The 72,089-nt window shown below is 37.5% G+C and overlaps 1 pseudogene; it reads left to right on the forward strand.

Annotated features, from left to right (window-relative positions):
* The first annotated feature begins 42,220 nt into the window (after positions 1-42,220).
* Positions 42,221-42,328, forward strand: LOC116488367 (annotated as a pseudogene).
* Positions 42,329-72,089: the final 29,761 nt, after the last annotated feature.

Raw genomic sequence — 72,089 nt, forward strand, 5'->3', positions numbered from 1 at the left:
TGGAATATAGCTATTAGCTGCGCTTCTTGTTCAAAGCCATATATGCATTTTCTAAACACCATACATAATCTAAGAAGTCCCTATCCAATGTTTTAGTTTGTTTGTTTGTTTTCTGAATGCATTTTAACACATTTTTCTGTTAACAAAGCAGGAGAATTTTTGTTGGATAATGAAAATGAAAGACAAACTGCATTTTTTATTTTTTTATTTTTTTACAATAAGGTAGCAAAACATTGGAATAGGTGCCCAGAAAAGTTATGGAAACCCTGTCTGTACACATCTTCAAAACTCCATGGCTCTTAGTAACGTGATGTGGAGAAAGATGAATTACTCAATAACTTTCTTTGTTTTAATCTTTCTGCAAAGTGTTCCAGCCACACTTTAAAAGTCACAGAAGGCAAAGGAAGGGACAAGGAGAATGAATAACCATCCAGTGTAGAAAAGGATGAGGCTTGAGACCATATAAGAAACCTGAAGGTGAATAATAACATATGTCTGAGGGTCCTAAAGGAATGGACAGATGAGGTTGCTAAACCATTATATTTAAGATGACGTGGAAGTCCAGTGAAGTTCCAACTGGCTGGAAAAGAGGAAACATAACCCCCATTTTTAAAAAGGGATAAAAATTACGACCTGGGTAACTATAGGCCAGTCAGTATGAACTCTATACCAGGCAAGAGCATGGAGTAGATACTCCTGGAAACTAAGCTAAGGTACATGGAAAATAAGGGGGTGATTACTAACAGCCAACTTGTCTTTACTAAGGGCAGATCATGCCTGACAAAGTTGGCAGCTTTCTGTTACAGGGTTACAGCACTGGTGGATAAGGGAAGAGAAACTGATGTCATCTATCTGGGAGTGTGCAAAGCATTTTGCACTGTCCTGTACAACATCCTTGTCTAAACTGGAGAGACAAGCATTTGACAGATGGACCACTTGGTGTACCCAGGTATTGGCTGGATGGTCACATCCAGAGTTGTGGGACAATGGCTTGATGTCCAGGTGGCAAGTGGTGTTCCTCAGTGGTTGGTATTGGGACTGGTAGTATTTAACATCTTTGTCGGTGACACAGACAGTGGGAACATGTTTGCTGATGACGCCAAGCTGTATGGTACAATTGACAGGCTGGAGGAAAGGAATGCTGTCTCAAAATACCTAGATAGGCGTGAGAGGTGGGCATGTGCAAACCTCATGAAGTTAAATAAGGCCAAACGTTCTGCACCTTGGTTAGGGCAATCCCAAGCACAGACACAGGCTGGGCAGTGAATGAATTGAGAGCAGTCCTGAGGAGGACTTGGAAGTGTTGGTTGGTGAGGAACTCAACATTAACCAGCAATGTTCACTTGCAGCCCAGAAAGCCTATCATATCCTGGGCTGCATCAAAAGAAGTGTGGCCAGCAGGCTGAGGGAGCTGATTCTTGCCCTTTACTCTGCTCTTGTGAGACCCTGCCTGGAGTACTGTGTTCAGCTCTGGGGCCCCCAACATAAGAAGGCCATAGACCTGTTAGAGTGAATCTGGAAGATGATCACAGGGATGATCGGAGGCCTGAAATACCTCTCCTATGAAGACAGGCTAAGAGAGTTGGGATTGTTCATCCTGCAGAACAGAAGGCTCTCAAGAGCGCTTATAGCAGCCTCTAGTACATAAGGGGCCTTCAAGAAAGCTGGAAGGGGACTTTCTGCAAGGACATGTAGTGATAGGACAAGGAGTATTTGTTTCAAACTGAAAGAGGGTAGGTTTAGATTAGACATTAGGAAATTCTTCACTGTGAAGTTGGTGAGGCACAGGAATAGATTGCCCAGAGAAATTATGAATGCCCCATCCTTGGACATGTCCATGGCCAGGTCGGAAGGGGCCTTTAGCAACATGGTCTAGTGGAAGGTGTCCTTACCCATGGCGGGAGGGTTAGAACTAGATCATCTTCGATTCTACTCTTCCAACTCAAACCATTCTGTTATTCTATGACATAACATTGCAGATAGATGTAACTTCAGGTTTTAGGAAGAATCTCATTTTTATTCTGGATATGTTTTAATTTTTAAGAAAAGGTAGTTCTGTAAAGAATTTTTCTAGTGTTATGTCATTTTTGATGCTACTAAGGTCTGTGCTCAGTGCTCCAGGGACTTCTACATGTGTCATGCATGACTGCAGTCTTCTTTATCCAGATGCTTAATGAACAGCAGGGTTAATTATGTCTTGACATAAGTAGAATTTGAGGCAATGTCGTATCTTGTGTTAACTTTCTGACATGTTAAACACATACTAATCAAGAGCTATTTAGTACCAGCACCCACCTACAAATACCACTCCTAAGGTGCATTTTATACTATAGTTTTTTAACACAAAAAACTTTCTATAATAAGTTTTTACAGCATGTAAACTTACAAAATTGTAACAGAGCATATGTCCCCTGTGAGGATCCAAGAAAATAATTGACTTTGCTCTGTTGGTAAAAGCACGCAAATGCTTATCATCATCTCAGAATTATATTACCAGCTGTAAGACGTAAACAGGGACTCAGCCAGTAGCAATGGGTAGTTGGAAATGCCTAGTGAATGTAGCATTAGAGAAACGGAATCCTTCTGGGTTCAATAGCTATAAAATCTGAAGAAAACAGCACCCACACTCATTAGGGCTGTTCTCTTCAGCTGGGGACTTTCCATGACATAAAACAGAAGAAAAAAAAAATCTTTAAAAGACAGATTAAACATTTCCAAGCCTTAATTATTCAGTGTTTCTGAGAAGTCTGAATCAACTTGAAACAGATTATATATGATTTTTTCTTTAAAAAGGGGCTTTTTTTTTTTTTTTTTTTTTTTTTTTTTTTTTTTTTTAGACCAGAAATATCTTTAGGAATCAGTTTTCCTAATTTAAGAGAGTGATTTCACTTAACCATTCTGAACTTTTGCAAATTTACTTTCTACTTGCCTTCTGTGTACTTCAAAGACTTTTCCATGCTTGGGTTGATACAGTCTGGCATGTACAGTCTGTCCCCTGTATACAACTAAGATTAACAGATCCATGGTGTCATTTCCTTTTCCACACATCTTCTAATATGCCTTAACTAGACATCAGGGAGCTCTTTCACATCTGTCCTGGAACTCTGTCACCAACATGTCAACAGCGGTTCTCTGGCCAGCTGCTATCAGGTTAAACACACCATGACTGAGATATGCCTACCTTACCTCAGATAATTTAATATCTTTCCTCCACATAACTGATGATAATTGAAATAATAATTTGGTTGAATTTGGCTAATATTACTTAAACTATTATAGCAGGTTTGCTGACAGACAACGTGATAGCACAAATATATTTTGCTTATGAAACTAGGTCAAAAACAAATTAAAATTCTATTTCTTTTGTCAGGGATTTTTATCTTATTCTACTGCTATTGGTATCAGCACTCTGTCATTTGAATCATCATAATTCAATAACTTTGAATTATGGAACATAAGTACAGGGCATGTCTCATAAAATTGTGTATCATTATACATTTTTCTGCAGGTAACTTCTGGGAAAAAGAATGAACCACTAATTTCTCTGTCTGAAAAACCTTTGAAAGATGTAAATGTGGAATTTAATCTGTAAAAGCGCAGGAGAGTACTGACTGAAGTCTCCCATATCTTGGAGAAATTCCCCAGCCATTAGGCAGGTAGTGTTTTTTGTTACTGTCACCTGCTGTTACTGACTTTGGTACTTCCTGATGGGTTTAATTGTTAGGTCTCCTCACGTTATGTATGACTGAGTCCTGAATGTGACCAGATCATTTATCAACTACTCTATCACTGGCTCATCAATGAATTGTTATATACATTTGTAGTGGGTTTACGTGGCAAAGTTTTGGTAGCAGGGGGCCATAGGGGTGGTTTCTGTGAGAAGGATCTGGAAGCTGCCTCATGTTTGGTAAGGGCCCCACTGCTGACCAGAGCCGAGCCAATAAGTGATGTTGTTTTGTGCCTCTGTGAGAGCATATTTAAGACAGGGAAAAAAAAAACACACTGCGCCACACAGCTGGGAGAGTAAGAGGAGTGAGGAACAGCCTTGCAGATGCCAAGATCAGTGAAGAAGGAGGGGGAGAGGTGCTCCAGAGGCTGGAGCAGAAGTCCCCTGTGGTCTGTGGTGAGGACCATGGTGAAGCAGGCTGTCCCCCTGCAGCCCATGGAGTACCACGGTAGAGCAGGGTTCCATGCTGCAGCCTGTGGAGGAGACCATGCAGGAACAGGTGACCTGGCAGGAGCTGCTGCCTGTGGAGGACCCAGGTTGGAGCAGTTTTCTCCTGAGGGATGGACCCCATGGTACGGACCCATATCTGGAGCAGTTCTGGAAGAGCTGCTGCCTGTGGGAAGCCCACACCAGATCAGTTCATCAAAGTCTGCATCCCATGGGAGGGACCCCACAGCACAGGGGACAAGAGTGACCGAGAAGGAGCGGCAGAGAAGAAGCGCTGTAGACTGACCATAACCCCCATTCCCCCATTCCCCTGCGCTGCTCGGGGTGGGGGGGGAGGAGGTGGAAGAGGGTGGATGTGCGGGGAAGGTGCTTTTGGTTTCTATCCTTTGTTTCTCACTTCTCTAGCTTGTTAGTAATAAGCAATAAATCTTGTTATCTCCCTATGCTGAGTCTGTTTTGCCTATTACAATAATTACTCTGTGATTTTCTTGTCCTCATCTCAACATTTGAGCCCTTTTCATTTTATTTTCTCCCCGTTCCTCTTTGAGTAGGGGGAGTGAGAGAGCAACTGTGGTGGAGCTCGGCTGCCCACTGGAGCAGAAACACCACAACATTGTTCCAGAGGACTCAGGACATCAAGTGCCGAGACTGATTTCCAACTCTGGAGGTCAGATACCTCCAAAGACTATGCACTACAGTACTTATTGTTTGGATGTCTAAACTGTTTTCTGGAGGTACCCTTTGATTCATAGAAGAATAAAAGTTTGAAAACATTGAAAAGCTCTAAGAATTAAGATAATCATTTTTTAAAAAAATATATTTGGATTGCACCTTCACATATACCCAGATGACAGACATGATGATTATGGACAGTCTTACTTTTTCAAAATAACAGTTTTAAAACTAAATTAAAGAACAGAAAGACAAAAGCTATTCTCTGCCTACTGATTGACTAAGTCTAGTTTGCTGGAACTGTTTGCTACCTGAATGAACTATTCATATCATCATACTGTTAATTATCACTGATAATTTCAATATTATAAAGACAAAATGCAGTCTCTCATGGAATATTGAATCCTGCTGGGAAACTCACATTGCGAAGTTAGGAAAACTAGATGAAATGCAACGTTCTAGTTCCAGAAAAGGAACAGAGAGTTTGGCATAATTCATAATTACAGAATTCAGCATCTGACCAACCCTGCCATTCCTCCTCCAGAATTATGGGAAAGGGAGTTTCTAATGTAAATTGTTAAGCTGTTTTGACATAACAATATAAGTTTGCATTTCCCATTCCTTCACTTCATCCTTCATTGTCCGTTCCCTCATTTTCTACTGAAGTATCTCTCTGATCTGGGTATTATGCTCTGTTCATGGAAAATGGATCAGAGGTGCAAGGGAAGGAAGGATAAAACAGAAAACAAAGACTATATTAAAAGTCCAGCTGACAGAAGACCCAGCTTGACACAGCAGAGTTACAGAACACAAACAAGGAATGTTTCTAATGAAAAAAAGAACTCCAGCAGTCTGAGAGAGAAGGAAATGTACACAGGGCTCGGCTCTGGTCAGCAGTGGGGCCCTTACCGAACATGGGGCAGCTTATAGTTTCTTCTCACAGAAGCCACAAATATGGCCCCCTGCTACCAAAACCTTGCCATGTAAAACCACTACATCACGTTAATGAAAGAAAAGAGCATAGATCAATCTTTGTGTTTATAAAATCTCTCATATTTTTGATGAAGTTGTAAGTATGTTTGTTACTGCTTTGTGATTTTTGGACACTATTCCTATAGAAAATCAATTGGCATTCCCTTCACACAGCCAGACAAGCTTTGAGAGGGTGTACATACTGTGGTAACATATTGTAGCTGGGGAAATAAAAATATTTAGTATAGGTAACCTTGTGTAATCTGGGGTTGTCTTCAGTCCCCAGAAGTGAGAATGTATACCAGGGAGATCATCCTTAAAAAGTTTCAATTCAGGACAGACAGCATATTGTGAAATAAAATAGAGATGATTACTTAGCGCTTCAGATCTGAAAATGTCTTATTGCTAACTCAGAAATATCATCTCTCTGCATCTCTGGTGTAGTTGTTGGTTCTACAGAGAGAAGATGAAGGCATTACTAGACACGGAAGTGATTAATAAGGCACTTCAATTAAAATTCTTACCTCACGTTTTATAATTGTAAGCAATTGTCCTTTATCTGTGTGTACCTGAGATATATTAAACATACTGAGTCAACTGATAGTGTGGACCACCAAACATAGAAATTCACTCAATGATTGATCACTTTGGCTTCAATTTAGTGAACTCAGATGTCTCAAAGTAAGGAACAGAAACTGTTTAGCTGGATTTGTTTTCTTTGTCATATGCTGTTTTAAATTTATTTGAAGGAATAGTCAAGCAGTATCGAAGCAAAATAGAGATAAAGAGAATCTGTTAAAACTAACATCACTTTTTTTTTTTTTGCTGAACTGTGGCCTCAGACATGAGGCATAATGAGAAAAAATATTATCTTGCAGAGTTTATAAAAAAAAAAAAAAAAAAAAAAAAAAACAAACTTAGAAGAGTATCAATGAAGAGAAACAAATATATCCTTAATTGAAAGTTTTCAGAATTAATTTCCTAAAATGTGAGCTGGTGCTAGGTAGTAGGTAGTAGGAGCTAGATAGTAGGTGCTTCAGAAAGGTTTTGAAAATTCACACTTAGTCATTGTTAAATCCTGAAGAAAGCTTATCTCTGTACACACTTTTTGTCTTTACCTATATGGCTTCCTATAAACCTCAGCCTTGCTGTGTAGCATGAACAGAAATGCTGAATTTATAAGGCCTAATAATCTCACATTTTAAAGATAGCTCTTCTTTCCTTTATAAGGCTGGAAATTTTTATTTTCTTACCAGACATAACCTCACTGTGTGCAAAACTGGAGATATCAAACCTTCAGTATATTCTTTAGGTGACCATGCTGACATACACTTAGAAATGACATTCAGGATAGATAGGGCTTGAGAGTTATCAACCAGTACCTTGCAGTAGAAATCATTTCATTTCACTCTTACTAGTTCTGTACTACTACCAGTTGGTGAACCTATCTTAGTTTCAGGTAATTAAAGAATAGATCAGGTATTATCAGAGTTGCTTTCTAAAATCAAAAAGGCAACCAAAAGGAGTAGCTGTAAGAGTTTAAAATGATTCCAACAAGTTAGATACAGACTACTACTTAAAAATAAATAAATAAATAAATAAATCTTTATTATCCTTCAGGAAATATAAACCAGTTTCAAGGGGAGGACACCAGATCATCCTCACTGTCAAACTCAGTCCTTACCCAATACAAATTTCCAAGTTTTGTTCTTTCAAGATTTTTTTTAGCTAAATACTGACCTTACTCTTCTTGTTTAGCCTAACAGATACAGTCTTCTCACAGTTGGAGTTGGCATCACTTCAGGCAATTTTCTGCTCCTGCTGTGCAAATTCTTACTCCAATTCACTGTCACTTGTCACTCTCCAGAATAAAAATAATTCAAATAGTAAAAGACCCTTACAAACTGTCACAGGAGTTAAATTAAATTTATGTAAAAAAACAGAGGAAATCCAAGAACTCACTTATGTTCCAAAAGAAGAAAAATAAATATTTTCTATCTCCTAATCAATATTCAGGACTGCTATGATCTTAATATCTCCCTTATATCTATTTTCTTCTAACAGATTCACTAGTCATTTCCATCACTTAATACTTATCTAATTTTAGATGGTCCATAAATATGTTATCCCAAATGATTTTTTAAAATGTGGAATTCAGCATAAATAATAATAATAATAAATTTCACTGAAATGTACTTATGTTCAGCTAGAAGGTACAGAAAATCTTATCCTTTAAATGTTCATACTGAATTTGGCAGCATCAAATACATTTCCTTGAGGAAACTTCTTCTTTTGTAAAGATAAGAAACAGACTGAAATATGAAGGAAAACTTAAAAATTAACAAATGTCACTTCTGGTAATATTTAATTCTACAGCAAGTTTCCCATTGGTTTTGCAGGAATGTGAATTGGTCATTTGAGTATAACAGGATTTTAAATAGTCTTTCCATTAAAATTTTAAGACTTTTATTTTTTTTTTTTTTTCCCAGTCTCAATTTTTCAGTTATTTTGAGGAAACACTAAATCTTATTTAATATAGTGATTCTGAACTATTTTATTTTATTTTTTTTTACTCTAAATATCTCTCACTTTACTATAGTCTCTGTTTCTTGCTGCCATTTCTCTGAGTCTAGTTATCTATGTTGGATTGTAGGTGGTCAGTAGACAACCTAAATAAATGTTTTCAAAAACAGTTTAAAAAGTGGTTGTTTTTTGATGTGGAGTCCCTTTACAACACTTTGCTTTTTCTCTATATTCTTTCATCATTTTAAGGAATATCTCAAAAAACTACAGTGAAAGAGCTGTGAGATGCAGCAAAATAAAGAAAAGCTCAGTATAAGGGGTGCAGTTGCAACATGGTTTATACTTTTTTTTTTTTTTTTGGAAGTACAAAGAATTAATTATGAAAGACTTTGGTAGAACCCCAGTGTATTTGAAAAGGTAAAGAAAAGGTAAGGATATATACAATGTAATATCTTGAACTTGTAGTGCCTGCCCACTTTTCTGTTTTTCTCTCTTTTCTGTTATCTTCTGTCCCTGAATAAAATCAAGGTCATATTAAAAATGGGGCATGAAGAGGCTTTCAAGTTGTTCCAACTGAATTAAAATTAAGATGTTTGTTTACGTAAGTCAGTATTGCTCCATATATTTTGAAAAGGGAACAACCCATAGAAAAGATGAAATAATACCATTGGAAATCCTACTCTATTCTTTCACCCCTGGTTCTCTGTAATTTAGATTTATGCAATTTTTTGACTGGTCTTCTAAAGTCATGAGACTTCAGTCAGTACATTTTTTATGTATATATTTTGCCAGCCTCTCCATTGCGTACTTTTTAACTCACTGTACAATATCTGTATAATAACACAAATAGATCATAATCTTTAAAAATATTTTAAATTATTAAGAAAACTGTCAGAAATGGAAGAGAAGACAGAACCAAATTCATGCTTACAACAGTGAGCAAAATTTTCTGTTCTGCCTCACCCACTGGCTGCTGAATTATTCAGACTATTGTTATTGACCAAAAGCTTAGTATTTCTCTCTGTTATAATACACAATGAAACAAAAATATTAGAAAAAAAAAGGAAAAAATTTTACATACGTGTATGTAATAACAGCAAGTACAGAACACTAAATGCAATAGGGTTTAAGATCATGATTAACAATGTATGTAACTAGTATTTCAGTTCAATCTGTGATTCCTTATGCACAGCAGAAGCTCATCAAAGCATGTAACAAAGCACATTTCAGGGACTGCTCATTTCAGAGATGATGACAGATGCTCTTAAGGAATGTTTTATTATGGCCAAAATAAAATGTGCGGAAAGTTATTTCAGTAAGAAGAAATTAAAATGGAAATACTAAATAAAGTGAAAACAATAACAACAATTAAACAAGACAGCTCATACTAGAAGACTCACATGGAGTAAGCTGGGAGCAATGTCAGAAAAGTTTTCCTTCCAAAAGTGAGTATATTCAGATCCTGGTCACATTATTTTGTGTAATTTCAGAGGTTCTAGAGAACCCTGAAAACCCTAGAGAACTCTTCTACACTTGTCCTGTGTACAACTGATATCTTTTTGTTTTCCTGTAATTTTCCCAATACCCTTCAGTTTAATCTGACATGTAATGGTAAAGTTAAAAAAGTTAAAAAAACTGATGTCTGAAAATCATTCTCCTGTTTCTTAAGGAAAGTGTTTCTCAACAAGGAAAATAGATATAGCTTTCAACTCTTCCATGATTTATTTAAATAATTTTCCAGAACCAATGGAGCATTGCAAGAAATAAAGAAAACAAAAGGAGAAAAAAATACAGTTAAAACACAATATTTGAAGTGAAGGTATGAATAAAAGTAGTTGTGTATGAGTTTTTTTTTTTTTTTTTGTTTGTTTGTTTGTTTGTTTTGTAATTAATAATGGAACAGTAACATTTATAGAACTTGGTTAACATAAGGACTTTGGTGTATGCAGGACTGTTGCACTTTGTTTCCTTTCTCATTTTCTCACTCCTCTCTCTCAGCTTCTCTTGCACAACCTGTTTTCTCCTTTCTTAAATATATTCTCCCAGAGGTGCAAATGACATCGCATGTTGGCCAGCTTTGGCCAGCAGTGGCTTTTGGAAGAAATTCTTTCTTCCTTCTTATTGACATTACACAATATTAGATGATCTCCAGACTAAAGGATGATTCTGCTTAACAGCTATATTTCAACTGCAAACATACTAATCATGATTTACTAACATGCTGCTACTATTATGTCAAGCATTGTGATAGAAAACAAACAAACAAACAACAACAACAAACACAGTAGAAAAATAACAACACCACAATTAATTCTCATGGAATCATAGAAAAGTTGCTGTTTGCATCTTTCAGCTTTACACATAAATTTTAACCAAATTATATACTCAGTAGACCATGCATAAGAGTTTTGACATATCTGGATATTGGGAACAAAAATGAATTATTGAAGTATTTAACCAAAAGGGAAATCAAAAATTTTGTTCAGATAGAATTTAATATATTTTAATTTCTGCTCATTGCCTCTAGTTCTGTCAATGGACACCACTGCGAAGTCAGGCTCCCCATTCTTTCTTTCCCTCCTTCAGGTATTTATATACAATATGATCTCCTGGAGGCTTCTTAGTCCCAGTCCTCATAGACTCTCCTCATATGTCAGATAATTCAGTCCCTTAATTGTCTTTGTGACCTTTCTGTAGACTCTCTCAAGCAAGTCCATGTCTTTATTCTAGCATTTGAAATAAAGAAAAAAAAAAGAGAGAGAGAGAGAGAAAAAAAGAAAACAAACAAACAAAAAAAAACAGTCCTGTGCTTCATTAAAATATCTTTAATTTACATATAGAAATTCAAAGCATTTAAGTATTAAGCTACTTATTCATGTCTGAATTGCCTTTGCCCTGCATGTCTTTATCCTTGTTCATACAGTTACCACTGATCTCCACTTTCAGCTCACATGTGAATGGCCTATATGTCTGCTCTCTTCAGAGCAGGAATTATCTGGACTGAGCAGCTCATCCTCTCACAGAGTCTACTTTTCTTTACCTGCAAAGTCATGCTTTATCAGCCTTTTCCTTAGCAAAATTTCTTTTACTCAGTCTCCAATCTCTTTATTTTTTCCTGTTAAAATTATAGGTTGCATCAACAGTTGTCTTGACATGAGCAGGTTACATAGACAAGGCTAAGAAGGAACTAAACTGATGTTTTTGTTCCAAAGTCAACTTAAAAGAACAAATAAGATGCAATGCTAACTTCTTTAAAGTCTGATTTTTTCTTCCTTTGAAGTGCACTAGAATGGGAGTGGAAGGTTTTTCTCCAAAATGACAAAAACCATCAAGCATCCTTCAAAAGCATCCTCTTCCCCCTCTCCCCCCCGACCTCGCCCCCCCTTTTTTTTTCTCTCCCTCTCTCTTTTTTTTTTTTTCCCCATAAATTATTCCCAACTTGGCAAATGTCACACTTGGGCTACCATTTTGAACATTTGTGTCTGATCAGAGACTGCAAAGAAGAATTTTCTGAAGCCATGCTTGGTTGTACTATGACAAGAACAAATACATGTTACTGTTTAAGTTATCAAGATTATAAACCTGAAAGTGAATTTTTATGTGACTAAATTTATTGGGGAGCAAAGTCTTTCCACTGAAAAATGGGTTTCTGTCAGTGTATTTGAAAGCTACTAACCATAACACAGCATATTTGTAGTTTTCTTCTTATGGTAATAAAAGTGCTAAGGAAGACATTTCTTTACTAATGTTGTTCCACAAAGGCAGGTGAAAGGTGAAAGGCAGGTGAAAGGCAGGTGGCAAGCCAAAATAATATGCAAAATATTTACTGTCTCTCAGAAAAACAAACAAACAAAAACCAACCAACCAACCAACCAAACAACAAAACAAAACCAAAACCAAAACCAAAACCAAAACAAGCAAACGAAATAGCACAAAAATTCATTCCCTTATCTTTCCCCCTCCCACCTCAAAAATGTAACCTGAAAACAATGACAATGTAAAAAGCTATTTTAACATAGAATTGATAGGGATTTCCATAAGGTCTAGGAGATGTCAGAACCAAAGTGTAGGTCATGATCTTCTAAGACACAAAGCATAAGTCTCCTGAGCCATCTACAGGTCTTACAATGAAGTGTAAGGTTTCTAATGTAATATGTAGGGCAGATGCTCATTAATAAGCAAAAAGAAAATACTCTCCCATCATATCCTTCTCCCTTTCCTCATGAGATGAATGTAGTACCCCATCATCTGTTTTCTCCCAGGCTGACTACATTCACCAGTGTATGAGTACTCTATGGACACTTTAGAAGGGCTGTTAGAAGCAGCTGTGCAGCTAGCAGTCGTAGCCATCATCTAGCATTCAAAAAAAAAGGTCAAAAATAGCTTTGAAAGCCTGAGGAGACATGATGAGATTTTGCTCACACCTGTTCTGAAAGGACTTTGTTGTAAGAGAAAAGGGGGAAAAGCAGTCAGGACTTAAAGAGTTAAGGACAGTATGAAATCAACCTCTCAGTCTCACTCTTTCTTTATCCTTGGGAAGCTCTGCTTTTTCATCTTGACATGGCAGTTACTACTGGAAAAGGCATTGACATTTAAGCATATTCCTTCTGACACACTCAGTTCATTCCTGGATATAAGTACAGTCTTCAATAACCAGGAAACAGAAATTATTCTTGACCTAAGAGAATCGTTTCAGGTAATCCAAGTGCTCACAGAGGGTGTGGAGGACTGCACATATGGGCAGTGCAGGAACTAGTTGAAACTATTCAATGTGGATAGAGAGGCTCTTCAGGGTTCTTTCAGCATTTGTGCAGGATCAATGAATTAGTGTTAAATTTATTGTGTGAAGCCTGTCATCTAGCAACATGCTTTCCATCTCCACCTTTCATGGGGAAAGGGCATGGTTAAAATTAGTGTGGACATTCATTAATTGATAGCCTTATGACCTGCCAATGTATAAGTATATATATAAAGATATGAACCTCTCAGTGTTACAACAAACATCTTCAAATAGGAATTATCCTATTTTTTCTTAAGAGAAAGTAGTGGTGTGCTTAATGATTCTGACACAGAAATTACAGAAGCCAGGGTAATCAGGAGTCTCTTTCATCAAAGCACACTGGGATGACTATATTGTGGAGATCCAGTAAGGCTTGCAAAACAATGGAGTGGTGGGCTTTTTTTTTTTTTTTTTTTTTTTTTGTCAAAGCTGTCCTGTCCCAGAGACAAAGAGAGAGAATGTATACTCTTCGAATTCTCACAGAGACTGGAGGTCTGTAAAGTTTCAACTTAATTTCCCACATGTATTATTTATAGAAAGAAGCTTTGGAAGATAGTCTCAGAGAATCCAACCACTGTTCTTCTCCATGATGGATTTATCACTCCGTTTGGGTAGTCACTGATTGAAATGAGGTTTGCAAGGCTTCACTTGCTGATAACCACTGTCTTAAACACAAAATAGGCTCCAAGTGATGTGAAGGAGTGACATCTATTGGGTTTACAAAATCTCTGCTGATTCCTTCTTTATCCAAAATCCGTATCTGGATGTTGGCAATCCCATGTCCTAAGGAAAATGCTTTCCCACCAGCCTGACATTGTTTCTTACCCAGACCCTCCAATAGTCTGTGACATGACAGTGACATAGATTCCCATTAGGTGTTATGAAAACATTGGATTTTGTTGTTTTTGTGTATTTGTTTGACTGATCTACTTATTGATGTAGTTTAGCTGGAACATGTATTTGTGCTTGGAATCAGGGAAATTATGTCACATGAATTAAGTTTAAATATAGCAATACCTATAAAGATTTGAATGAAAATTTTGTTATAGAGCAAAAATACAGGAACAGATACTCACAGAGCTCTCATTTTCTCATTTTTAGAGGATTTTTATTTTGTTTTGTTTTTTTTTGAACAAGGTGAGTTTATTTTCTTTGTGGTAGTCATGGTTTTGTTCTATCCATTAAGAAATGTGTGAGGAAGCATTCTCAGTAATATGGGAAAGACTTGAAGAAGTCTCTCTTTCCCCCCCCCGCAAACTCCTTTTTTTTTTTTCTTTTTTTTTTTTTTTTCCTAAATAAACTTATTTATTTTATAAATGAAGAAAGAAGAGATTCTTGCACTATCTTGATATTGATATCTCAATCACCAAGTAGCATTAAGTAAAAAGAAGAAGGAAGATAAACATGCTTATGACAACCTTGGCAATAAAATTATCTGTATGATATATATTGGAATTAGCAATTTATGTCCCATCAGTGAGGTACAAGACTGATTCACATAACTCAAAGTATTTCATTAATATATGAAGATTCATTCATTCTGTGAAATATGCAGTAATTCTTTCGACAAAGTTTTGGTTAAAAAGTTTTATTCCTTCAATCATTCTTTCTCTGTCTTCTCACAGATCAGAAAACAAACAAACAAACAAACAAAAACAACCAACCAACCAACCAAAAATACCAAGGTTTTTATCTTCATAGTGAAGGAATTAAGGAATTAAAGATGATATCGCCTTTTCATCCAAACCGTTTTTTCAGTCATGGATTTTCATCTAACCTGTTTTTCAGTCATGGATTGAACTGGATACGTGTTTTTTTGTTTTGTTTTGTTTTGTTGTGTTTTGTTTTGTTTTGTTTTGTTTTAGTATGGAAAGAGCCAGGATTCCTGTCCAGTTTTAAAATGCAGAAATGGTGTTTCTTCCGATGTTAAAAAGGTCCATTTTCTTCTCCTATTGAGCCATCTTGTGGCTGATAACTGTAAAATGCTCTTGAAAACGTCTACCCAGCATTATGGGAAAGCTCTTTGCCTAGTGTTACCCAATGGTTACATTAATGAGTTACTATACTTCATTCTTGGATGTTAGCATAACAGGTTTCTTGTGGGGAAAACATGTATAAATATATAACAAATATAGAACAAAATATCACTTAGAGAGAGGACATTAATTTAAAAGGTAACTCTCAGTGCTTCAATATCAATAGAGGCTATTGTAGAACATTGAAAATGGGGCTACATGTGTTTTGTGTTTTTTTTTTTTTTTTTTTTTTTTTTTTTTGTGTGTGTGTGTGTTTTTTGTTTGTTTTCTAATGAAAATAAACTTAAAAGTTAATATTGTGTTTTCCCAGACATGAAAACTAAAGCTGCAGTGTCTTAAACATGTACGTACTCTCATAAGCAGAGTTTGAGAAACTGATTACTGTAAATTTTACTGTAAAAAAAAGAGGGAAAGTCACAAGTCGTTGCAGCTGTGTTATTTAATTCTTAAGGTTTCAGTAAAGGAACATTCTGGAAAACAATAGGAACCCTGACATTTTTCTGTAAAAAGATAGACAGATCATGTTGTTGGTCATCTTAGTGCAAAAGTGAGTCATTCATTCATTATCTAGCATTTAACAAAGTACATGTACATTCCTTATACCAGTGACTATTTAAAGGTTGAACTTCTGAAACGCCATTTTCTCCATTTGTACAGAGTAACTGCCCACACTGTCAAACAGTTCTCTTACAAAATCTCTAAGCTTTTGACAGCATCTGAAACCCATATGATATCTGGCATAAAAAGGATCAGTGGCAATCCTCCAAGAGGAAGAAAAGTCACTGAAGAAATTCTCTAAAAGCTCTCTCAAACAGGTGAAATTAAAGACAGATATTTGACACATTTTATCTTATATACCCAGCTAGAGCACTCAGCAGAGACAAAGACCATCATCAGGTAATGCTGGTATTGAGAGTAGCTTGTGCAGAGACCTTGATCAATTATAATTTCACAGAATTTATTTCCTAATTTCACAGATTTATTTCCTAATTTTGTCAAATGAAGCTGACTAGGCAGCTATCAAAGACATTCAACATTCAACATGTAAATTTGATATGCAAGATTTATACTTTTAAGCAGAAAGTAAAAAAAAAAAAAAAAAAAAAAAGATAAAAACATAGGAATATTTGTGACTTACAGAACAAATCTTGCTTGTTAAGTGGATCCTAGCTAACGGACTGGAGTTCTGGGAGAGTTGTCTCAAAGGAAAGTTATTGGAACACCAAGTGTTCATCTTGACTGATAAGAATTTATGGAGAAGTCACTAAATTCAAACTCAAGTTTATGAAGTGTGCAAATGTTCTGATAGTAAATACAGTAGGGAATCCAAAATACTACTAGAGAAGAGGCCTGATGCAATACTCAGAATGGAAAGCTAGAAGATCAACACAAGCCAAGACACACTGATGAATGTGTGTACTTGTGTTTGTGTCTATGTGTCATGTTTTACAAGTACCAGCAGAATGCATGTAACTGACCAAAAAGACAAAAGTAGCACAATTACACCTGACAAAATCTTTATAGAAAAAAACTTTTCATTTTTAGTTGTAAATGACTGAGTTGGGTCAATCAGAAAACAAAAAGATTTATTAATGGATGCTAATGACTGAGCAGAAACATTTCTACTTCTATTGCTAATAATATAAGAAAGTGGAAATAATAGGAAAGTAATTTGGTAGAACTCTGCTATTTGAATGGAACAACATATAAAATGTACAAAAACATGTAAAAGAGTATATGAGTGAAACATAGAAAAACTAAATACATTTTTAAGGAGAAAATTTATATTGTCCTCTGAAAAAGAAGTCAGGTGACATCTTCCAAGAAAGTCATGTTGGGATTTTTTTTGGCTCAAGCTGAGCAATGTGAATGAAACAATGTGACTGAGAGAGGTCACCTGATTCCTCAGTCTACAAATGATCCTGTTCAGAAATTTACTGCACTTTAGCAAGCAACAGCAACAGCAGAGGATTTAAATGAAAAAGAATAACCATATAAATGAAGAGAGAAGGTTTGGACAGACAGAAGACAGATTATTGCACCTGAAAGTTCTCAAGACTGACTGAAAAAGTTAAAAAGATTTCTACACTTCTCAGACAAATCAGTGAAGAAGCATATAAACTGTAGAAGAATTAGCAGGAGGGAACTTTGGTATATCAGTCTTGCTATGTCTCTATCATAGTCTTACAGTGTGCTAAGACACTGTAAGGCCAGCAATAATTTAGCAGAATCTTTGCTGTCTATTATCACACAGAATCTAGTGTTACTTGCCTGCTAGTATCACAATACTGAGCAAAAGAAATTCTATACAAGGTACTATAGCTCAAGAGAGAGAAGATGGAATGTTAAATAAACCTAAATGTTTAGGTTTATACTTCACAGCTTTTTTTTTTTTTTTTTTTTTTTTTTTTTTTTTTTTTTTTTTTGGATGGTAGATACTTATTGTAATCTTTGGAAGGACTACTCCTGAGAGAATATATCACTTCAAAAGTTAACATTCCACATTCACAGGGAATTGGGATATTATGGAAAACTTGTTCCTGGACTCCTCTCTGATTTTCCATTTAAAATGAAACAAAACAAGACTAAACAAAACACACACTATCATGTCTATGTAAGTCTATTTCTTCAACTTTTTTTTCAACTGTTTCTTTGTGGGGTTCACCAGAAAATCAACAGAAGTTAACTTCATGAAGTTAAGTTAAATGATTCATCTCTGCTTCAGGGAATCCAATGGCTCCATCTTTTTTGATCACTTGCTTTTCTGCAATGTAATTTATAAGGGTAGATGGCAAGAATTATAAGGAATTTCAGAAAAAAAAAATAAAAATAACATTAGAGATGGGAATGACTTACAGATTTTTTTTTTTCTTTTTGGTGTGTGTGTCTGTGTGTATGTGTTTGTTTGTTTTGTCTTTTTTGCTTCCTGTGTTTACAGAAGTATTTAGAAAATAGAACCTAAGAATAGGTTCACATAAGACAATGCATGACTTGTTTTGATAGATGTGTATTTGCATACAGCTAGGACACTCCATGCATTAAGGGAGAATTAGTTGCCTTCGCCTGTGCTAGAAAAATACACAAACACAATGACTTTACTTCATCATTATCTATCCTTCACATCTTAAAAGAATACAGTTAAAATGAGGTTAGCAGGAAGAGAAATTAAGAAAGGGAGAAAAATCAAAGCATTATTTAAAATAAAAAAATATGCATAATTCTGTATATCTTAATTTGAAAGAAGCATAAGACTTATGACTCTAGTAAAATGACCAGAGAACAGTTAAAGACACAAATTTTGCAGAGCACATTTTCTTAAAATTACTTAATAAAACATATGAAAGAAATCCACACTTCATTAAAATGTATAGAAAATTTTACTAATATTTTACTAGAGATATAAAAAATATTTCAGTAAAAATTAAATTAACAACAACAACAAAATGCAAGGTAAATCTAGTGAAAGTTTAAGTATATATATGCTATTATATATATATAGTAGCAAAAAACAGGGTTAGATAGAATGATGGTTTCCTACATGAATATTTCTGTAGTTGAGTAGAATTTGTTTGTTTGTTTCACTATGAATTAAAATGTGAAGTGTAATAATCAATTTGATAATGGATAGGCTTTTATTATTATTATTATTATTATTATTATTTCATTTATTTATTTATTTATTGTTTGAGGATGCTCAGGTGATGAGGAATAAGCAGCAGTGAATGGATGGGATAGAACTTCCTGCAGGGGGCAAACTTGAACCATTTTCCACTTGCTAGCCTGAGCTACTGTTATTTATGAGTATTACACTTGTGGTTCATTTTACTCCATTTGCTCCAATTGTTATTACGACTTTTCTAAGAGATTGTTTATCTCACTAGTCCTGAGCCAATTCTAAATAACTAGATAAAATCCAAAGGAAATAAAAAATACAAATTTTACAAAATCTTATGTCCCAACTAAAAATAAAACAAAAACCATACACTTTTCCTTGCAGTCTCTAAGAATGTTCAGTTTGCCACCACTTTTCCACTTCTATCCCTTCCTTTGTTTAGAATTATGAATTTTCCAGTATTCTCTTCTGAAAGACAAATCCTAAAATATCACGAGAAAACTTTTATAATGCTATATTCCAAGCAAGGTCAAGTAATTTGCAGCCCTATGAAGATCAAAAATCAACTTCAATTCCTAGGCTAGGTCTGGATGGAAACAGTAAATTATTCACAATTTTTTATTTTAATCTACCTTTAAACACATTGTGCAGTAAATCTATAGTTTGTTTCACTAGGATTGTGAATACATTTTGTAACTGAAATGCTAATAAACTAAAGAGTAAGGGGTTGCCAGAGGGCTAACCTAAAAAATAAAATTTCCATTCTCACGATGTCTCAGCATAACAACCACTCAATGTAAGCCTTCCTCAAGGTTCACTAAATCTGAAGCCTAAAATAAACTGAAATGAAAATAATATTATTAATATTAGTACTCTAGATTTGTCACTAAGCAGGATATAATAGAATAGCTTTCTGATCACCAGTCTTGCTGGGTAACAAGAAATTTCCCCCTAAACAGAATACAAAGTGATCAAGCATCACCTGTTTACTGTGTAACATAATCATTGGAAGCCTCCCTGCAAGAATGCAGACTGTATCAGAGTTTTATTCGATTTCAAAGAACACACATGGGATTTTATATTTACACTGTACAAATATGAGTAAAATCTTTTGAGTTTTACATAACTGTGCTAGGGATCTCATGAGAATACACTCTCTTAAAATATTTGTAGCACACCTTGCTTTTCCAGTAAGGAAAAAATTAACATTAAAAAAAAATAAAATAAAATCTGGTAGGACTTGACTAAAACAGGAACAATCTCAGAAAACTGAAAAGCTGTTAAAGGTTACCTATGTTGTTTGGAATGAGAAGGTTTTAATCTAAATTTAGGAGAGACAACTATGAAAGTACAACCAGATACACGCACAACCTCTTCCTCCAAGACAATACCTGGAGATTTACAGAATCACAGAATTTCTAGGTTGGAAGAGACCTCAAGATCATCGAGTCCAACCTCTGACCTAACGCTAACAGTCCCCACTAAACCATATCCCTAAGCTCTACATCTAAATGTTTTTTAAAGACACACAGGGATAGTGACTCCACCACTTCCCTGGGCAGCCCATTCCAATGTCTAACAACCCTTTCAGTAAAGAAGTTCTTCCTAACATCCAACCTAAAACTCCCCTGGCTCAACTTAAGCCCATTCCCCCTCGTCCTGTCACCAGGCACATGGGAGAACAGGCCAACCCCCACCTCGCTACAGCCTCCTTTAAGGTACCTGTAAAGAGCAATAAGGTCACCCCTGAGCCTCCTTTTCTCCAGGCTGAACAAGCCCAGCTCCCTCAGCCGCTCCTCGTAGGACTTGTTCTCCAGGCCCCTCACCAGCTTCGTCGCCCTTCTCTGGACAAAGGAATTTTTTGTTTTGTTTTGTTTTTTAATGTTATGAAATGGCTGGCGACCTGCTACGGCACTTGGATGTGCGCAAGTCGATGAGGCCGGATGGGATCCACCCGAGGGTACTGAGAGAACTGGCAGAGGAGCTGGCCAAGCCACTTTCCATCATTTATCAACAGTCCTGGCTATCGGGGGAGGTCCCAGTTGACTGGCGGCTAGCAAATGTGACAGCCATCTATAAGAAGGGCTGGAGGGCAGTCCCCTGGGGTACTATAGGCCTGTCAGTTTGACCTTAGTGCCAGGGAAGCTCATGGAGCAGATTATCTTGAGAGTCATCACGCAGCACTTGCAGGGCAAGCAGGCGATCAGGCCCAGTCATCATGGGTTTATGAAAGGCAGATCCTGCTTGATGAACCTGATCTCCTTCTATGACAAAGTGACTCGCTGGGTGGATGAGGGAAAGGCTGTGGATGTGGTCTTCCTTGACTTCAGCAAGACTTTTGACACTGTTTCCCACAGCATTCTCCTCAAGAAACTGCCTGCTCTTGATTTGGACTGGCACATGCTTTGTCGGGTTAGAAACTGGCTCGATAGCTGGGCCCAAAGAGTCGTGGTAAATGGAGTCAGATCCAGTTGGAGGCCAGTCACTAGTGGTGCTCCCCAGGGCTCACTGTTGGGGCTGGTCCTCTTTAATATCTTCATTGATGATCTGGATGAGGGCATTGAGTGCACCCTCAGTAAGTTTGCAGATGACACCAAGTTAGGTGTGTGTCGATCTGCTTGAGGGTAGGAAGGCTCTGCAGGTCGATCTGGATAGGCTGGACCAATGGGCTGAGGTCAGCTGTATGAAGTTCAACAAGGCCAAGTGCTGGGTCCTGCACCTGGGGCGCAACAACCCCAAGCAGAGCTACAGGCTGGGAGATGAGTGGTTGGAAATCTGCCTGGCAGAGAAGGACCTGGGAGTGATGGTTGATAGTTGGCTGAATATGAGCCAGCAGTGTGCTCAGGTGGCCAAGAAGGCCAACGGCATCCTGGCTTGCATAAGAAGCAGTGTGGCAAGCAGGTCTAGGGAAGTGATCGTCCCTCTGTACTCGACTCTGGTGAGGCCGTACCTCGAGTACTGTGTTCAGTTTGGGGCCCCTTGCTACAAGAAGGACATCGAGGTGCTTGAGCGGGTGCAGAGAAGGGCGACGAAGCTGGTGAGGGGCCTGGAGAAAAAGTCCTACAAGGAGCGGCTGAGGGAGCTGGGCTTGTTCAGCCTGGAGAAGAGGAGGCTCAGGGGTGACCTTATCGCTCTCTATAGGTACCTCAAGGGAGGCTGTAGCGAGGTGGGGGTTGGCCTGTTCTCCCATGTGCCTGGTGACAGGACGAGGGGGAATGGGCTTAAGTTGAGCCAGGGGAGTTTTAGGTTGGATGTTAGGAAGAACTTCTTTACTGAAAGGGTTGTTAGACATTGGAATGGGCTGCCCAGGGAAGTGGTGGAGTCACCATCCCTGGAAGTCTTCAAAAGACGTTTAGATGTAGAGCTTAGGGATATGGTTTAGTGGGGACTGTTAGCGTTAGGTCAGAGGTTGGACTCGATGATCTTGAGACCTCTTCCAACCTAGAAATTCTGTGATTCTGTGATTCTGTTATTAATTTTTTTTTTTTTCTGATGTCCCTAAGATGTCCCTAATCACTCTGCCTCATGGTCACTGGTCCAGATTGGTATTTACCTTGAAATGGTCCTGATAGCGTTTTGTTTGTTTGCTTCCTGAACTAATAACGGAAGACAATAAATACAGAAGTATTAATAAAATAAAATCTTAAAGATTTTACTCTTTTTTTTTTTTTTTTTTTTTTTAATTTGTTTGTTTATTTCTAGCGAAAGGCAAACAGTTCTTCAGTAGAGAAAAATATAAAATCCAGCCTGTTAGAGTAATTTAAAAAAAAAAAAAAAAAAAAAAAAGACTCCTTTAAACAACACTAGAACCTTAGCCACAACATTGCTAAAATGCAATCTGATGCACATGACTGGAGTACATGTCATTGCAAAATATGCAGATTCATACAGCCTGCTTTGCTGTTCTACTCAGACCTTTACTCTTTCCATTTTGGTCTTGCTTTTATTTCCACAACTGAACAGCATGAGACAAACAACCTAATGCTAGCCTCTCTCTCTAGTTGATCACCTCCTCTCACTTCCAAAAATAAGATCCATATTAGAACTTCTGTGAAGTCGATTTGAGCTGTAGCCTGAAAGCTGAATGATTACATTTAAGAGCTTAAATTCAACACCTTCTTTTGCTTTGTCTCAGCTGGTTGTAAGGGCTTTTTTAGGACACTACATGTCTTGAGACACTTTATATCTTAATACTAGAACAGGTTTATTAAATCAAACTATGTTTACTCATTTATAAATCCATCCTTTTAATCTTCAAAAATATTTCTCTGTGGCTTTAATTTGATGTTTATCAAAAGGTGTGGTCTATTCCAACTTAGAAATGAAATACTGAAATAGATTGTAGGAGCAGGAAAATATAACTGTATACAATCTATTTTAAAATGAGGGCAGACCTTTTTGGTTGTTAAGTCAGAGTGAAAGAATACCAGCTAGAGAGTTTAAGTTAAAAAAAACAATCATAATAAAAAAAAATCTTGAATGAATTCCAGTGAAGATAATAGAAATACAAATGATATATTCCATTATAAACCTTGTAATAATTTAAAATTGATTAGTATTTGAAGAATAATGGATAAGTGAAAAGCAGTACTATTATAAAGCAAAATGCAATTTTTGATACCATGCAACTCCTTCAAGATCTCTATTTTTTCCCTCTTTTGTAATATTCACAGCAGAAATAAAGAGATATCTGTCCTTCATGAGAAATGAGTCTAGTTCTGAAAATGATATTGTTAGTCATGTCAAGTTTTAATAGAAATAGTGAAATAATAATTTGGAAATAGAGGGAACCAGGACCAGAAGGAACAGTTCAGACATGCAAGTGCAGGAGGTCTCTGTCTGCTTAGAATCTCAATTACAGTAGGTCAGGCAAAGGGAACTCAGCTGCAAACATGAAGCTTAATATGAATGTATTCAATGGCATATGGGAGAAAAAACTCATATAGGTAAACCACAATTCAGTCACGAGCTCCTGAACAGATTATTTAGCCTCCTTCATATATTCTTTTTCATGAGGTATAAGAATTTATAACTCGATAGTCAGAAATTGAGCCATAGAAAAGATGCACTGGCTTTAGTGCATAAGTCAAAGCCTCCGCAAACATGTGTGATATCAGGTTATTTTTACCAAGCAATAAATAAAAATGTTACATTAGAATAATACAATTTATAATTCAATTTTGAACTCAAGGCAATTCCATCTATAAGAACATTTTTACTTTGATTATGATGTTTTGACAAAACTAGTGCAATTTAAGATGGTGGTTGAGCTCTTTCTTTAGAATCCAGTGTCACAAATATAATTAACTTCTTCTGTTTATTTATTTATTTATTTTCCAAAAGGAAAACAAACAAACAAACAAACACACAAACAAACACACACACACACACACACACACACGAAATATTAAATTTTCTTTCCTGCGTCAAATTTTTAGATCATAGTAAATCCTAACTTCTCTTCTAGGCACTTATTAGGCTTCAGACAGGTAAAAAGATAAATGGATTAGTAAGTAGATAGCTATAAAAGTTTCTCTAGTAAACAGTATAATGAAAGTAAACATGACAAGTCCTCATGAGAACTGAAATGTAAATGAGGTAATGTGACGTAACTCTTGAAATTAGGTAGGGATGTGTAGTGACAATACAGATGCTAGGGTCCTCAGCTCTTACAGGAACACCTTCCTCTACGGCGATTTTAGTTACAGTTTTCCCTTCTCTGACAAAGAAGCTAAGAATGAGTGCTGCGATAATCACAGATTTTATTTAAATTTAGGTTTTCTAGCAGAAAATGAACAAATTCATTTAAGAAAAGTAAATTACCAATGATTTCTGATTTTATTTATTTATTTATTTATTTATTTTAAGAAGCTCTGAGTAAAAAATGTAGTCTTGACATATTTCCAATTGAGCTGCAACAGTATAGAGTAAGGCAGAGAAGAATGTGGCTGAGCTGTGAATAGTTACCACTGAAGACTTTCTTTTAGGTGGACACAACTTTGAAACATATGCCATGTGAAGCAGTGTAGGGTAGGTTCAACTAAGTAAGTGTTGTCATAGAGTTTGAGGAAGAGCTCAGATCATACCAAATTGGGTGGAAAGAGTGAAGATACATCTGTTGAATCTTCTTGTTATGGATTTTATTTAGGCGACATAAAATAGTAGGTTCAAAATTTTAACTTAAGAAAAATAGGCTGCTATTAGTTGAAGACAAGTGTTATTGAAAGTTTTCCTCCACAACACAGCAATTTTCTTTTCTGATCCCTTATTCCAAAGACAAATTGCAAGTTAGATTTAAAGTTTAGCTTCTAGTTTTACTGATCTCAGCACTGTGATAATGTAAAATGTTGAATCATAGAATAATTTGTGTTGGAAGGGACTTAAAGATCATCTAGTTTTAATCCCCCTGCCATGGGATGCCACCTACTAGATCAGGTTGCCAAGGGCTCCATACAACATGGCTTTGAACACCTCCAAGGATGGGACATCCACAACTTCTCTGAGCAACTTGTTCCAGTGCCTCACTACCCTCTGAGTAAAGAATTTCTTCCTAACATCTAATCTAAATATCCTCTCTTTTAGTTTAAGACCATTCCCCCTTTAGGACTATTCACTACCTGCTTGAGTAAAAAGTCATTCTCCATGTTTTTTATAACACTTTTTTATAAGAACTGAATCACAGAATCACAGAATGGCTGAGGTTGGAAAGGACCTCTGAAGATCATCTAGTCCAATGCCCCTGCCAAGCACGATCACCTAGAGCACATTGTGCAGGATGGCATCCAGGTATATTTTGAATATCTCCAAAGAAGGAGACTCCACAAACTCTCTGGGCAACCTGTTCCATTGCTCTGTCACCCTCACAGTAAAGAAGTGACCCCACTGAAAGGCCACAGTGGAGCCTTCTCTTCTCCAGGCTGAACATCCCCAGCTCTCTTAGCCTTTCTTCACAGGAGAGAGGTACTCCAGCCCTCTGGTCACCTTTGTGGTCCTCCTTTGGACCCTCTCCAATGGGACCACATCTTTCTTGTGCTTGGGGCCTCAGACCTGGATGCTGTACTCCAAGTGAGTTCACGCCAAGTGAGCAGAGGGGGACAATCTCCCTTGACCCGTTAGTTGCACATCTTTTGATGCAGCCCAGGATGCAGTTGTCCTGCTGGGCTGCAAGTACACATTGCTGGCTCACGTTGAGTTTGTCCACTAGAACCCCCATGTCCTTCCCTGCAGGGCTGTTCTCAATGAGTTCTTCTCCCAGTCTGTACTCATGTCTGGGATTACCCCAACCCAGGTGAAGCACTTTGCACTTGGACTTCTTGAACCTCATTAGGTTCATGTGGGCCCATTCCACAGGCTTGTCCAGATCCCTTTGAATAGCATTCCTTCCGTCTATTTTACCAACTGCACAATTTAGCTTGGTACTGTCTGTAAATTCGCTGAGGATGCACTTCCTCCCACTTTCTCCCACTGGAAAAGATAATAAACTACTCCAGTGGAGTAGTTTATCCAGATGGACCCCTGAGGGACACCACTCATCATTAGCCTACACCTGGAAATAAAGCCACTGACTGCAACTCTTTTGCTGTGGCAATCAAGCCAATTCCTTATCCACGGATTAGTCCACCGTTCAAATCCAGACCCTCAATTATAGAGAATTACAGAATTTGGAAGTTCTCCTAGGGCCGGAAGGCAGAGCTGAGTGTCATAGGTGGAACTGTGCCCAAATGAACATAGTTTGTAGCAAGTTACCATGTTGTAGACGAGTTTTGAGATCATCTGATGAAACTGAACAGGTACAAGTCTATGGGGCCTGATGACATGCATCACAGGGAACTGGCTGGAAATGGACTGGAGGGAACTGGCTGATGTAGTTACCAAGATACTCTCCAACATATATGAAAAGTCATGGCAGTCAAACAAAGTCTCCAGTGACTGGAAAAAAGGATACATCAATCCCATTTTTAAAAAGGGTAGAAAGGAAGACCTGACGAACGACAGACAGGTGAGCATCACCTCTCTGCCTGGGAAGATCATGGAACAGATCATCCTGGAAACAAAGTTAAGGCATATGCAAGACAAGGAGGTGATATGAGACAGCCAGCACAGCTTCACAAAAGGTAAATCACGATCTGTCGACTTTGATCTGACTCCTGCATCAGTCGACAAATCAAGACCAACTGATGTCATCTACCTGGACTTCTGCTGGAAGTGTGGCTTGTTCACCATAGAAAATACCATTACATTGTCATCATGTTGTGGTCTTAAATTCCTTGACAATAACTACATGACACCAAGGAATAAAGGGAACATTCAGGAGCTGTCCAGTCTTTTGTGGATGCACAATGTAATTTTACATATCTGCTCTGTTTGTATGCCTGTATCAATATTTCAGGCAGATCTAAAGAATAGAAAATGGATAGGAAGTTCATGAACAGTATTCATTTGATAACCACTCATCTTATAACTTCTCCATTTAGCTGAACAGGGATTGTCCCTGGACTACTTGGAAAAATAAAACAAAACAACCTCTGAACAACACAACATCCATAAAGTTCTCTTGATATTCCCTGAATATCCTGCTAAAATTCTGATTGCATACTTTTAAATACCAGTATCAAAGTCCACATGAAAATCCCAAAGATTGTTTCTTAGAATTCCTGCCCATGTGATATAGGAATATTGCAGCACAAATGTCATAAGACTTCTGACAGTGATCCAGGAGAAAATTTTATTTTTTACAATTTATTTTTTGTGCCTCTTCTGTTTGTTTCTCTGTGTACTACTGTACATCTTATTGAAACACCTCATTAATTTTCATTGGCACCTATTGGCACTAACACCAATGTTCAACTAACACTAGTTAGTGATAACAGACATTAGTGGAAAGTGAAATTTAAAAGAAAGTATGCACATAAGTAAAGACACACAGGCGAAGATTCTCCTAGAAAAAACATTTTTTACAAAGTAAATATGTATCTTGTGATATATATATATATATTTTTTTTTTTTCTATGGGAGTGGTCAAATGCTGGAACAGATTGTCCAGAGAGGTTTTGCAGTTTTGATCTACTTAAAGCTTTGAAGCTACTTAAAATCTCAGTGGATACAGTCCGGGGCAACCTTCTGTATGTGAATCTGAATGGGTAGGGAAGTTGAATTAGACAGTCATGGATGTCAAGGACAAAAATAGGGTCTTCAAATACGTCAGTAGAAGAAGAAAGACTGGTGAAAAAATAGTCCTGCTCCTGAATGGGGGAGGGGGGGGGGGGGGGGGGGCAAGGGATAAACCTTGTTGAGAAAGGATACAGAGAAGGCAGAGTTGCTGAATGCCTTTTTTGCTTTAGTCTTTACTGCTAAGATCAGTCCTTGGGAATCTCAGAATTTGGAGACAAGAGAGGAAGTCCAGAGAAAGAAGGAATTTTCTTTGGTCAAGGAGGATCAGATCAGAGATCTTTTAAGCAAATTTATCCACAAATCCAGGGGCCCTGATGGAATGCACCCACAGGTGCTAAGGGAGCTGGACGATGTTATTGCTAGGCCACTCTTCAGCAACTTTGAAAGGGCATGGAGAACATGAGAGGTGCTTGAGGACTGCAAGAAAGCCAATGTCACACCAATCTTCAAAAAGGGCAAGAAGGAGGACTCAGGCAATTACAGACCAGTCAGCCTTACCTCCTTTCTTGGAAAGGTGATGGAGCAGCTCATCCTGAAGGTCGTCTCCAAGCATGTGGAGGATAAGAAGGTGATCATGAGTAGTCATCATGCATTCCCCAAGGGGAAATAATGTTTAACCAATCTGATATCCTTCCTAGACGACTAGATAAGTAGATGAGGGGAGAGCAGTGGATATGGTCTACTTTGACTTCAGCAAAGCTTTTGACACTGTTTCCTACAACATACTCACAAATAAGCACAGGAAGTGCAGGCTAGATGAGTGGATAGTGAGGTGGATTTCCTGGATAGAAGAGCTCAGAAGGTTGTGCTCAGTGGTGCAGTTGTTAGTTGTTAGTTGGAGGCTGGTAGCTAACAGTGTCCCCCAGGGTTGGGACTAGGTCCAATTTTATTCAATTTATTCATCAATAACCTGAATGATGGAACAGAGATGGAACTCATCAAGTTTGCTGATGACACAAAGCTGGGAGGAGTGGATGATACCCTAGAAGGCTGTGCTGACATTCAGAGAGGTGTTGACAGGCTGGAGGGCTGGGTTGAGAGGAAGCTCATGAAGCACAGGCAAGTGCAGGGCCCTACACCTATGGAAGAATAACCCCAAGCACCAGTACAGGTTGTGGGCTGACCTGCTGAAAAGCAGCTCTGCAGAGAAAGACCTGGGAGTCCTGGTGGACAGCAGTTAACCATGAGTCAGTAAAGTGCTCTTGTGGCCAGGATGGTACATTCAGAATTGTGTTGCCAGCAGGCCGAGGGACGTGATCCTCCCCTTCTACTCATCCCCGGTGAGGTCACATCTGGAGTATTGTGTCCAGTTCTGAGCTCCCCATTGTAAAAGAGGGACATAGAGATACTGGAGCGAGTCCAGAGGAGGGCTACTAAGATAGGGGACTAAGAAGGGGACTGGAGCACCAGTCATATGAGGACAGGCTGAGAAAGCTGGGCCTGTTTAGCCTGGAAAAGAGAAGACTGAGGAGAGACCTCATCAATGTATATAAAACTCTGAGGGGAGGGTATCAAGAGGATGGAACCAGTCTCTTTTCAGTTGTGCCCAGTGAGAGGACAAGAAGCAAAGGGTACAAACTGAAGCCCAGGAAGTTTTATCTGGGTAAGAGAGGGCACTTTGCTGTGAGAGTAACAGAGCACTGGCACAGGTTGCCTAGAGAGGATGTGGAGTCTCCTTCTCCGGATAAATTCAAAAGGCACCTGGATGCCATCCAGCACAATGTGCTCTAGGTGGTCCTGTTTGTCAGGGGGGCTGGAGTAGATGATCTTCAGAGGTCCCTTCCAATCTCAACCATTCTGTGATTCTATGATTCTTTGATCTCAATAATTCCCTAACCTTACTGTTCCTGTAAATCTGTGAGGAGGAAAACAAACAGAAAAACTGTCAAAGACTGAAGTATTTTTTCTTCATGACTAATCTTTCCCTTGTCTCTCCAAGTGCAGAAGGCTGAACACTTGTATAATTGTGTAACATGGTGGTGAGGGACACCAATCTCATTACCGCATCTCACAATAACAGAGAAAAACAAGAACATCACCTTAATCAATAGGTGTAAATTGGCTGTAGTTCTGCTTGACAGGGGAGACAGGAAAAGACAGAATTTGAATGGTCACTTTGTGGCATTTCTATGGGCTCTGTGGTTTTGTTACTGCATTTCTGCACAGAGAGGAAGGTTCATTTTTGGCAGGGTGAAAAGAATGTCGTGCTGCACTGCTTGCTGTCATGGCCAAGCAATATGACAGACCTCAAACCTGTTAGGCTTGATAATGCAGATGTAGCAAAGTCAGATAAAAATCACAGTGACAGCTCGATGGATCCTGCATACTTACACAGGTAAGTATGGGAAGTTTTTTCTCTGGTCAAAGTGTATAGGTCTCTCCATTTTTCTCTGGTCAGAGTGTGTAGGACTGTCCAAAGTCTAAGCTCTAAGTTTTTGCGCTAATGGCTAAGTAAAGCACTATAATACTTTAAGACACTAGTGGTCTAAATTTGTAGTATTAACAGTCTTCCAGTGGTTACCATTCTTCTGGCAGACTTAAAGGAGTGCAATATACCCCTGTACCCCTACGAATACCGCATACATACTAATACTTTTCTCCATTCTCCACTTGCTCTAAACTGATGCACTAACCTTTAGACTGAAATGTTAGAACATGTTTTTTCTTCTGTCAATTGTACTACAGAGATGGCTGTTTCCAGTAGATATCTTAAACTGACACAAAATCAGTCAGAACTCATTTGCCAGGGACATTTTTATTTATTTATTTATTTATTTTTGAAGGCGATGAGAAACAAGGTCCAAATGGATCAAAATGCCTTCCTATACCTCTCAGAGTTTCTAGTAATCTGTGGCACAAAAAGTACCTGTTATCCCAAAATGATGACAGCATTTGTTCTCAACGTTGCATTGTACACAAACTGCATATTTTACAGATGGTCTGTTGTGCTGGTATCGATCCCAAACATTATATTAAGAATTATAATAATTCTGAAAGCACTGTGGAATAAACTGTGTCCCTAGCTAGTAAAATGGTCTTGGGGAAGGAGATATGAATATAAAAATTAAGGTTCCATTGCCAATGGTTAACACTTAGGTGTTGGGTTTTATTTTCTTGTTCCAATACTATTGTTAGTTTTTTCCAACACTAGCTGGAAAAACATCTACAAACTTTTCAGGAAATGTTGCAGGTGAAGATAGCAATTAATTCTCAATGAAAGTAATTTTCATAGATGCCATAATAAACAGACAACATTGAAGGCTGATGAATAATTTAAATTGAAATTTAGACTACCTCTAGATACATATGAAGATAGAATATATATATATAAATGTATAGTTTATTTCATTATTATTATATATATATATTTTTTTGTCATGCATCTTTAAAAATAACAGTAATAGTCCAAACATGATCTTAGCAGGAATAAAAAATTGCTTATGGAAAAAATTGCAATTCATTCATTAATTCTGAAACCTTGCTGTAATAAATTGAATTACATAACAGACATCAGTTCAGTCTTGCATGGTTTAGTTTCTTGAAGTGTGAGGTAATCTATCTTTTTAAGTGTTTTTGAACATGAAAGAGCAAGTTCTTAGGAGTGTAAGAATTTTATACTGGAATGAAGCAAGACTGTCTCTACTCCAGGAGCCTACTTTGAACAGATGTCTCACTAAAACTTCAAAGGGAACATTAACCTTTACATAATATGTAGAATTGTCCAATCCTTATCAGGAAAATAAATTTCTTCTTGACTGTAAACGGTGAACATTTATTTCCCAAGGTATTAGGGTTGATAGACATTTAGCATTTTTTGGCCTTACTTGAATCTTGAAGAGAAAAGACCTTTTTATACTTACTAATGTTGTTTATATCAATGAGGTTTATATTCTAATTTTAATTACTCCAATATCATTCCAGAGTAACTCCTTTAAGACGAATGCATTGCTCTGCCTTTCAGTTGAAGTAAGTGTATTTGAAGTGAAACAGTTTGAAACTTTCATTGAAATTGACCTTTTAATCCTCCTCCAGACTAAGGGCAAAATTGTAAGGAGATTAATGCCAGCTCCAGTGGGCGTTATCATAGTTATCCTAGAATCATAGAATCATTAGGGTTGGAAAAGACCACCAAGATCATTTGGTCCAACCCTCACCCTACTTCCAATATCACCCACTAAACTATGTCCCTAAACACCAGGTCCAACCTTCCCTTAAACAACCCCAGGGATGAAGACTCCACCGTTTCCCTAACAACATGTTCCAATGCCTGACTACTCTTCCTGAGAAGAAATGTCTCTCAATTTCCAATAAACATATACATATATATATATATTATTTAGAAAGAACCATGGATCTAAAGCACCAGGAAATGATAAATAAGAAACATAACGGAAGCAGTTTGAAACAAAGCATTGGAAACATAATGGAAGCAAGTAACAGAAACAAGAAAGTAGGAACAAGATAACAAGTGTTTGTACAGAAAGAAAGCAAAGAAGAATGATCAGGTGGTCATTAAAATGTGTAGTGCTAAAAGAAGAAAGAGAGAAAGATCTAAAATAAAAGCAGGATGAAGTTGGGAATCACATGGGAAATATCCTCTTTGGGAGAAGATTTCTTTATGGAAAACATCACTACTAAGAGCATAACAAATAAGAACATTCATTACAGAATTTCATTTATTCTGCACTGCCTTTGGTTAGCAATTTGATATAGCCACAGAGAAATAATTGTCTTGTTCTGAGGAAAATTTGTAAACTGAATATTTGCATCTTAAACACTGTGTTTGCATGAAGACATGAACATTAAGTACTGACAAGGCAAGAAAAATACTGAATTTCTTAGAATATTAGAGCAAGAGAATCTGCCATTCTCCATTACCATACATGCAAGTTATCAGCTACACCTATCAGGGAGAAGTTGTCAATCAACTCTATTGCAAGGATGAAAGAGTAGATGGTACAGTTTAATTTTATTATGGAAATTGATTTGCATCTTTTATATGTCTTGATTGAAATCTTTCCAGGTAATGGCATTGAAGAATACTCATAAAACTGCCATGACTGTGGTAATAACTATTATTATGATCAAATTTAATAATAATAATAATAAAAAAAACCTGCCTGCAAGATGGGCAATATGAATAATTCATGTACAGTGTTGCTTAAAATGTGATAGAGAGAAAAAGACTTGTAGGAAAATTCTTAATGTATCCAGACAGGGATGATAATTGGTTTTTGCAACTAAATGAGTACTTCATGTACAAGACAGCACTAACAAGGCAGGAGAAGAAATTTACACATTGGGGAGACAATTTCATTTATCTGGTTGCAGCAGGATAAGTGGAATAAATGGTTTTCCTTAAAGGAATTGACAGAAAATGCATATCTTGATAATAATTAGTTTTGTTTACAACTATAGAACAACAGAACAGGAGACACAATAGTATCTTTTCAATATATAATAGCATATGTACCATGTGCCTGTGTAGGCCTTACTCATACTTTAAATCAAATACCTGCAAACACCTACTGGCTCTCTTCTAGGGTTGTCTTTTAGTTGCATGCATAAACAGGATTCAGGCATATGGAGAATTGTTTCAGAGTTGCACTTTATTTAATTTTGTTAGCTTTCTTTTAAGTATATAGCAGGAGATAAGCTTGCTTTTATTGCCTACCATCTGGTGGAAAAAGAATGCAATCTCGTAAAAAGGAACTAAGACTAAGACAATATTTTAGTGTCAGGGTCTGAAGTTTTGGTGAATGAGTTCACCAAGGATGTCAATTTCAGGAACAGAAAACCATACAAGAACTCATCCCTCTATCCTCACTCAAAGGCACTGATTAAATCTGGGAACTGGCATCTCAATTGTTGGTATGACTAGTTGAATTTCCTATATGCCAATGTCTGTTTTTGTCTCTCAGAAACAAAAGAAGGTTGAGAATAAACCAAACTCATAAGTAGTATCCTACATCCTCCACTTTGAGCAACTAAAGTTGGGCCATTATTTTCTGTGTGCCTGGATTTCTTCATTGTTGAATACACAGCAAGAGGACATGCATATCTCATATAAATGTTATACAAACACTCAGATCAAAACCAAACCAATCTTACCAAAACCAAAACTTATTATAAAAGCAATCAGAAAATTTTTGTGTAAGAAAATACACAAAATTCTTTTTCTGTGCTCCAAGAATCTTTCTATTGTTGTTAGTCCAGACTTTTTTTAATAGCTTTTGCCCTCCCTGGTGTTCAGGTGTAGGAGATCCAGGGTATGATGGTCAAATGTCTGTCCCATTCATTGTCCTATTTGCTATTTCAAATCAGGGCTAGGCATATATATTAAAAATACAGAAATCTGTAAGTACTTGTATGTAGTAGTATAGATGGAAACATTCTTCTGTTTGGAGTACAGTATGTTCTGAAATTATCAAAAACAAAATGAACCTGATTTTTTTCTTTTAAAAATATATATACACTAAGAAACAAAACCCAGTTAAGTAACATGAATAAAAATTGAGAGCTGGATTTAGACAAAATCCCTCTTAATATACTGTGCTTTCCCATTTCTAATTCTCTCCACGTTTGAACCCAAGATCAATCCTCTTTGTTCTGACTTGCCACCAGGGTCTCTGATCAATGTTGATAAAACAAAGCAACAATAAAAAAGACTTCTAAAGCTACTACGGAGAAGTGTGGGAAAACTAAACCAAAACAAAACTGTGTTTTTTGCTTACGACTATGGCCTGTACCTCCATGTGTTTGTTTAGGATGGATTACTTGTTATGGAGATTAGATGTAAAGGGAGTTACACTTGTACAGTTACACAATAATCTAGAATAAGAGACAAAAAGTACTAAAATACAGTAGCCTGGTTAATGGGACCGTGGTTGCTTTGCCAAGATAGAGTTCTGGAAATAATAACCCCCCCTAAATCTTATTTATCATCTGAAAAATTCTGCCTCATGAGGGGCTTTCTACAATGACTCAGATAAAAGGTCAGAGCTTTAAAATTACACACTGGTTTCTAAGAAAACCAGGGCCATGAAATGAATGTTATCCAGAGCCCAGGGGACAGATCAAAACATGTGACTGACAGCTGCAGACACCCATTGAAGTTTGCCTGGCTCTTTAGTGTGGGCTGGATAGGAGTGTGGAGTGGTGGCATCACAGGACTGGTTCAGAGTGGCAGTTACTTCCAAGTGCACAGTGGGCTAAGACTTGTGCTAGTAATCTAGGACATTGTATCCCAAAGAGCAGCTAGGTTATAGGTCATTCTCTTAGTAAGAACTCCCAATCTACCTGGTCTCTAATTGACAAGGCACTGCAGAGATGACCTAAGTGACTAATAGCCCACTCCAGGTCTCTGTGTGTTACCAACACCACACAGAGCCATCCCAAAAGCTACAGTTCCTTCCAACTCACTCTTTAAGGAGCCTCTCAAAAGTAACAGCTTCACTGAGGGAAGTGGGCAAGTACTTTTGAGCACCTCAGGTTTTGCTGGTTCTCTTTGTGGGTTATTTATGCTCAACTACGAGTGTACTTTAAACATGTTTCATACTGATAATCAGTAATAACTCTAGTCAACAGATGGAATTATCAAATTAAATTATTTTATTGAGTGGTTCGTGTGGGTTAAACACTGGTATTTTTAGTGCACTGAATACATTAACTAGCATCAACACCATATGAAAAAGGTATATTTCATGTTTATAGCTCTTGTCTTTGGGTTAAAAGTTCAGAAGGAACACTTAGGATTTGGTTTGCCAGAAGGAATTCTGCATTCTTCATGTACAAGAGAAATCTGAGCAATGTTAGGTATTGCATGTTCTGGAGTTCAAATATAAAAATGGTAGGTAACTTTTATGAGTGAGATGGATGTTCACAGAAAGCTGTACAAATATGCTGAAATGTTTCAACAGACAGAGTAAAAAACAGAAAAAGTCTAAGCCAAATAACTTAGGTTTCTCTAGTTGAGAGTCTACTATTTACTTGAAGACATTCTATTCCAAATAGTGTTTCTCTTACTAAAAGAAATACAGAACTGAAGTTTGAAGTTTGCCTTCATAATCTTGTTCTTCCTGGCCAGGCCATTTGTAAACCTCACTATGAAGAACAAAACATAATCTTTCTGGATTGCAAGTAGAATTTGATCATTATACTGATTCTGCTGTGAAAAACTTTTCTCCTATGTTAGCTACATTAGAAAAATCAACACCTGAGAAGGCTGGAGTGACATATCAAAATATTATAGGAAAATCTTTTCTGCTTCATTAACACAGTCCCCAGAATAACCGTTTCTGCATGTTATTGAGTTGTAGGGATGCACTATAAGTTTTAGCAATAAAGGCAGTGTGGCCATGTATTACCTACATAGACCAAAATACTTCAGAGACAAGAAAAAAATAAAAGAAAAATTGAGAACATCCTTCTTGTCTTCTCATTGAATAAAACAAGTGAATAGCCTTTAGTATTCCCATATTTAGAGCTTTTAAGCTTATTATCTGGGGGGCAAAAATAATAATAAATAAATAAAAAAATAATCACAGAAGTCATACCTGGCCTGATTTCCAGTTGAGATAAATCTAGCACATTCAGTAGAGGTTCTACATGCCACAGAGGAATCTGTGATGCTTTATCTCCTGACAAGAACATTAAAATAAGTTTCTTTTATAGATCAAATCAGATTCCCATTAAAAATGGGAAGGACAGTTCTTATTGGGAAGCCAAAGATTGTGAGTACCATGCAAAAAGAAAAAAGTCCAGGTCATGAGATATTCTTTGCCACAACAAGGGTTTGCAGGAAGGAAAAAGTGATGGGCTGTCACCTTATCTCTTTTCAAAGGTCTGCAGATGAAATTCGGTACATTTTTCAATTCTATGTTCTCATCTTTCAAACATTTTTAATGCTTTAGAAAAAGACAATTTATATATATATATATATATATATATATATATATATATATTTCCCCCCAGGAAGAAAAAGACATCGGTGTCAGCTCAGATTGTACATTGTATGAAAGAAGTTCTTTGGCAATGGATTAATGGTCTCATTTCTTCCCTCTGGATACTCCCCATATTGCTGCAGTTACTACATATACCGCTAGAGGCTGTGGAAAACACAAAAATTAAATGAACCTTTTGCAGTTCAGAAATGCCATTTCTTTGCCATTGATATGCACTACAGATAAATACTGAATGGATGAAGGAAAACAACAAGAAAAAGAGACTGTGGTTGGTAATCTGGGAATTCAGGAAGATGGGGAGATATTCAAGCACTAGTCCCTGATTTTAAGAGAGAACATTCTAAAAGAGAAACTCACGGTTTATCTGGGAGGGGGGGGGGGGGGGGGGGGGGGTGTTGGGGAAGGAATAAGGAGTTAGGTAGGAGCAAAAGGATTCATTACTTATCTCCTTATTCTCATCCCAACTGGGATGAAAGAAAAACAAGCAATATATAAATTTTCAACACATTTCACAAAGCTGTTTTTGCATCCAACAAATTTTTAGTTGAGACAATTGACAGTACAGACCCTAAAAGGAAAACAGTTAGACACTCTGATACAGCACACTTAGGTGTCTCATAAACTGAAAGCCTGAAGTCTCTTCAGCTTAAAAACACAGGTCTGTGCTGTCCAATCTAAAACAATCTTTCCTGTGTCAGGGTGATCATCTGCTGAACCATCTCCTGAATGCCAATAGGAATGAATTTAAGTTACTCATGTACAGATATAAAACACATGGGTGGTCTGCTTTGAAGTGTCAGTGTCTTAGATTTAATATGCTAATAATTTATGCATAAAATACAGGTTGCATTGAAGGAAAAATCCAATATTGTCAGTTTCCATGACAACCACTGTGCTAGCAGATTACATTGTCTCACATCAGATGGTTGCCAAGGTTGTGACCTATTTCTTAGTTCTAATGATTTTGTTTGAAGAATTTGGAAATGTTACCTATAACATAAACACTACTATATTTCACATGGATAGTCCTTAGCTATTAAAATAATAAAAAATAATAAATAAATGAATGTTAAATTAAGGAAAAAGCTTAGAAACTGAAAAGAAACTGGGCTTCCCAGTACAAGAGACACATGGAAATACTGGACGGAGTTCAGACGAGGGCTACTAAGGTGATTAGGGGACTGTTTAGCCTGGAAAAGAGAAGACTGAGGGGAGACTTCATCAATGTGTATAAATATCTGAAGGGAGGGTGTCAAGAAGATGGAGCCAGTCTCTTTTCAGTTGTGCCTAGTGAGAGAACGAGAGGCAACGGTCACAAACTGAAGTCCAGGAAGTTCTGACTGAATATGAAAGGGCATTTCTCTGCTGTCCGGGTGACAGAGCATTGGCGTAGGTTGCCTAGAGAGGATGTGGAGTCTCCTTCTCTGATGATATTCAAAAGGCACCTGGATGCCACCCTGCGCAATGTGCTCTAGGTGATCCTGCTTGTCAGGGGGGTTGGAGTAGATGATCTTTAGAGGTCCCTTCCAATCTCAACCAGTCTGTGATTCTATGGTTCTCTGATTCTGTGATCCCATGAAAAGGACATATAAAATAATAACACCAAGAGGGAAGATTTGATTAGCTGCATGAGCAAGCAGTGGGTATTTCGGATCCAAGTCAGGTGTTAGGTACAGTGTAGCCAATAGTCAGTACCCAAAGATCACTGCCACTTATTTGGCAGCTCATATGAAATTAATCTTATGGTTGTCCCTAAGAAGAAGTTATTTTTAACATGAAGTCTACCAGTGAATCTGGCAATATGATTAGCACTCCTGGTGCTCTTACTGTCATTGAAAAAAAACAAAGAAGGACCCATGCATTGAATAATTTCCCCAAGCACTATGGTAGTCTTACCAAGGCAAAAGGAGGAAGACTGCCAGAGTTTATGCCCATGTTGCTTTATTTTGTGCAGAAAGAGAGATATTTCTTGCCAAGTGCTATCACTCAAATACTTTTCCCTGCCTGACATCAATTATTAAGAATAAAAAACAACAAAAAAAAGACAGTTGACATCAACCTCTTCCTGACCTCAACTTAAATGTTTTCCAGATCATTTTTAGAATCATCAATTATGAAAAACGTTTTTTCCTCTCTCTCTCTCTCTTTTTTTTTTTTTTTTTTTTTTTTTTTTAATGTGAGCAAGAGAACAAATATTTTTAATAGGTTTTGTGCCAGAACTAGATGAAGTCACATCTTTTGGATTCTTTACTGATTGAAGTTCATTAAAGTTTTGAAAAATCTTCTACCTCATTCTGGTTAGTCACATTTTGATTTTATTTTTTTTCTTCTTGATCAAGAAAGGTGTTGGGTTGCTATTCTTAAATAAATATGTTGCAAAAGTACCTGTAGGGCATTACTGTGGTTTAGGTAGCAAACCAATGGTCCTTTTTTTTTTTTTTTTTTTTTTTTTTTTTTTCTGATTTTATACACTGTTCTATTTTTAAAAAATCCAGAAGTGTAACGTCTTTGTCACCAGCATTCTTAAGTGACATTTTCTAGTTGAGCAAATAATTTCTCCTTTTTCCTTCTCTCCCTTGCTGCTACCAGCTTGGAAAGCAGTCACTGTCAATTGTGATGGTGGAGTCAATACTACATCATACTTTGTGTTTTTATGAAATTCTGCACACTTTCTATGGTCCATAGGAAGTCCCACTGCTTGTCCAGGAAGGTCAATTAAGGTAAAATGGAAAACATCTCAAGCCATTTTTATTTATTTATTCATTTTTCAGGATTGCCATTGCTTGTGTACAATCCAATGATCTTCAAGTGTTAGAAGTACAGTAATTACATCAGAGTTAACTAACTTTAATAACACATTGGAATCTGACTTCAGTTATCACTATATGATTAAGGAAATGCAAATAACCATCACTTGAAAAAAAATATCTTTTTTTACACTAGTATTTGTAGTTCTGCTTCATTTTCTTTTACCTCCATTCCTTTCTTTGCAGTTGTTCCATCTTGGTAAAAGATTATCTTTGAATCCTAGGCTCTTCTTTTCAGGTTTGTTATACTGTATGTTTTGCAAGAGCTGCAAATAATAAACAAAATGAAACACTGCAAAATGTGTTTCATCGTGTTCTATTTTTTCTTCCAGTTCTTTAACCTATTTTGTTCATGACAGACACATTTATAACTGACCGTTATTGGGAGGTGAATTAACTCTAATGAATAAATATGATAATGGATGTTCCTGCTTCCTCCTGCCCCAGGCTGGTCAGCTAGTCCAAACAGAAAGATTTAGACAGAATAATTGTTGGCATTGATTTGAGTGATTTCCTAGCTGCCTGGTTTCCACAGAAATTTTTTGCATGTGAATGTTTATTGTTCAACTTTCCTCAGAAATCTCTGCAACTAATTCCTCTAGACCACTGTAGTTGGACTGAAAGAAAATGAAGAATTGTCTGTCTTGCTAAGGAATCAGGAGAAAAATCATCTGGAATACAGCCCCCTTTTACTGATGTTGTAACTTTTTTAGCAGATTCATTGACTCACCTGAAAGAAGTTCAAGTATGATGTTAATCATACTTGAGAGAGAAAGTTAAAAATGGGGGGAGGAATAGGAGGAGGAGAAGTATTTTGCTAGCAACATGCAGGTAGTACAGTTATTTTATTTCTAACTGTAATTGTCCCTAGAGAGGCATAGCTTGTCCTAGAAACTAGTATCTATGACTTTCTGTCACTTTGTATAATCATTTCAGCTGCCTTCTGTGACTCACATATGATGCACCAGAAAAGGAGGCTCTCAGCTGGAGACACAAGAGAGAAAATAAACATTAAAAAATACAAATATAATACCTAGATCTTTTAACAGCTGAGCACTGATAGTGATTTGTTGACACATGAACACTTATTTAGAGCGAGGATCAAAAAAGGTGGAATAGCACATTTTTTACCAGTCTCTCATGGGTAAATAGGAGTTGAAGATAAGACAGTACTGTTTTCTACTGCCTTGTCTGCTTAGCTCTACATGAGAATATCAAATCTCAGTGGCCTGGACCTAAGAATCAGTGCTTTGAAAACATCTTTCTGAGTGACAGCCTGGCTATAGGATGCTAGGAGCCAACTGCAGTTGGCAGGATACCCTGGATGTGATGGCTGCATATTTCTCTCTTTCCTTTGTTTAGAGTTTTCTGAATGCTGTTAGAGAAGCCCAAACCGAGCCCAGGTTTTGTGAACCCAGTAGTGGGGCTCCTGCTTCTTTAAAACTGTGCCTTCCAACAAAAAGAGTGACATGGTTTAATGGTGGACTTGGCAGTGGTAGGATAAGGTTGGGATAGATGATTTAGAGGTCTTTTCCAACCTAGATGATTCTATGATTTTGTGATTCTGTGATTCCATTAGTACCCTGAGGATGTTTTATCTTATCTGTGCAAATCTGATGTCATAATCCTATCCTTGAATTTTTTTGGTTGCAAGCTTTTGCATACATTTTTCTTACTAACACTGTCATAACTGAAAAAATACATACATATCTACAACTATATTGAAATTTTACTTGCATCGTCCATTCTTCTATTTCCTCTATCCCATGGTCTCTGTCCCATACTGGGGAGTAACAGCAATGTGAAAATTTAAACTTGTGTCTATTCCCTTCTTCAGCAAACATTACTTCAAGTTATTAATTTGTGGTAAGATGAAAAGCAAAGGCAAGCTGGGGAGTGAGAGGCATATTGTGTGTGCATAGTTCTTCTGATCTGCAGTGTTTTATCCACACAGTTATGTCACTGAAGAGTGTGAAAATCACATATTCTTTGCCAAAGTGGCTACACCAGCCAAAAACCCCATGTGGACACAGCTATGCTGACAAAAAAGAGCTTTATGGGTTGACCTCTGCATGCTCAGGGAAGTTATATAACTATGCTGTCAGAAAAAGTCCTTCTGTAAACATACTCTTACTCTACAGAAAGGGATCTTGCTGCCACAGCTAAACTGGCATGGATGTATTAGTACAGTTATGTCTGCAATATGGACAAGTTCTGCATCCTGTGCAGTAGCCGAGGGAATACGTGTATAGTCATGGTAGAAGAAAGAATCATGGCTATCTTAAGCTACTATGAATCCTTATTCAGCATTAGTTAAAATTTGCTTATCACATTATCAACATCATATTTCTAAAATGTAAAATAAATTTATTATTTTTATTGCTTTGTTGTTGTAGTTGCTGTTGTTGTTGTTGGTTTTCCTTGCTTTTCCTCTTTCTCTGGATAATTTGTATTACTCCAGTGTCTATCATTAGGAGCTGTTTTTCTAGGTCAGTGTTTTAATTCTTTGATCATTTCTCAGCCTTTTGGCTAAGATCATGTATAGTATCTGTTCTTATCAGTTTAATATCTGATATGTTCCTCATTTGTATTAAATGGATTTTTGGGCTCAGGTTTTCTTTTTTGTTTGTTTGTTCGTTTTTGGATGAGAGAATTGAGTGCACCCTCAGTAACTTCACAGATGACACCAACCTGTGGGAAGTGTCAATCTGCCAGAAGGTAGAAAGGCCCTGCAGAGGGACCTGTTAAGGTTGGGTCGACAGGCAGAGGCCAATGGGATGAGGTTCAACATAACTAAGTGCTGAGTCCTACACTTTGGTCAAAACAACACCATGCAGCTCTACAGGCTTGAGGAAGAGTGGCTCTAAAGCTGTGCAGAGGAAAAGAATCTGGGAGTGCTGGTTGAGGCTTGCTTGAACATGAACCTAGGTGTGCCCATTTGGCCCAAAAGGCCAGAAGCATCCTGGCTTATATCAGGAAAAGTGTAGCCAGTAGGACCAGGGAGGTGATCACCCCTCTGTAGTCAGCTGTAGTGATGCTGCACCCTGATTACTGTGTTCAGTTTTGGGCCCATCACTACAAGAAGGACATCGAGGCCCTGGAGCTGGTGAAGGGCCTGGAACACAAGTTCTATGAGGAGTGGCTGAGGGAACTGGGGTTGTTTAGTCTGAAAAAGAGGAGGCTCAGGACAGACCTTATTGTTCTCTACAACTACCTGAAAGGAAGGTGTGGGGAGCTAGGAATCACCCTCTTCTCACAGGTAACTAGTGTGAGGTGACTAACACAGGTGACTAGCGGGAATGGCCTCAAGTTGCACCAGGGGAGGTTCAGGTTGGAAATTTGGAAATATTTATTCACAGAAAGAATAGAAAGGCATTAGAACAGGTTACTCAGGTAAGTGGTGGAGTCACTGTCCCTGGGGGTGTTTAAGGAAAGTTTGAACATGGTGCTCAGGGACATGGTTTAGTGGGTGAAACTGGAAGTAGGTTGGACCAGATGATCTTAGAGGTCTCTTCCAACCTTTGTGATTCTATGATTCTATTCTATGATTATCATTTAGAATATGTCATATCCACTAAAAAAATCCTAAAGTTTTAACATTTCTTTACGGTTCCTAGTAGTTTATAAAATATTTAGAAATACTTTGTCACATCATTCTAACATCAAGTCACATTATGAAAATATATTTGTATGTGCATTTTTTAAATGGGTTTAAGAATAGCACCAAGATGAAGGGAAGTACCAGGGAAACTGGCATTGTGCTGAACCTGTAAGTTTCACAGAATTATCAAAGAAGGATTTGAATTCCTTTCAGTAAAGACAGAGCTAGGTGAAAACCAGGCAATTAGTATTGTCTTGGAATGAGTAATCCAGTTACTCTTTTCCAGATAACTATACTCAAGTCAGTTCATGTTATTCAAACTTTTTGTTATTTTGCATTATTCAAAATTATTTGTTAAATAATTCCACAGAAACCTAGGGAATCAAGATTTTTCTGCTAGCCAGAAAAAAAATCCCAACACTTTCATATTCATTGTCCTTTCTTACTGGAGTAGAAACAAAAGCCATTTACTACACTTTCAACTCTAATAGCAAGCCTGCTGTCCCTCCTACTGATGGTGACATTGTGAGTAGGCAATCCATGTGCAACTACTTTTCTCTCACATGTTCATAAACAAATTGATAAATACATAATAATACACAAATCAATAAATGGAAATTTATGCAAAGCTGAAAAAGTGTGGGATAGAGGAGTGGACAGTAAGGTGGGTTGAGAACTGGCTGACTGGCCAAGCTCAGAGGGTGGTGATCAGCTGTGCAGAGTCTGGCTGGAGACCTGTGACTAGCGGTGTTCCCCAGGGGTCTGTGCTGGGTCCGGTCTTGTTCAACATCTTCATCGACAACCTTGATGTTCGCCCTCAGCAAGTACACCAATGACACAAAGCTGGGAGTAGTGGCTGACACACCAGAAGGCTGTGCTGCTATTCAACAAGACCTGGGCCAGCTGGAGAGATGGGCAGGAAGAAACCACATGAGGTTTAATAAGAGCAAGTGTAGAGTCCTGCACCTGGGAAGGAACAACCCGAAGTATCAGTACAGGCTGGGGGATGACCTGCTGGAGAGGAGTCCTGAGGAGAAGGACCTGGGAGTCCTGGTGGATGACAGGTTGACCTGAATCTGCAGTGTGCCCTGGTGGCCAAGAGAGCCAATGGGCGTGCATTAAAAGGAGCATGGCCAGCAGGTCAAGGAGGTGATCCTCCCTCTCTACTCTGCCCTGGTCAAGCTTCACCTGGAGTACTGTGTCCAGTTCTGGGCTCCCCAGTACAAAAAAGACAGGGATCTCCTGGAAAGAGTCCAATGGAGGGCAACAAAGATGATACAGAGCCTGGAGCATCTTCCCTATGAGGAAAGGCTGAGAGACCTGGGTCTGTTCAGCCTGGAGAAAAGCAGACTGAAAGAGGATCTCATTAATGTGTATAAATATCCAAGGTGTGGGAGACAGAGGGATTTGGCCAACCTCTTTTCAGTGGTTTGCAGAGACCCTTTTTGCAACGGGTAATGGCCACAAGAAGAGCACAGGAAGTTCCGCACCAACATGTGAAAGAACTTCTTCATGGTGAGGGTAACGGAGCACTGGAACAGACTGCTCAGGGAGCTTGTGGAGTCTCCTTCTCTGGAGATATTCAAGGCCCGTCTGGACTCCTACCTGGGCAGCCTGCTCTAAGGAACCTGCTTTGGCAGGAGGGTTGGACCCGATGATCTTTCGAGGTCCCTTCCAACTCCTTCAGTTCTGTGATTCTGTGAAGTGTAGAAGAGAATCAGCATCTCTCTTGATAAAATTCACCCTGGGACAGTGATAAAGACTTTCAAGATATCAGTGGTTTATCTTTGGATTTTGCATAATTTATGTCTTAATCATTGTCAAGTGGTGAGAGATGTATAGGTTATATACACAAATACACATATATATGCACATTTTATAACAGTTGGGATTTAAAATTTCTATCCTTGAAAGTCTCCCAGAAGATAGAACAAACCATTTGCTTCCAAGTCCCAGTGTCAATATCTGGCATAAAGAGTTCTCTTCTGAATAATTTTCTGATCCGAGTACACCAGAAAAATAAGACAAACCCATCCCAGTAGGGACTGAGGAAAAAGAATGTCTGCCCACACAAAACTAGAAGACAACAGATTTTAAAGTAGTAAGGATTGAGAGAGATATCTTGTAAGGTACCAGGTCAACCCCTGCAAAGTGTTGGGGGACTAGTGAGAGTGTCATACACATGTTCAACTTTTCTGCCTTGATGTGTACATTGTTCAGTCTTTGGGGAAAGACCTTGGTGCAGTACTCTATGATGTTTTCTTCAGCTGTCAAGTACCTATGAAAGATGTAACCACAATGTTGTTGAAGCTTTGGGGAAGGAGCAGTGTGCAACTGAATGCCAGATGAAAACATGAAATCATAACGTTTGAAAATTATGCCCAATGTGTATGCCACAAAAAGGCACTTTCTGCCACTTACTCAGACTCTGGAGAGCTTAGCCACTAGAAGTGTAGTGAGTCCATGAATGCATGCATGCTACATAGGTAACAGTGATGAGAATAAGAAATAAGACACAATAATTTGTTTTTGTTAACATAGTATATCTAATAATTTAGGCATTAGTGGAACAGAAAAGAAACACTAATAGAATCTATTGATTTTTCAAAGATACCCATTACCTTTTAAGCAGCTATAAGGTAGTTACTAGTGTTGTTATAAAATACCAATGTTAGATAGTTGTCACTGATGTTATAAAATGTTCAGATTGTTATAATTTTGAGAAAGGCATTTCATTTCTTGATAATAAAGTTTCTGTTTTTCCCTTTTGAATTTTCAGATTTGGCTGCAGAATTCTTTTGCAGCTCAGTATAAGCAAGAGATTTTGTCGAGCAACTCACTAGACAAATGTTAAGTAATTGATACTGAACATATCTCATTGACCAAATAAAGGTTTTTGGGTAAGAACTATAATGCTTGGAACAAACCTGACTGATGGTTAGAAGCCATTTGTTAAGCATCACGCTTAAGCATCAAAAAACACATGAATACTGTGAACACATGAACGTGAATACATGAATACACTGTTATGAGGGAAAAGAGTTAAAAATAGCTGAGGGAAAAGGGTTAAAAATAGCTGACTACATGGTTCAGGTAAGCATGTCAGGAAGTCTATCAGGCAGGGAATCAGAAGGATTGAATCATGCAAGACTAACGACAACATCCAAAATTGTTGTAAATGTATGGAGAGAACCATATGACCTTGCTAAGCCTTCAGGTAATCCAAACTTATTAAAATATATGTATATTTTAAATTCTGTGGACAGTAAGTTATAAGAACAAGTAGAATATGCAAAAGATTAAGAAAAAAAATATTTGTCTTTTGTAATGGAAGAGTATTCATCATGGAATAAAAGCAGAAGATTATAGCACTTAGCTGTTGAAGAGAGGTATGCATTTTAATTAACATGTTAATTCTTGTATTTTTACATTTAATTACATTTATATTTTTATTATTTGTCTATACTTACATTTGCTTTAAGCAGCATATTTATTGATATACAAAATGTTCAGACAAGTCCCCTCAGGTGGTCATGTCTCTTCCATGGAGCCCAGAGATGACTGCCTAAAAGGTGACATGCAGACATCTACTTTCCAACACAAACTTCTTTAGGAAGATTTTTTTTCCCCATATATTCCTTAAGATCCACTCAATAAACATCAGAGATAATAGGCTATTTTGAAAGAGGGATTTTTAGAGCAGGAGAATAAGGAGAATTTTGAGGAGAAAGGTTATCCTTTCAGTTACATTCATGAATCCTAATGTTTGCAGGTGTACAGGCTGCCAAGGAGAGAGCTACTGCACATACTAATGCATACATTCTATTTTATTCTTAGCTTTTAAATATTACATCACATTTACTGAAATATTCACCCATTTTTCTAGCAAGTGTAAACTGAGCTAAGCAGTGGTAGCTGCAAGTTCAATAGGTCTGCAAATCTTGTCTTGGGATGTCCCTTGTAATGGCTGGATTCAAACCAGGAGAAACAGATAGCCCTGATTTCTTGTGCTGTCAGATATGCTGTGACTCAAAAAACTTAGTTTAGCTTTTAATCAGTCTTACCACAGAATTCTCATGTGACATGGATGAACAATTTAGTTCTAGATTTTGTAAGTATCTAATCTGTGTGTGGTTTCTAGTAAGAGCTAAGCACCTACGCAGATCACTATTTTACTTTTACATCATGGGCCTCAGTTTGGCTGCATCTAAATTTCCTATCAGAGAAATGGCATAGCAGTGTCCATCTGAAAATGTTAACTGAAGGTTATAAATTACTGTTGTCACAAATGGTGGATAAGTTTGGAAGGACAATAAAAATCTGTTTTATTTTTTTAGTGTTGGTCAAAGAGCCAGAGGTCTAAGAGGTGGGTAAACTTTTTTTTTTTTTTTTTTTTTTTTTCCCAAACATCTTCAAAAAGTCTTCTTTTTGTTGCTGTTGTCAGTTTTTTTTTGTTTGTTTGTTTGGTTGGTTGGTTGGTTGGTTTTGGTTTTATTTTTTCCCCCAAATCAGTCTTTTTCCTTCTTAATATATGAGATCCTATAAAATCCCTTTCTTTTGCTGCTGCACTGGAGAATGTACAAGCAGACTTGGCCTTGAGAGGACTCTTGCATCCAGAGGTGTAGTGCCCTTTCCCTTAATAATGAGGATGACAAAAATGGGTACAACAGGAGGCTTTGTACTATAGCAACAAATTAAACCACTTTTATTAAAACAAACGAGACAGCTGAGATCCTTTGATATATCCACAGTGCCTACATCCTGCAGATGTCTCACTTCAGTCAATTAATCAGCCATTTCCCAGAGCATGGTAATTGTTTATGCAATCCACTTTGATATGTTTTATAGCATTTTGTTTAATCCTCCCTAACTTTTCATCCCTGGCAAGAGCTTTATGGTAACATAAACTGTAATTATGCATTAAAGAAAATTACCTTATGTTACAGTCTACAACTGCTTTATCACCCTCATCCTTACATACATAACCTGCACTCAAACAGCTAAATATGGTGAGGCTGGGCAACATGCTACTTTAATAGCAAGTAAATGCAATGACTTCTTGACAAAGAACTTAACCTCTATCAGAAGAGAGAGTCAGAACTGTCTAGAAGAATTTTATATTTCTCTGCCAATGTCAGGAAGAAAACTATATTGACATTGTAGCTGGCAATATATTTTATTTTTCCATAAAAAATCTTTCTTGAAGACAGGAAGAAAAAGTCCTTCAATTCTCTGTCCTCTTTAAGAAGACTTTTTTTTTTTTTTTTTTTTTTTAATTATTAGGGCTTTAAAAACATTCTTATGTTTAAATTAGATATCTTATTTTCATTTAAATTCTTTGCATTTATTATTTTTTTTGTGTGTGTGTGTAATAAAAACAGAAATGAAATAAAAAGCAAATTAGTATCAAAAAAAAAAAAAAACACACCAAAAAACAAAAAGCAGGGTATTCATGTGTTTCATGTGTTTTTTGATGCTAAAAACAAAAGCAGGGTATGAGAAATTGCTCAAAATCTTTTGCCAATCTAATTAATTGGATAAGTAAAATCAAAAATGTTAATCAACAACTGAAACTTTTTCACTTTTTTTTTTTTTTTTTTTTTTTTTTAAATTATATATATATGTTATATATGTTCATCTGGTTCGTGTCAGTATGGAACATTTCTTCCCTTTCCTCCCAGTGTCCCAGTCTCCCCCTCATTATAGTCAAATTATCAAATCTTCAGAAATATTCGTCAAATCCATGAGCCTATTTGCTTTTCTTATTCCGAATTCTTATTTCTAACAGTTACAACTTTTTTTTTCTTCTTTGTGGTTGATTTAGCACTGCTATAGGTGTGACTGTCCCTGTGAATGGCCTGTGAGGAATGTTTTAACTACTCGTGAAGTGTCAATAAGAGAGCTATTTGTGTTTGTATGTTCTTTCTTTGAAGTCTCTGATGTCTGGGGGTTTCAGAACAACTGCTAACAACTAGTGACTGTTATGGCTTCTGAATGGGACGCTATGCGAGCCCCTGATATCTGGCCAGGTGGCCAGGAGATTAAGGAGAAGAAAAAAGAAGCTGAAGGACGGCTAGGAGACAGAACTTGCAGGGGACGCTGTGTAAGCTTGACATGCTGCCAAGGAGTACAAAGGGGAAGGACAAGAAAAAAACTTGGAGAGGAAGACTACGAGCCTTGAGCATGAAAGACCCCTAGAGACCCCCCGAGGGACAACCGGAGACTGATGCGCATGCTCCAGTAGGAGGGACTGGATCCCGGAAGCTAATTATAATAACCTATTTTTTTTAGAAGTAGTAATGAATATGTATTAGTCTAGGAGCATAAAAATCAGCTACTTGATGTAACTGGTGTGCGTCCTGGTGGAGCGGAGACTCCCGGTGCACCCAGCGCTGTTTGCTTACCTCTATTCTTTTAATAAATTGTAAACTTTAATTATAATCCTATTTTGAAGACTGAGCCATTTATAACATCTTCCTTCCTTCCTTCCTTCCTTCCTTCCTTCCTTCCTTTCAACAGAATCAACAAGCTCTGCTGATCTTTTGTCTTAACCTGAGTTTTGTTTTGAGAACCAGACGTCGAATCAAAAACTTCTGGTCAACATTACCACAACAAATATTTGTCCTGAACAGTTGCCAGATACCAGTGAGATGAAGAATCCTTGTTGTTGGTGATACTCTCCTTCTAGGAGGCTTACACTATTTACATATTCCCATCTTCTTATATAAGTCAGTAGAAGTATAGTTCTGTACAACTCATGCACTGTCAGGACATTAGCTTCAGAAACACATCTGCTCCCTTTTTCTTTTATGCTGCATTCTTTGCCCCTGCACTCAGCACTGAGTTTCAGAACAATCTTGGATTTTCCTCACCAGTCTTCCCAGTGTGCCAGCAGGAAGTGAGAATGGTACAGACAAAAAAAAAATCCCTCCTGGCCTTTTTCCTGTTTGCAGACAGTGTATTTTTCTTTATTTTCCAAGGACTACTGAGTGGGAGCACAGTAGTCAATTCATGAAAAAGGAAGTTACTGGAAAGAAGAAATGATGACCTACAGCACGCAATGGCACTGTTGTTGCTCATTGCTTGCCACACTTCAAACTTACTTGTCATCCTTCCTTTCCAGGAGAGAACGTGAGAATTATTAGTTCACTCTCTGCCATAGCATGAGTGTCTGCAGACAGTGCCTGCAAAAATTACTGATAACACACTTTTACATGCACCTTGGACTTTGAGACTAGGAAAGTAACTGCAGTGACAATTAAAAATCCATTTCTTCAGCAGGTAGGGATGGAAAGAAAGCACAGTCATGAACCTGACAAAATAAAACATGATGATTAAGATAGAATTATGAGGGAAAGGAAGAACTCTCCCTTCTAATTCCACTCCTAGATGAGGTAAGTATCCTACAAATTTATCTCAAAATCTCCTGCCTTCCCACAACTATTTTTTGGCCTGTTTAGAGGCACTACCACTAACTGCTGTGCCACCCCGCACTGACTGGGACCAAGAAGGTATCGGGCATGTCATGGGTGTTAGCTGACCTCAAGATAGCTTCTTGAACTGTCTAAAGATGTCCCCTTTGTTGCAATGTATGACATAATTTCCATGCCTCATGATAACCTCCACAAAACCACGAGTGCTGAAAACCATTGCACTGAACTCCAGCAGTGAAGAAATAAAATTTTATCATAAAACACAACTTTTTCTTCATGCCTCTTCCTCTTTTAATCCTTTCTGTTTACCACTCAAAAACCTAAGCCCATGAAGAGATCCTCTAGGGCTTTTGAAAAGGATTTTCATGCAAATTAATCTATGTCATCAGGTTTGGATTTTTCAGACCTCTCCTCCTCCCTCTCCCTAAGAATGGAAGAGCTATTACCTCCCCAGCACTTGTCTATAAAGCTTGATGATATATAGAATCAGTAAACCATTCTTTACCCTAACTCTGCATATTTTTTGTTATGATCTTTTCTTTCTTTTTGGGTTAGAGAAGTGATATGTGTTACATTTGGATCATTTCCAATCTTACTGTTGTGTGCCATACTAAGTACCACAATGATCCTTAATTGGCAGTAAATAAGAAAAAGCAGTCATCCTTGGAAAGCAGCTGCTCTATGAATATATGATATAATGTTTGTGTGGAGGCTGTGGTAGGAAGGTTTCAGGTCACAGTTAGCTTAAAAGTAGGGCTTTGACACTTCATGTGCTGAACTAATAAAAACTCCATGTATTATTTGAGGGAACAGAATAGGCAGGAATGTCAGACAGGCAGTCTCACCACTGGACAGAAATGAGACCACTCTGTTCTATGAATTGGACTCCACTCCCTTTTGTCCTTCACTGTGTAAGCTGGACAAATTGGACAAATTATGACAATTTGAGTGTGGACCATTATGCTGACTTTGTAGCATTTCACACTGGATAAATTTGGTATTACTTTTGAGATCAGTGAACTGAGTGAAACAATGGGATCTGGCTGTTTGCAGTGTGTAGGAAGAGACTGGCCTGTTTTTCCATAGGGGATGTGCTCACTTCTTTGTTAACATGATATAAGCAGGCTACCATTTTTCAGAGACAGGAAATAAATGTAATTTACTCGGTAATTTCTTGTACTTATCACTAGATAGAACACAAGTTATCTCCAAATTTAATTTATTTGTATAATACTGTTAAAAGAAACAGAGTGAAAAGACAAAAAGAGAAAGGTACTCACCTTTTGTATATGGCTGCATTTGGGCTATGTCCTCCTTTAATTTTCAAATATAACAAACCTGGAGAGCTTTTCTGAGCAATTGCAACCAGGTGGGTGTAAATTCATTGCCCAACAACAAATTAATTTACTTAGGTATGATACATCTTCTTCCTTTTCTCATTATGGTAATTGAATATTCATCACATAACAAGTGCAGTTAATTAGCAGATTACTCATTTACTGGACAAATAATGAACATCTTATTCTGAACAAAGAAGAGGAATAGGAAAGCCAGAGGAAGAGAAGAGAAAACATACATTTTTATAAGGCTACTATTTAAATTACTCTTCTTTAAAATAAAGAGAGAAAAAGGAATCACCAAAGATATGCAATTAACTTTTATTATTATTTAATGATAGCTATACTGTATACAGAGATAGCATAGCTCAGGCTTTGTACAGAATAAGTAAATTTCTTGCCACTATGTTCCTATAGAAATCAATGGTAAGCCTCCCATAATATCAATAGGGTTGGATTTTGCTCCTGATATTTCAAAAAGAAGGGAATATTATCATCAGTTTAAAACAAACAATAAACCTTTATGATACATCAAACTAGATGCTTTAATTTATTATGCTGTTGGTTCCTGAAGGCTTTTTGTCTGCCTGTCAGCATCACCGTTTTTTTTTTGTCTAATGTTTAGGCAGTAAAGATTTTTCAGAAAGGCCATTTTTGTCTCTTCCATTTGTTCACAGTGACTTCCCTGCCCATAATTCCCATAATTCAGGCTCTCAGATTGTATATTACAATCTTGCTATCACTAGCCAGAAAGCTATATAAATTGGCATGGTTCCATTAAGGGCAATGGAGCCAACCAAATTACCTAGATGAAGAATATGATCCTTAATATTGAAGTTTACTTACTCTGCCCTACCCCCCCCCCCCCCCCCCCCCCCCCCCCCCCCCCCCCCCCCCCCCCCCCCCCCCCCCCCCCCAGCCTGGTGTACTGCAAGATAACTCAGCTTTCTTGCTGAGGTATCTAGACATTATGCAGATATTTAGCAGACTTTTAAATGCAAAGGAAGCAAAATAAATCTCTGATATAATTCTGCTAATGTCAGTGGTCTCATACCAAATTTAGTTGCATCCAGCATCTTAAAGCTGTGCCAAGTATAAATTCTCATTGAAAAAATAAGTGGTGAGAGAAAACAGTTCTTATAGGCGAAGCTAGAGCTGTATTCCATGAAGCTACTTGACAGGCTCTGTTTGTGGGAGGTTTTCCTTAAATTGTGATAGTTGAGCGTTATACTACAACCTGTTGGTACCTGATGGAATTATTCTGATATTCGCTAAATTTCACAAGTTCCGGACTATGTTAAGCATAGGTATGCTTAGGTATCAGACCAAAAAAAATCATATATTTTAAAATAAAGTTTTGACAGATTGAGGGTTTGGACTGAAGAGTAGGAAAGCAAGAGGGAACATAGAGTGGAAAAAGACATAAAGAGGGGAAAAAAATAAAGATTTTGGGGCAGGGGAAGGAGGCAAGAGCTGGCGACTGCTTTCTTTTAACAAATGCCCATTCTCAATTATGCTGGTCCAAGAAGTTCCTGTTGTCCCCCAGATGAAGGCATATTTTATTGAGAGACTGGAAATAGTTTCATTAGCCCCTGGATTTATATTTAGCATCACTGAATGATTATATTCCTCATTATGATTATATATACTTCATAATTTACTTAGACAATGCTCTTATAATATTTAATATTATATGTAATATATATATTATATATTATAATATTTAATATTATAATACTTATAATGCTCTAAAGCATTATAAGATAATATAATTATCTTATAATGCTTTAGAGCATTATATATAGCATTATATAAGCATTATATAAGATAATTATCTTATAATGCTTTAGAGCATTATATGTATTATAATTATCTTATAATGCTTTATATAATTATCTTATATATAATTATCTTATAATGCTTTATAGCCCTGCTAAGCTTTGTGCTAAGTTTATATAAACAACTGAGAGAAATTAGGTCTTTAAATGTGCGTGGGCTTGCAGTGGTAGTGCAAGAGGGTTTTGACAACTGGACTGATATCTCTGCTGAAACTTAATACAATAATTTATAGATGAAGTTATATTTGTCATATACCACAGGCTATGTCTTTTAGTGATTATTTCTGTTTGTAACTTCTCTTGCTGTAAAATGGGTTCTATTAGCCCACCATTCAACCTTCTTACTATGCTTACACTGAGTGAATTTATGAAACTTCACATTTTGGAAACTGCAGAACTGGAGTGGCACCCTAGAAAATGGGAAACAGCAACCCAAAGCATCAAACAAGTAAACAAGTCACAGTTATGTCCCATGCTAAATTCTTGGGTTTTAAAGTTATTTTCTCTTCCTTTTTATTTATCTATTTCCTGTATTAATTGGAGTAGCAGCAGTAGAAAGTAAAGGATAATAATAGAGGTGTTTTTTTTTTTTTTTTTTTTTTTTTTTTTAAGTACGTAAACAGTAGGAGGAAGACTAGGGATAATGTGGGTCCCCTGCTGAACGAGGGGGGTGTCCTGGTAATGGGGGAAGCTGAGACAGCAGAGATACTGAATGTCTTCTTTGCTTCAGTCTTTGCTTCAGAGACTCCTGCCTGGGACTCCTGGAGCCTGGAGGGAGAAGAAAGAGTCTGGGAAATGGAGATCTCCCCACTGGTTGATGAGGGTGTGGTTTGGGAGCATGTGAGTGGGATTAACGCACATAAATCCATGGGCCTCGATAGGATGCATCCATGTGTACTGAGGGAGTTAGTGGGGGTGATTGCCGAAGAACTCTCTATCATCTTTAAAAGGTCCTGGAGAACAGGAGAGGTGCCTGAAGACTGGAGGATAGCCAATGTCACTCTGGTCTTCAAGAAGGTCAAGAAGAAGGATCCGGGAAATTACAGGACAGTTACAGGACAGAGACAGGACAGAGACGTGGACCTGTTCAGCCTTGAGAAGAGAAGACTGAGAGGGGATCTTATTAATGTTTACAAGTATCTAAAGTGTTGGAGACAGAGGTATTTGGCCAACCTCTTTGCAGTTGTTTGTGGGGATAGGACATGGGGCAATGGCCACAAAATGGATCACAGGAAGTTCTGCACCAACATGCAAAATAACTTTTTCATGGTGAGGGTGACAGAGCATTGGAACAGGCTGCCCAGGGAGCTTGTGGAGTCTCCTTCTCTGGAGATATTCAAGGCCCGTCTGGACAATCTGCTCTAGAGAACCTGCCTTGGCAGGGGGGTTGGACCCAATGATCTCTTGAGGTCAATTCCAACCCCTACAATTCAGTGATTAGTTCAATTAAAACAAACAAACAAACAAAAAAACACACCACAAAAAAAAAAAAAAAAAAAAAAGACAACAAAACTTGAGATCGTTTTCTATGCTTAATCTTCCACAATTCCTGCAATTATTGTGAAGAACAACTCTTCAGATGGAGCTCTTAAAATTCATTTTATCTCACCAAAACTAAGCCTAGACATCTTTGTTCTGACCATGAGAAAATGGACAATTGTATTGAGTCAGAGATCACTGTTTGGATGCTAGTAATATGCAATAGTAAAATGATTGTTTTACTCCTTGAGTGGCTTGAGCTTCTTTCTCCAATAAAAAGTAACTCACCCATAAATCAGAACATGTTCAGTTATTTACCTGCTGTGTATTTGGTTGAACTGTAAGGAACAGAAAACCACCTTGGCAAGCCAGAGAGCACTGAAGGGAAAACGTATCTTTAAAAAGAAATTATATTGCTAAACTTTTGTTCTAAAGAAAAAGACATCTAGATTAGTCTTGCTATTTTATTTAAAAAGACTGTTTTATCTCCAAGGGCAGATGCTGGATATAGCATGTCAGAACACGCATAACCTAGGGGTGATATGTGGAAGAACAGTTTAAAAATTGTCCTTGAGACATTTATTTTTGAGATCAAAGTGGAGAGCTGCATCATGCCAGATTTGTACTCTTCATCTCTAGCAATGCTTTTGGCTAGAAGGGGGCATTACCAAGTATGTCCTGGCATGACACACATTGGAGTTGGAATAGGTAAATTGCAAATGAATTATAAAGGGGAATATACAGTTATGGTGAATGGGTTCATTAGCATTACAAACAGTGCATATAGATGACCTTCAGAGCAGAAGTCCCTAAACTGATGAATGATGCTAGCTGGCACCATGCAATGGGAACAAACCATTTTGTATTGGTATTTCTTCAAAAAGCAGCTGCTTGTGAACTCCAGCCAGAGACAGGCTATACAGGCATTTGCTAGTTCCTGCTTGGATCACATGGGGCATCACCACCAATACTGTATTATAATATTAACTGAATGAATCACTCAATGGGAACTGTTAACAACTTACTTCAAACTTGCATCAAATTAGTATGCACAAGCCCAAGACTTTGCTTAATGTGATGTTTTAACCCAACAAAATGTTTCCACCCATAGAAAATAATTGTAGAGAATAAAACAGGAAGCTTTTTGAGAAACGCAAGGAGGACCTATGTTGTAGCCAGAAACTAAATGCCACTAAAAACATGAGATAGAAAATACTTCTTGGAATATCAGTTTGTAAGTAAGTAAAGTATCAATTTACCATAAGTTGTAGTCCACCCCTCAGTCTAGCAAGCTCTGTAGGTTTTATGAAGTTATTTGTATCCTATATATATCTACATCCAGCAGATGTAGGACTGTCCTCACAAGATATAAATAAACTTTGCTCCACATTTACACGTACAGTTCCTTCACCGAGAACTAAGCTTAAATGTTTGTTACAGGTCTATTGCATTAAGGGGTGTAGCTGATTAACTGTTATGGGCCCACTATCGCAATCACAGATTCACCAATAACGCATTAACTGTTAGGGGTCCTGTTGGATTCACAAATAATGCATTAAACATTAAGGATCTGGTCAGATTCAGAGCACTGAACTACCACGGTCATGGATTCACCAATAACGTATAACCACCCTTACTCTAGTCACTTTTAATGAGAACTATCACGGCTAAGAACAATTCAATCAAGTGCAATTTATTACAGCAACAGGTACACAGGGTCTTTTGATTGCCAGTGATAGTTATTGTCTACAAAAGCAAGCTAGCATGTATGAAATACACAGGTGACACAGCTGCGCAGCCCGGAAATTAACATGTTAAAAGGCACAAAGACTCTATAGAGATTTCTAAGTTTCCGTGGAGACGCACAGTATAACCAAGTGTTCAAATCTCCCCTGAAGGCATCCCAATGGGGGGGGGGGAAAGAGGCTCAGCTCGTCAACTGATCCCAGAGGTCAGGAGGTCCTCGGGATCGTGTATTCCCTCAGGATAGTATGTCCCCTGACAGTGGTATCTTCCCCTAACATCCCCTCTCTCTTAGGCCAATTTATATTATTTTCTATCTTTTAGGTGGAGCTTGAGTGACTCTAGCCAAGCATATCTTAGTGATTGGTGAAAAGTTTTCCTGTCTCCGTTTCTCAGTGAGGGGTGGTCGCACCTTGGAGGCAGGTAGCTTTTGGAATGGAAGTGTGTTTTGGTATTATAACGATCCTAGTTAATTCAGGCAATTGCACCACAAGTTCTCTGTCAGAAACCAAAGCTTCCTGTATATAGATAAAAGAAATAAAAGAATGAAGCAAACCAGGCCCGTGGGTATGTTGTTGCACCTACCTCTCTCTAACTGTTATGTATTTAACATCCTTGGGAGAAAGGGAGTTATTCAAAATATAAAATACACAAGTCTGAGTCCCAGCTGCAGAACAAGAACCTGAGCCAAACTTACATAGATGAGTATTGGTTTGCTCTCTATGGGCCTTTGGGTCTTCCTCAAGATCAGTCCTGAAATACCACTTTGCAGTTAAGAAACTTTTTCAACAGAAACTATAGTGTCGATTGAGAAATATATTCAGGAAGTCGTATGGGCAATTAAAACTTACCTGATCAGTCCTTCAATTAATAACTGGTCTCCTTCATTTTTAGTTTGTGACCTTTATTTGATAGTATCTTCTGCTGACATTCCAAGTGATTTTTACAAGCAGAAGGAAATCACAGTAGCAGTTCGAGGCAGCTACAGAAGGAAAACGTGGAGTTAGCTTAGGGTTAAAAAATGTAGTTTTCCCACCCTGGTAACAGCTACTGTGAGCAGGTGAATGGAATTAGTGATCCTTCCAGGTGCCTGTCTGAGGGAAAAAAAAAAAACAACACCAGAAGTAGAGCCTGAGGGAGAGATTTAATGATAAGGGGTTACCATGAAAATATGTGATTCATATCTCATCTGTTGAAACTCATGCACATGTTGGTTAAAGTTTACATGAAATCCTGCAGTTTTCTCAAAGCCTCAGTTATTGTAGAGTCATTTCAGGGGCTGCTATGCTGGTTAATTGCTATCATATGTGTTATATGAAACTCTTGCCAATTCAGCTAGGTGAAAATCTGGCAATCTAGCACATCCTTTAGATGAAAGAAAAATTATGGCACACAGTGAAATATGTGAGTAATGCACCAGCTCAAGTATTTAGAGCAGAGTGCAGCATGCAAAATTCCAAGTGAAATGTTCAGTACCTCAAGATCTGGTAAACCGACTGGGTAAACAGTATGAGAATCAAAGTTCCTGCTCAGCAATGTCACACACATATGTTAAAGGAAACTAATCAGTCAGACTGGGGACTTTAACCTAGAAGAGGGGCAGCATGAATATATAATGCTGAGAGAAATGCAGCAGATATCCTAAGAAAGTTAAAGTAAAATGACTTGTGTTTAAAGAGTGCACCATCTTCTCCATCCAAGAAAATTAATTAATTAATTAAATACATAAATAAATAAATCCCTCCAGTTTAATATTTCAGTTATTTTACTGAATGTTACTGATATACGTTACTGTCTGAAGTGTTACTAGTAGGATGTGAAAAGTTCAAGGGCATTTCCTATGCTAGGGAATGTATTTATTTTCTAAATAATAAAGTCAATAGACAGAGATGACTCGTGAAGAAGAGATTTTTTCAAAATGCAAGCCATGTAGGAGAGATGACCAGCCTGTTCTCTATTAATCTTGCTATACTTCATACATCTGAATCTATTATTTGTATAATGTTTATTCTCTAACTAAGTAAAATCAAAACTTATATCCCCATTAGATCAGGAAGGTCACTGGTGTGAATTAATCACTAACCATGTAAAAGAGTTGTACTCCCAGGAAATTGTGATCAATTCTGATCTGCATATTAATTGATGGCTCATTCAGGAAAGTGTTAAAAAGCAATTTACAGTTGGACAAAGTGAATTAATTCAGTGGAAATATCTTTATAATAGATACATAGCTGTCCATGTTGGAAAGGAAATATTAAACATAAAATCTGCAAATATACTGCTGCAGAAGAACCACATGTATGCTCTGCAAAGGGAGACATGCAAAAGTGCATGTATTTCCATCATCACATAAAAGCTAAGATTGCTCCAAAGAAGGAATATTGGAATAAGGATGGATGAGTCCAGAATATTATCTTCAACAAATGAATAAACAGCAGAAAAGTCACACAATTAAAATCTGCAAGGTAACAGGAGTTGCATTTTAACCAAACAAACATCTATGGCTTATCTATGCAAGAAGAATGCATTTTGAGTTCATCAGTTGAATTCAGAGTAATTTTTTTTTTTTTTTTAATGAAATAAACAGACCCCCAAAGTCCCAACAGTTCTTTGTCCTGGACTTTATAAAACATAATGAAATTCAGGATTAAATCATCAGTACTCTTCAGCAGGTTCCAGATCAATGACTTCACTGCTCAATCAACCTTACATCTCAAAAGCCTAGGATCTGCAGTGTGCCTAGGGACTGGCAAAATTAGGTGGTTTCAGATCAAGAAATGTATGCATGTGTGTGCATAGACTAAAACAGAGCCCCTACCTAACGCACACCCTGGACATTTCTGTGTTTGCTCTCTACTTCATACTGAGCAAGCATCAGGTGAAGATGTTCATTAACAGTCACTGCAGAGAATAAAGGAACTCAAAATATCTTCAAGGATATTTGAGTCCAATTACACACCAGCAGGCAGAAAGCTAATGCATATGTCAGAGTACCAAGTACTTCACAAAGGTCTGCCTGGGGACTGAGACACTGGGTGCTGCACCAACATCTGTTTGTTGATAATATTGAGGGATAGCTCAAGGGAAAATTTATCATTGTATATAAAAATTAGAATAAAAATGGCCACTGTGGGCCATATCTTGTGCATCTCTAACAGCAGCCAGTAGCAAATTCTAGGCAGAAAGTGTAAGGAATATATTGTTAGAATCTTTGAGATTCTAGTAATTTATATTTTCAGAACTTGCTGAACTAACAAGTGGTGAATCATTGTGTTTAATAGATGTTGATCATCTCTCACACAATCATACTACATAAAAATGTCTAGTAACTTTTTGAACCAATTTACAGTTTTGGCCTCTACAGTATTCTTTACCAAACAATCAATTCTTGGTTAAGTTATGCTTTCAATGAAAAATCTTTGCTTTGAAAAGCCTCCGGGTTTAAAAACTTCCGCTGGATAATTTTAGTGGGTGACCCTTATTTCCTCGATACTGTTTTGCATTGGACTTTGGAACAGTTATTATTAACTCCTATTTTTTATTTTGTTTTCTTAGCTGCTTCTGAGCCTGAAATTGTTAAACACAGAAAAATACCTGAAACAAATTCTGTGTCTTATATGGCAATAGCTTAGCCAGAAACCACACCAGTGGACATGTGAAACTGATTTTTTTTTAAGCGGTAAATCTCATATGTCATTTTATCATTAGTCAATACTGAGATCTGTCTGAACTTTTCAGTCAGCTTTAGCTCAAGCAACTGTAAGTAATTGTATATTGGCTGCAAGCTTTGTTACTCTCCTTATTCACGTTTTCTTTACAAACTTGTTTATGTTAAGATGGGGAAACCCAGGTCCTCACACAGGTACTTTAAAGACCTTCTGTAATTGTAACACTGATTGTAATTCTTGATTTTTTGTAACCTATGTTTTCATCTCTTGTAAATTCATCACAGAACCTGAAAGTTTTCAAAATATTTTGAAAGCCATTTGTGTTTAAGCAACAAGATCACCATAACCATAAAGGTCATTGACACCTCCAAAGAAATCTAATAGACCCTTTGGTGACAGGAATTCTAATTTTTGTAAGACTCATAATGACAATATAATTAATAGTAACTATGTTGGAAATATTAATTGTTTACAGTATCTCCCCAAAAAGATTGCAGTCACTTAGATGACAGTGTCAGAAAGTTTTCTTTGAAAATACTAATAGCGCCAAATCATACTGGTAGTGTAGACAGTCCAATGTCTCCATAAAATTGTCATTGTATATTTTAACTAGCTAGTTCACATTCCTTTTACTGTTTCATACAAACATTACCAAATTACCAGATATTTAATGGATAAGTAAGAGATAGGTGTGGGATAAGGAGGAATAAAGTCATCCTATGAAAAGCAGTAGCTGTCTGAATACTCTGAATGGATGAGAACACCAGAAGGATGGAGTCCCACACATGGAACTCCATGAGCAGCTAATTAAAGGATGCTCAACTTGTAAGAGAGCCACTCAGACTACTAATTTCTAATATTCCTGAGTCCATAGGATTAGAAAATATATGTATATATATATATATTTTCTTGGAAGAGGGAAGGAATTGCTTCAGATAATAGAAATAATTGAGCTTAAATGTATTTTCTCATGAGAAAAAAAAAAAAAAAAATTCAGCTTTGTAGCTGAAACTTTCTATTAGGTTGTGTCCTAACTTTATTTTTTTACTTTTTAAATAGCATTGTGGGGAATCATTAAAATTAGTAAATGATTAATATTTTTAGTACCTAGAAGAGTTTAAGTGCTGCAAAAATGTTTGTGTTGAAACTCTATATGACAACAACAAAAGCACAGTTCAGATCAACTCATTTTCACTTGCAATGAAATCAGAATGCCTTCAGAATAAAACAGGTTGCTCAGTCACTGAGACATGACTACATAAGCTGTTTACTACTTTGTCCTGGTTTTGGCTAAGAAAGAATTAATTTTCCTTCTAATAGCTGGTATGATGCTGTGGTTTGGATTTAGGATGAGAATAATGTTGATAACATGTTGATGTTTTAATTTTGCATAGCAGTACTTATACAGAGCTAAGGACTTTTCAGCTTCTTACATCACCCTGCCAGTGAGGAGGTTGGGGGTGCACAAAGAGTTGTGAGGGGACAGAACCAGAACAGCAGACCCAAACTGGCAAAAGGAATATTCCATACCATGCCATTCATACCATTCCATTAATGTCATTCTGAACAGTTAATATGGGGTGGCTGTCTAGGGTAGGGGGGACCTCTGCTCGGGAACAGGCTGGGTGGTCAGTGGGTGGTGAGTAATTGCATTGTGATCACTTGTTTTTTACATTATTTATTATTGTTGTTATTATTATTATTATTACTATTACTATTATTACTATTATTTCTATTTATGTTTATTTTCTCTTCTATTAAACTGTCTTTATCTCAACCCACAAGCTTACTTTTTTTTTTTTTTTCCCCATTTTTCTCTCCCCCATTCCACTAGGTGGGAGGGTGAGTGAACGGCTGTGTGGTGCTGTCGTGGTTTAACCTGGCCGGCAGCTAAACACCACACAGCCATTCGCTCACCCCTCACCCTTCCCCCTCCCTCTCTGGGATAGGGGAGAGAAATGGGAAAGTGAAGCCCGTGAGCTGAGATAAAGACAGTTTATTAAGATAGGAAAATAATAATAACAACAATAATAATAACAATAATGATGATAATAGGACTACTACTAATAATGTGTACGAAACAAGTGATGCACAATGCAATTGCTCACCACCCACTGACCGATGCCCAGCCTAACCCTGAGCAGTCTGGTCCTCCTCCCCTGGCTAGCCACCCCTATATATTGTTTAGCATGATGTCAGATGGTATGGAATATGCCTTTGGCTAGTTTGGGTCAGCTGTCTTGGGTCTGTCCCCTCCCAGCTCTTGCTGCACCCCAAGCCTGCCCGTTGGCAGGACAGAACAAGAAGCTGAAATGTTCTTGGCATGGTGTAAGCACTGCTCTGAAACAATTAAAACATCGGGGTGTTATCAACACTCTTCTCATCCTAAGCCAAAACATAGCATTCTATCAGCTACTAGGAAGAAAATTAACTCTGTCCTAGCTGAAACCAGGACAGGTGCTTAGCTGCTGGCCAGGTTAAACCACAAGGCACTTGAAAGAAATCTAAGGATCAAAATTTTGTAGATTCTTCAGAGATAAAGAAATTGCCCTTAGCTTTCATTTTTGATATTTGTTATTTCAGCTTATGCAGCCATAGTGTAACAGAATCACAGAATGGTTGAGGTTGGACGGGACCTCTGAAGATCATCTAAGTCCACCTCCCCTGCCAAGCAGGACCACCTAGTCTCCCCTCAGTCATCTCTTTTCCAGGCTAAACAGGCCCAACTTTCTCAGCCTGTCCTCGTATGACAGGTGAACCAGTCCCCTAATCATCTTAGTAGCCCTCCTCTGGACTCGCTCCAGTATCTCTATGTCCCTCTTGTACAATGGGGAGCTCAGAACTGGACACAATACTCCAGGTGTGGCCTCACCGGGGATGAGTAGAAGGGGAGGATCACCTCCCTCGGCCTGCTGGCAACACAATTCTGAATGTACCGTCCTGGCCACAAGAGCACATTACTGACTCATGGTTAACTGGTGTACACCAGGACTCCCAGGTCGCTCTCTGCAGAGCTGTTTTCTGTTAGGTCAACCCACAGCCTGTACTGGTGCATGAGAATATTCCTCCAAAGGTGTAGGACCTGGCACTTGCCTGTGTTGAACTTCATGAACTTCCTCCTGGCCTCTCTCTCCAGCCTGTCATGTAGAAAGATTGTACAAAATAATGTATTACTATTAACGCTGTATTAATTCGCTCAAATGAATGGCACAGTCCAATATACAGTAGGAAAGGTGAGTAACTTTCTCCAAGTACATCTGCTTAAATAGGCCTAATTAAAAATCAGCAGATTCTAAATCTTTATTTATGCTGAGGGAGACTTCTGGGCCCAGACCAATAAAGAAGGAACATTAGGTTAAAAATTCTTAGTGGGGCTAGAAATGTAATAATTATGTGAGTCAGTTTTGCCAGTATTGGGTTTTGCAAATCTCATTTGGAAATGAGAAGGCATTTCAGATGGCTGCATATGCCATGAAGTAGACCTTTATATGGTTTTGATTCTTTTCTGCTGTTTTTCTTCAGTTATCTTTTCCTGCAATTTTTCTTCACACCATCCTGCTAGAACAGTTTTGCATGTATAACTTGTCAGCTAGAGATTGAGGATGCTCCCCAGTTCATCTGTGATACCTGCTGGATATCAGTTACTGCCGTTTTATACCCCCAAAAATAGATTATTAATATATAGCACTAGGATCGAATAAACTACCAGGGATTAGACAAGAGAAACTGTGGTCTCCATTCAGAGACAATATCCACCTAATTTGGTAACCTGTCTCTGATCAAGTGTTTCAGAGAAACAAAGGAGAGAGAGCCTATGGTACATTCTAAGGTACTCAGAATAAGACCAAGAAAATTTAAAAGTCTTCCTCTATGTAAAGCTGTTAGAAAAGGCCTGTATCCCCCTCTTAAACTGGTTCCAAAATTCTGTATTTCCCTTTCCTTTTATTGCACAGAAAGGAGATATGGAAAGCTTATCTGCTTTAACTTGTCTTCCAACTTTCATCAGTTTGTAACATATAAAGGTCATTATTTAAAAATGCTTATTTCAATTTGTTTTAAAGCATTCTGTCTTCCTTTAGTTACTTGAAAAATATAGAGTTTTATTATGTTTTAGCTCAAACAAGAAAATTGCACTAGTAGTGCAATTTAGATTTAGAGATAGAAAGTTCAAACTCACTGTGAGGGGGAGAAAGAGGTATTTCAATTCAAAATGCTCTTTCTCTCAATAGCAAAAGAATGAATAAATGTTCAATTAGTGATTATATTTATCACCCTAAAAATATTGAAATATTTTTCGGTTCAAGAAGCAAAACAAAATATGCAAAACTACACCAAATTTGTATGAAACTGCCTACATTTGTAGATCATACTTTTTAGAAGTGTTTTTAGTTTTTATGTTCATTAACATCTTGTGATTTGGTAAATGTTTCACAAATATATATAAATATGTTTAATTAAACTTAATTGTAATTAGGTTTTATTCTTAAGTGTGAGTAAGTGGATTACAAAGGATACACAGTACTATACTAATATGTAATAAATCTCATTAATGTGTACACTATATATGTAAACTAAATACATTCAATGACACTTCATTAAAGTTGGAATGAGAACAATGCAATCATTTTATTTATTTATTTATTTTTGTGGAACTTCTAGACACTAAACACTTCTAAACATCTAAACACTTCTGGAAGTGTTTCTATATGCTTTGATTGTCTATTGACATTACTGACTGTTTCAGGCTTTCTATTCCTGAGATGTTGCACTATTGGGGTCAGGTTTTTTGCATTGCTAGAGTCAGTATTGAAGCTTCTTAGCCATATTGAAGCCATAGCTTCAACTTTCTCAACTTTAATATACTCCATTCATCCTTTTTTTTTTTTTATATATATAAGAGAGCTTTAAATAAGATTATTTTTAATTTTTTAATAAGATTAAATTAATATTATAATAAGATTATTATTATTATAAATATTTTTAAATAAGAAAGCCTTAATTTTAGCTTTCCTTAATTCTTTTTATTCAGGTTGTATACATTTGTTCTGAGATGCCAATTCATATGTTTAAACAGCCTCCAGGATGCCTGTAGAAATTTTACTTTATTTTTTTCTTCCTTTTTACCTTTTAATTTCTTCTTATCACATTTTTTTTCACTTTTTTTTTTTTTTTCACAATTTTACTCTTTAGCATACAATTATTTTAGTGAATATTGGATATTTTGTCTTTTGTTTCATTGATAAGAATGTTAAATGTAAATGCAAAGATCACTAATTAGTAATTTTTGAATCAAGCTCAGCACTCAACTCATTTCTTTCTTTCACTACGAATTTACCTGTGATAATGCAATACTATTCCATTTCAGGTGTCTAAAAGTGTATTTTTCCTGTTACGCCTTAATGAGCCAATCTATTTTAATTTAACCTTGTGTGTCCGGTAACTGAATATACCTTTTATTTCTTCTTTCTGTCCTGATATCACAGAATCACAGAATTTTCTAGGTTGGAAGAGACCTCAAGGTCATCGAGTCCAACCTCTGACCTAACACTAACAGCCCTCCACTAAACCATATCCCTAAGCTCTACATCTAAACGTCTTTTGAAGACTTCCAGGGATGGTGACTCCACCACTTCCCTGGGCAGCCTGTTCCAGTGCCTCACAACCCTTTCAGTGAAGAAGTTCTTCCTAACATCTAACCTAAAACTCCCCTGGCTCAACTTAAGCCCATTCCCCCTCATCCTGTCACCAGGCACGTGGGAGAACAGGCCAACCCCCACCTCGCTACAGCCTCCCTTGAGGTACCTAAAAAGAGCGATAAGGTCACCCCTGAGCCTCCTCTTCTCCAGGCTGAACAAGCCCAGCTCCCTCAGCCGCTCCTCGTAGGACTTGTTCTCCAGGCCCCTCACCAGCTTTGTCACCCTTCTCTGCACCCGCTCAAGCACCTTGATGTCCTTCTTGTAGCGAGGGGCCCAAAACTGAACACAGTACTCGAGGTGCGGCCTCACCAGAGCTGAGTACAGGGGGACGATCACCTCCCTAGCCCTGCTGGTCACGCTGTTCCTGATACAAGCCAGGATGCCATTGGCCTTCTTGGCCACCTGAGCACACTGCTGGCTCATATTCAGCCGACTATCCACCATCACTCCCAGGTCCTTCTCTGCCTGGCAGCTCTCCAACCATTCCTCTCCCAGCCTGTAGCTCTGCTTGGGGTTATTGCGCCCCAGGTGCAGGACCCGGCACTTGGCCTTGTTGAACTTCATGCAGTTGACCTCAGCCCATCGGTGCAGCCTATCCAGATCGACCTGCAGAGCCTTCCTACCCTCAAGCAGATCGACACACGCACCTAACTTGGTGTCATCTGCGAACTTACTGAGGGTGCACTCGATGCCCTCGTCCAGATCATCGATGAAGATATTAGAGAGGACCGGCCCCAGCACCGAGCCCTGGGGGACGCCACTAGTGACTGGCCTCCAACTGGACTTGGCTCCATTCACCACGACTCTTTGGGCCCAGCTATCCAGCCAGTTTCTAACCCAACGAAGCAAGCGCCAGTCCAAGCCAAGAGCAGCCAGTTTCTTGAGGAGAATGCTGTGGGAGACGGTGTCAAAAGCCTTGCTGAAGTCAAGGTAGACCACATCCACAGCCTTTCCCTCATCCACCCAGTAGTACAGTAGTACAGTGCCACCTCTCCCTGGAGCTTCTTGATCTGAAAACTTCTCCTCTGTATAACATATCTGTTCAAAGACCTGGGGAAGTTGCTCTGCTCCCAGTCTTCTCAACTAATTAGCAGGTGACAATCAAAATAATGAAGACCTATGAAAGGAAAAGCCTTGCAAATATTCATCCCTCACACTCCTCTTGCAAGGGAAAGGCTTTAAATTAAACAACCCCCTGAAATATTGTTAATGTGAAGATTAGACAAGTTTTATGACAGCAAGTTTTATTCTAAATAAGCAGGGGAGCATTTCCTTTAAACTAGAAAACATGCTTAAATAACTAACTGTTTTTAGTTTATTTTCTAATAAAACAGTTTGACAAACTAAAAAGTAATCTCTCCGCCAGTATCATAAAACAGAAAACAACAACAACGAAACTAAAAAAGTACAAACGCTTCACTGATGAGATTCAGAGCATCTCATCTACAATGATGTATGCCATAGTGCAAGGTGAAGATGTTAGTATAAGACATAAATATAGGACATAACACAAAATTATGCTCAAAACTTAATCATTTTTCCAAGATTAAAATGCAATGACAGAAAAATAATCCCACTTTTAATCTAGAGTATTTTGCCAAAACACAATTCTATGATAGGAAATTATTTCAATTAATGACAGTTCAACTTTATCAGTTGCTCATTGAACAAGATTCATGCAGACCGATGGGTCTACATCTCATTTTTGGTGTTCTTTCAGTTCATGGCAGTCTTGTCTGTGGAATGGTTGGAAAATTGTTTTCAAAATTGTTTTGGGAATAATTTGACGGAGTCAGCAAACTGAGAACACTGCTGTTCATAAGGATACACAGCATTTGGAATGGTTCTGTTTGCTGGGACTTTGCAGATGCAAAGGAGATCCATAATATTGAGACAGAAGAATAACAGAACAACAGTATAAAAATATACATATCGTATGTTAATGCAATTAAATGGTGACTCACGGGATGCTGGAAAGAAGGATTAAAGGTGTTGTACCTGGGCCAGGAGCAGTTTAGAGAGCACGCTGTTCCTGCTATATTGTTATATGACATGAGTCAATATACACTAACTCAGAAGTGATGTCCTTACCAGAACATTTTGGAAGCCTCAAACAGACCAAAATGAGGTGTCTAAATGAGTGTTTTTTTTTTGTTTTGTTTTGTTTTGTTTTGTTTTTTGTTTGTTTGTTTGTTTTGTTTTGTTTTTGTTTGTTTGTTTGTTTGTTTTGGTTTTGTTTTGTTTTTATTTTCTTCCTTTCTCCCCATAACACTGAAAATAAACAGAAAGTCTCTCCAGTTGTTCACTGGAGTCTCAAGATTTTTGCAATATTGTTAAGAAATCTTGGAAAATAGGAGGTATGTGAGAAGTATTAGAATCGGTCTGTAGTGCAGATCTTGTTATATTTTTCACCCTACATCTGCTAGTTGGAAGAAAAAACAAAAACAAAAACAAACACATTTTTATAAATTATAATTGCAGTATGATTTGAATGCCAGAAAGCCACTGCCTAAGTAAGATGTTTGTTTCAGTTGTCCCAGCTGTATGTTGCCAATGTAGACTTTAGTTTAATTGCGGGCATTCGTTAAAGTAAATCATTATCTATCATTGTCATTCCAGAATGATAAAACATTAAAATAGATGCAATATTCAGCACTATTTAGACAGATCTGAAGACATTCAAAAAGTATGCATTCTGAGTCTTTGGATTTTATGCATTTGCTAGAAAGACCTTTCAGATCAAAATGTAAGCCAAATTGTTCATAAAATATTGTAAACTGGTAGAGGAAAAAAGGATAAGCCTTCTAATTTCCCCATTTATCTGAAATTGGAAATGCTATAGAAATGCTTAATTATTGTCATTTCATCAGGATATCTCTTCAGTCAATGAATGAAACAGAGATTGTGAGATATCAATTTTTTTTTTTTTTTTTTTTTTTTTTTTTTTTTCTCAACGGGGGAAATCCATAGGTCCCCAGCAAGATGTGATAAAGGAAAAGTGGATATGACACGGTACTTGGCAATTTAAGACAGTCACATGTATGACAAAAATATTCTTTAATGATTAAGAATGACCAATCTCAAAATTAAGGGAACTATATTTTGGTACGCTAGAGAAACTTTAAAGCTCCTTTGTGTAGCATGTAGTATACAGAATTGTTTCAGAAGTGCTGCAGAATTGTTTTAATTTGACTATTAAAGTTCTAACCAAAATTAGAACTATCAGTACTGAATTTCTATACCAGAAACTATATTCTGCCCCATTGTTCTTTTCCACAGCTACTTGGCACTTGCCAGTGTCAGAGCAGCTAAAGGACACAGAGTGTGAAGGGACACAATAGAAGGCAGCAGTGTTGCTCTGTATCTGACAGAGGTACAGAGTAGCAGGTTCAAGATGCTGTATGCAATGACTGGATTCATTCAGTGATCATGGGATTTACATTGAATCTGTGTGTCACTCTTCCTTAGTGGTTATGACATATTGCTCCTTACGTTACCTTTTTGTTGATTTAAGCAAGTTTCCTCTATTGCTGGAACTTTGCCACAGACCATTTTCCCTCTTAAAAATCAGAAGAAGAAAAAACCATATATTTCCTTGGAGGGGATCATTCTTCAACTAGCCCACCTGTAGATTAAAATATAATACAGCTTTGCATAACATTTTTGAACCAAAAAGTATTAAAATAAATTCTGTAACAAAGGAGCACCACTGTCACATCTACCATCCACCCTGTTTACAAGACTGCAACAAAGGAAAGTGAAAGCATGAGAAATGTTTTTCCCTTTTCCATGTAAACACAATCACTTTTTTATAGTCACAACCAATCTAATATCCATTATCACTTGGCAACATAATTTATGGCAACTACACTTGAGTGAAATTGTTTATGCTTTGCACCAGAAACATAGCGAATATTTTGATAGCCCATCATAGTTTTCAAATTATACTGTTTGGACGATGTTTGTGCGCTAAGATTCTAAGGATGACCTAATTAATTAAGACTTTCTAATCGTAGCTAGAGACATTTTCCCTCAGACTGCTGTTCCTGTTTCTGTAGCTATCTGATACTGGATACAATCTGTTCCATTCCAAAGACACAAGTCAAACATACTGATTACTCTGTGCAGTACCAGTCACGTTAGACCTGATCTGGTTTGAGACAATAGGTGCTCTTATCATCCAAATAATAATTTGTTTTATGAGCCTCAGGGAAAAGTGACTTTAAAGGAAAGATTTATTTATTTATTTATTCTCCACAGCTAGGACTGGAATAAAAACTGCCCATTAAAGCATCGAAATCAGGCCTACCTACCTCTCACTGTGTTAGAACAATTTCCCAAGAGACTTCTCAGAGCAGTCTGCAGGGAGAAAGAAATGAGGCCTCAGCTCTTACTCCATGGAGCAGTTGTCCCAGTGCATTCTGCGTTCTGGAGACAACCCAACTTTGCTGTTTAGACTGATATGCCAAGCCCATCTGTTTTCACTATGATCCTCTAGGTTTTACAAGGCTCCAGCCACATTCTTTGGCTCCAGCTTACAGAATGTGCTTTCAGGATAGAGGATCTCTGTCTGTTATTACTTTTTGGAAATGGATCTCTGGCTATGAAAAGAACAGTGTGTCCCCTAAGGGTACCTCTTGATTATTAGCTCCCCAGTTCGTTCCCAGGTCCTGACACCCTTGTACTGAGGTCAGAGTAGATAGTTTTAGCACTCTAGACACAGGCTAAAACTCTATAAGAATGTCTATGTTGTTCTTTCCCCTACACAGTTGTTGGCATTCTGAACTGTGCAAGTGCATGTTAACTGGAAAAAGAAAATGCAAACTTTTCAAGAGACTTCTAAACCAACAGAAAATATTTAGGATTAAGTATTTACTGAATGATTTTTCATTGTTCTTATTTTCTGATCAATCTTTTTTTTTTTTTTTTTTTTTTTTTTTAAAAGAAGCAGTTAATGAACTATTTTTATTATTAAAAATAATAATAATAATAATAATAGCTCTTACCTTCTGGATTAACTCTTCTACTTTAAGTAGTTTCCTCCTTGGCCCCTGAAGGCAACATCCTTTAGCACATCTGGGCCAGCAATCATCAGACCTCTACTTACACATGAAACATTCTCCAAAGAATTCACCTACAAGTTCATCTTCTCAGCTGTTGTGTTTTCAGATATTTGGCACAGTTATCTTTTTCCTTGTTTCTGTCTAGGGACTTTTTCCTCCCTAAAGAGTTAGTTCCCTGCAGAGGAACAAGAGAAAATTGCTTTTGCTCGGGTTGCTGTCACTGCATTTCTTTGTTTGGGCAAGACATACTCAGGGTGCTGATGGCCATCAACAGGTGTTCTGAAAGGCTCTGCTGTGCCTAATTTGCAAGCACTTGAGACTTTTATTGATTACACACAAGACTCATACGGGATAAGGAAAATTGCTTTTCCCAAATAACATTTAAATTCATATTTTTACAATGTTATGACCCCAAAAGAACAGAGAACATTTTAGATAATCCCCAAGTTACCTATACTTCACAAAACAGAGTTCTCATCTGGGACGTGGAAGAACATAAGCATATGATTTTTTGTAGCTC

This window comes from Aythya fuligula, chromosome 3 (assembly GCF_009819795.1).
Source record: "Aythya fuligula isolate bAytFul2 chromosome 3, bAytFul2.pri, whole genome shotgun sequence".
NCBI lineage: Eukaryota > Metazoa > Chordata > Aves > Anseriformes > Anatidae > Aythya > Aythya fuligula.